Consider the following 72,089-nt stretch of genomic DNA (forward strand, 5'->3'; position numbering starts at 1 on the left):
GGTGTGGCCTTACCAATGCCCTATACAATTGCAGTAAACCATCCCCGTTCCTATACTCAAATCCTCCGGCTATGAAGGCCACACACACCATTTGCCTTCTTTACTGCCTGCTGTACCTGCGCGCTTACTTTCAGCAACTGATGCACAAGGACATGTCTGGGTGGGCAACATACAACTCTCTGGGAACAGTAGAAAGATTGAAAATAAAATCTCCAAAATAGAAAGTGGATGGGAAATGGTTTCACCAGAGTTCTGCTCCTTTTTTAACATTTACTGACCAGCTTGGCATCACACAAAGAGGCAGGGCTGGCAAGATAACATTTCCACATCTCCTGCCACTTCTTGCCAGAGAATGATGCAAGGTGAAGCTACTTGAAAGAATCTAAAGGAAGTAAGGCAGCTCCAAGTTTCCTGAAACAGGAACAGAAAATGCTGGAAAATCTCAGCAGTCTGACAGCATCTGTGGAGAGAAAATGGAGCTAATGTTTCACGTCTGGATGAGCTCTGTTGAAGAGTTTTTTTATTCATTCATAGGACATGGGCATCACTGGCTGGCCAGCATTTATTGCCCATCCCTGGTTGCCCTTGAAATTGAAGCTGCGCTTGCCCCAAAACCAAAAAAGTCCCACCTGCAGTTAACAGATCTTTGTATGATTCGCCACCCCCCCACCACACACACACACACACACACACACACACACACACACACACACACACACACACACACACACACACACACACACACACACACACGCTACAATTCCCATGGTGGGCAGGACAGGAAAATCCACCCGTTTGTCTGTAAAACGCACAAGAGACAATACTTTTCTCTGTATCCCAATACATGTGTCAATAATAAATCAAATCAAATCAAATTATTGGGCCAGGACTTCCAAGGTGAATGGAAATCACAGTCAGGTTGCTGCTCCCCTGTCCCTTATTAATTACAGTAAGAAATCTCAGAACACCAGGTTAAAGTCCAACAGGTTTATTTGGTAGCAAAATGACTGGTAGCTTTGGTGGCTTTTGCTACCAAATAAACCTGTTGGACTTTAACCTGGTGTCCTGAGACTTCTTTCTGTGTTTACCCCAGTCCAACACCAGCATCTCCACATCCTTATTAGTTACAACAAAAGGCAGCTGCACATTTCTCAGTTGAAATTCTGACTCGTCCAGCATCTTCCAAACCCAAGACCACTTCCACCTAGAAGGATAAGGGCAGCAGATACATGGGAACATCACCACCTGCAAGTCCTGCTCCGAGCCACTCACCATCTGACTTGCCATATCGCTGTTCCTTTGCAGTCAAAATCCTGGAATTCCCTCCCGATGGCATTGTGGTTCAACCCACAGCACGCGGACTGCAGCGATTCAAGAAGGCAGCTCATCCAATCTTCTCAAGGGCAATTAAGGATGGGTAATAAATACTGCCCAGCTAGTGATGCCCATGTCCCATGAATGAATAAAAGAGAACAGTGCAATGCAGTGGCCTTGTGTCCAGTGCTGTAGAGTCAGAGGAAAAGAAACAACGTCTCCATTTTTCAACCCATGCTTGCAGTAAAGGAAGTTAGCTTAAAAGTCCAGTCACTTTCAGTAGCCATGGTGAAGGTACGTGTGTAAGGTCAGTGGGTAGGATTGCGAGGAGCGGGTGAGTTTCAGGTGGTCAGTGTGGGGGTGTGCGGAACGATTGATTAAGGGATCGGGTGGTCAGTGAGGTGGGTTGGGTAGTCATTGGGAGTGGGGGAGGGGTAAGATGGGCTTGGGTGGGCAGGATGGTCAGTTGGGGCGGTGGATGGGGAGGTAACTACCATTACCCAGGAGTTAAAAAAGTGCGCTTGATTCTTCTAACTGTTCCTGGGAACTATTCTGGTAGTAGAGCCAGAAGCATCCCTGGTCTGTGATTTAAATCGGATAGCTCCCAGCGTAGGAAATTGCCCATCAGATGTTTTAACTTCCCGAGAAATTCATGTGCAGTCTGTGCCAAGGAACCTCTGGCAGAGGGAGGCACCCAGTGTATCTCCTGGGCATGACCCTCTGGAAATTAGAAGTTAGATGCCATTATTCTGAGTCAGAATGATGTGTAGGTGGCTCTGTATCTGTGTGGATTTCCTTCGGGTGCTCCGGTTTCCTCCCACAGTCCCAAGATGTGCAGGTTAGGTGGTTTGGCCATGCTAAATTGCCCCTTATTGTCCCAAAATGTGGCTTGGAGGGGAACTTGCAGGTCACGATGTTCCCATGAATTTGCTGCCCTTGCCCTTTTAAATAGACAAACACAAGAGTTTGGAAGGTGCTTTGAAAAGGTAACAGTGAGTTCTTGCCTCCTGTGCATCTTGTAAATGGCACACACTGCTGTAGTTATCATCAGTGCTGGAGTGAGTGAATGTTTAAGGTGGATAATGGGTGCTGATCAAGCGGGCTGCTTTGTCCTGTGTAGTATTGAGCCTTTTGATTTTTGTTGGAGCTGTTCAAATTCAGACAAATGAAGAGTATTCCATCACATTCCTGATGACTACCTTGTAGATGATGGACAGGCTTGGGGAGTCGAGAGGTGAAATACCCCTTCAAGAATTCCCAGTCTCCGACCTGCTAACGTAACCATAGTATTTACCAGCACATAGATAGTCCAGTTGATTTTCGAATCAATGGTAAGCCCTAAGATATTGATCATGAGGGATTCAATGATGGGTAATGTCACTGAACTTAGATTCACTTCTTGAAAGTGGATATTGCCTACTTGTGTTCCAGGTTGTTTTTTTCAGCGCTCATTTATTAGTGTCACAAGTAGGCTTAGAGTGACAATGCAATGAAATTACTGTAAAAATCCCTTAGTCACCATACTCTGATGCCTGTTTGGGTACACTGAGGGAAAATTTAGCATGGCCAATTCACCTAACTATCATACCTTTCGTACTGTAGGCGGAAACCGGAGCACCCGGAGGAAACCCACTCAGGCACGTGGAGAACATGTAATTTCCACACAGACAGTGACCTGAAGCCAGAATTGAACCCAGGTCCCTGGCGTCGTGAGGCAGCAGTGCTAAACACTGTGCCATTGCGCTGCCAGAATGCTGCAGATGTGAAGAGTTCCATCAGAAAAGGGCCTGAATTTAGGGCTCGGCCCTTCCATCTGGAGAGTCAGTAAGACACATCCCTGCCAACTGCAGTGGTCCCGATGCTATATTGTGCTCCAATGAGCATTGATTGGCATAAGGCAGGACCTCTGCCCGTCACTGGGAGGATGTCCCTCCAGGAAAAGTGTTGCAATGGCTGGAATTGGCACTGCATGGAGTTGCCTGGAATTATTCCTGGGAACTGGAGAAGAGGAAAGTGCCCATGGTTCCAGGGTGAGGAAGGTAAGGAAAGCCTGGGAGGTTAGGAATGGAAAAGGGTGGGGCGATCAGGGCCTCAGGGAGTGGGCAGGGAGTGAAGGAAGGTCCAGAAGTCACCATGCCTTAAAGGGGAGGAGACTCCATCTTACCTGAGATCGAACTCTGTTTGCTTTTGGGTTTGCCTCGCTGGCATATCATCCAGCAGCCAGTCAAAAAGGCCCTTAAAAGCTCATTAGGTGGCAACTTAATGGCCTTAAGTGGGGCAAGTATGAGTTCTGTCCAAGGTGCTGCCCGTCCCAATGTAAAATCATGATCAGGGTTGGTGTGGACAGGTAGCCTGGGTGGGGGTGGAGAGAGTGACAGGAACATAAAATTCTAGACTATTGGTCTGTAATGATACAGCTGGGGTTAATGAATAGTGAATATTTGACTATATTTTCTTGTGTTTGTATTCAGATCTTTTCAACCTTTTTGTCTGGTGTAATATTGTTCATCTTCACTGTTTAATAAATGTTTTATTCTCTGTGTTAAAAGTTCACCAGCAGATTCCTGTGAATGTGTTCAGTCACTTTTCTCCATGGTTTTAAAAAGAAAGGGTCTTTCAAGCTATGATTCACTCCGGGATCCAATTTGTCCTGCAGCAGTATCAGCTGGAATCATAGCAACGTGAGCAGCATGGTGGCACAGTGGTTAGCGCTGCTGCCTCACAACACTAGGGAGCCGGGTTCAATTCCAGCCTAGAGTGACGGAGCTTGCATGTTCTCCCCATGTCTGCATGGGTTTCCTCCGGGTGCTCTGGTTTCCTCCCACCACTCCAACTGTAAGCAGGTTAGGTGGATTGTCTATGCTAAAGTGTCCCAAGATTAGGGGTAATAGCAGGGTAAATGCGTGGAGTTAAGGGACTGGGATGGAGGTGTGGGCCTGGGTAGGATGTTCTGTCGGAGAGTCAGTGCAGACTCAATGGGCTGAATGGCTTCCTTCTGCACTGTAGGGATTCTATGATTGAATGGACACTAGCAAACCATACTATCCTGGGGGCATCCCAGCAGAGCCCAGTCTTTGTTCAAAATTCAAACATGTGCTTTGCTAGTTGACAGACAAGAAGAGAAAGCACTGCCCAACATTCCCCTTTTATTCAAGGAATCTGAAGGCCAATTGCAGCTGCCCAACTGATGCTCCAGTTCTAAGAATTACACGCAGTATATAATGGCGAGCCTTCTTCTATGTATTCACCCAGTTGAGCCATTCAAAAATCCTCAGCAGGAACAAATTCCCACAGAAATCAAAGTGGAAAACCTTACCACTCAGAATAAAGTGTCACAAGTCGGCTTACATTAACACTGCAATTAAGTTAATATGAAAATCCCTTAGTTGCCACACTCCGGCGCCTGTTTGGGTGCATTGAGGGAGAATTTAGCATGACCACTGCACCTAACCAGCACGTCTTTCAGACTGTGGAAGGAAACCCACACAGACATGGGGAGAACGTGCAGACTCTGTATCGACATTGACCCAAACTTGGATTTGAACCCAGGACCCTAGCGCTGTGAGGCAGCAGTGCTAACCACTGTGCTGAACCAGAGACGTTTGCAGGGATAAAGCAGAGACATTTCAGGGAAAGATTGCCTTCTGAAATAATTATGTACGCCATACGTGGCATCAGTTTCCATATTTATGCATTTTACTCACAGGATATAAACAATGATATTTGTATTTTTTAAATCCTGTTATTGCTACATAATAGTGACAAGTATAGCAGCTTTAATTAGACTCCATTTGGATAATGTCTTGCATTGACTTGTAACATCTGTCACCACCACCATACAAGCAGCTTTTTGACAGTGAACCCAGGTCATCTTCATAATTTGCATCAAACACTCCCCGGTCCCTGTCATACCAAATTGGATTTCAACCTCCAATAAAAACTAATTTTTGTTGTTTCCTTATGAGAATCACACCATTTTGTATTGCAAAAACAGTTAATGCCTTTAATGCATAAATGCTCCACAGGTGGCACAGTGCAATAAACGTGAGACTTTTATTGTCAAGGTTTTAAGCTAATACTTTCAACCAACATGAACTTTTTGAACTATTTATCACGTTGAAACAAAGGCAATGTTCATTATCTTATATTGGCCACTATGCATCAATGGTGATTCTGCCAGCTTATAAAATCTTATGGTGTTTTGATACTTGAATCTCTAACCAAAGTACATAAAGCCAGGTGGTCAAACATGAAAGCAGTATCTCTGAATAATATTAACTAGCTCTGCATAGGCTCAAAGGGCCAAATGGCCTACTCTTATTTCTAATTTCTATGTTTCTATTGAAATTTTACGTAAGAACAGATTCCTGTGAACTTGTATTTTTGTTTCATCTATTACTCGTCATATATAACCATCCATCTTTCTCCCATCTTTTCCCTTTCAGATGGTTCTTAGGAAAGTAATTCAGATTTTCTGACTGCTATGAGTGCAAAATATAGTTTCAGATTTTGTCACACTAGGGTCACCTTGCTGCACGCACTGCTAGTTGTACCTGTCATTTTTAAAGTTTATTTATTATTAGTGTCTTAGATTAACATTGCAATGAAGTTACTGTGAAAATCCCCTAGTCACTACACTCTGGCACCTGTTCGGGTACACTGAGGAAGAATTTAGAATGGCCAAAGCACCAAACCAGCATGCCTTTCGAACTGTGGGAGGAAACCAGAGCACTTAGAGGAAACCCACGCAGACACAGGAAGAATATTCAGATTCTGCAGAGACAGTGACTCAAGCTGGGAATTGAACCCAGATTCCTGGTGTTGAGAGGCGGCAGTGCCAACCACTGTGACACCATGCCACTCACACGCTTAGGTTTCAAAAAAATTATCCCACCAAGTTTCTGGAAGTATAAGTTAAAACAGCAAGATGAGCAGAATAGGACATCTAGGGTCCTGGTGAACAACCAATCAAACGGTGTGTCACCATACCAGGGAAATCCAAGAAATTCAAATATTACCTGTTGGTTATGTTCTGGCCATATTTTTAAACTATCAGTAAGATAGTTAAGGTAAGGTGATTGTGCAAATGTAAACTGTACATTTGAGATGTTAATGAGCCTAGCAAGATTGCAAATAAATGTTTACCTAAAGAAATTTAGTAAGAATAGAACATAAATAGACCTGAATGGGTTGTTAGGATTCGAAGACAGGCAAGGCTTGGAATAAAGGTATCATAAGAAGGTGGATGAAGTAAGTTTATTTTGTTTTAACCTTCTAGAAGCTAAAATTAAGAGATGAAATTAATTAAGTCTTGGAGAGAGCAGTGCTAAAAACAATAAATGAGATAAGGGAGCGATATTAGGGAAAACATATTTAAGGGGATACTGAAACAAATGAAGGGGAACTACTTTAGGTCTCAACAACAGCAGGAGTAGCTGTTTAACTCCCAGAAAGCAGTTCCAAGGAAACCAGATTTGAAAAGTAACCCAAACAAGTGTGAAGGCACAGTTACTGGATCCAGTAAAAGTTACTGGATTTTTGTAGATTTTAAACTGTACATGGTGCCGTAGAACAGATTGGAGAGAGTTACCTCTGAAAGTTGTTAAATTAAAATTGTTTGTACTTGTTGATACCGTACAAAGCCATTTGGGTGGGATTTTCCAGCCCTTTCAGCCAGTGGGATCTTCCAGTTCCAACAATGCTGATCCTGTGCGTTCCCCAGTGGCAGGATAGGCAAACCAAGCAAAACACCATGGACCTCGGTGAGACCAGAAAATTCAACCAGTGGCCAATGGTGAACTGCCTCTGCCCCAGAAAACATGCCATGGGGGGTCAGGGGGAGGAGGCAGGAATTTTCAGTGTACTTCTATTTTATTTCGTGTTTATTTATTTTCTGTTTCTTAATAAACTTTTACTTCATAATGAAATCGTCACAAGAAGCCGGAGACAATATTTCTGGATTTCAAACCTCTCCTTGTACAAATTGCAAACACAGTTGAGGGTAATTGTTTAAAGTTTTCCTTCTAGGATTTGAACAACTTGGCATTTACTATCAGCCACGTCCTCAATAGGTTTATCACATTCATACACTGAGAATAAAGAATTGACAAATATCAAAGGAGGGAAGCAGGCCGATTTACAGTAGAGACATTCAATGTTAAATCATAAGATCATAAGAAATAGGAGCAGTATTAGGCCACTCAGCCCATTGAGTATGCTCCGCCATTCAAACACATTTCTCATCTCCTTCTTCCACGTTTTCCCCCCTTAATATTTGATCCCCTTACCAATCAAGAACTGACCTATCTGTGTCTTAAATACACTCAATGACTTGGTTACCGCATTCTCCTGTGGCAATGAATTCAATAGATTCACCATCCTTTGGCTGAAGATATTCCCCCTCATCTTGGTTCTAAAGGGTTGTTCCTTTATTCTGACACTGCACCTGCAGTCTCTCCTGCTAATGATACCATTTTCCATGTGTCAGCTCATAGATGTGGAGATGCTGGCGTTGAACTGGGGTAAACACAGTAAGAAGTCTCACAACACCAGGTTAAAGTCCAACAGGTTTATTTGGTAGCAAACGCCACTAGCTTTCGGAGCACTTGCTGTTGACTTACCTGATGAAGGAGCAGCGAGCACTACGAAAGCTAGTGGTGTTTGCTACCAAATAAACCTGTTGGACTTTAACCTGGTGTTGTGAAACTTCCTACTGTGTCCACTCATAGAATCATAGAATCCCTACAGTGCAGAAAGAGACCATTTGGCTCATTGAGACTGCACTGACAAAAATCCCACGCATACCCTTTTAATCGCTCTGAAACTAAGGGGCAATTTAGCATGGCCAATCAACCCAACCCACACATCTTTGAAGTGCGGGAGGAAACCAGAGCACTCAGAGAAAACCCACTCAGGCATGGGGAGAATGTGCAAACTCCACACAGACAATCACCCAAGGCCGGAATTGAACCAGTGAGGCACCATTGCCAACCACTGCATCACCGTGCTGCCCCACACTATCCAGGCCTTTCAGTATTCTGTAAGTTTCAATGAGGCCCCCCCTCATCCTTCTAAACTCCATTGAGTACAGACCCAGAGTCCTCAAACGCTCCTCGTATGTCAAGCTTTTCATTCCCGGGTATCATTCCTGTGAACCTCCTCTGGGCCATCTCCAAGACCAGCATATCCTTCCTTAGATATTGGGGCCCAAAATTGCTTGCAATATTCCAAATGTGGCCCCACCAAAGCACAATCTGATGCAGAGAGAAAGAAAGGTCAGATTAAGAGAGGAGGAGAATGAAAAGAAAGGAAAGGTAAGAAAATAATTAAATATAAAATTTGGCATATTAAAACCTCAGCTAAATGATAACTTGTGATCCAGGGTATGAGGAGGCATCAATTAGTTTCAGTAATTGCTCCAATTTCCGAAGGGTTGTTGGTGCAGACTCAATGGGCTAAATGGCCTCGTTCTGCACTGTAGGGATTCTATGATTCCATGACAAACAAAGTAATCAACTAATTACTAAATACTTTTATCCACTGATCATGAATGGTCAAAAATCTTGCCTTTTGTTACTCTTGGGTCCACTTTTATTTGTGTTATTCTTAATGCACCTGTTGGTATGTTTGCATTAACTTCTCTCTTTAATAAAAATTCTCTTCTTAATAAATAAGTCAATGACTGCGCAGAGAGGAATTCACTGAAATAACTCATGGAGGGAGTAAAGGCCCCATTAACTTTCATTTCCTTAGCACACTCTTTTCCATGTATCATTCTTCCAGATACTCAACCCTGTATCAATGTTAATACACTCGACTTTAAATGAGTTAACATTACATTAAGCACGGCGTAAAGAGGAATTTATATGAATATACGACCTGATTCACTGAAGTAGTTCTCTGAGGAAATCACCCCAAATTTAAATACAAACGGCTTGACTTACCAGGAGAATTGCAAGTTCCACCTGCAGTTACTGTGAGCAGGTTTAAACTTGAGTGCCAATTTTCTCTGAGTAGTGGTCAGAAAGCATTTACAAACTTCACTGTACATCATTTGAAGGCTTTTCCTTCAACAGTTTTGCATGGAGTACACGGAGTCCTGTGCAGATATGGCAAGTCTATATTTGTCCTGAAGTTGTAAGTCTTCTGATGTTGAACAGAAAACCATTACTGAAACCTTGGAAGAAGTCCAGAGTTGCAAATTGGTATTATTTAACTGATTTATAGGTTGCGTTTCTGTAAATGCATGGCAGCGCTAAAGATCACCTTTAATTAGAATTCCATTGATTTAATTATGCTGCAATTGCTTTGCAATTAGATTAAATAACTTGCGTAGCATGCTAAGCAGTGTTCAAAAACTGTTCATACCAAAGGAAATTCCAAACTATGAATTTGAAATTTTATGATCTTCCAAAGATTATTTCGAGTTTGTGGACAAGGTATAATTTGTTCTGACTCTTCAAGTTCAAATCTAAGTCCAAGTCTAACAAAGGTTGAGTTCATGTTTGGACTAACAAAGCTGGGAAAATGCTCCAGTTAAGCCTCCATGCCCTCCATACTTCCCTGCCTGTGTGTGGGTAAAACCAAAGGCAACCCCTAGCGGGATTCTCCCCAGTCCCACAGTTGTGGCTTGGTTGCTTTTGCTGCTTTTTATTTGAAGTTTTAGAAGAGTTGATTACAGTTCATGTCAAAGCACCCACTCAATTACTTACCCCTTATTGTGGGCCTGCTGCTCCTCTCAAGCTGGCATGCCTCTGATTGCCCCTCCAGCCTCGAGAGCCAACATTGGTTGGGTGGGACATTGTCTGTCTCCATGCCAAAGGAGCACTCCAATCAAAATCACAGAGTGACTGTTGCTTCCTGGGAGCTGTTTAAGGACTTGGTAGCAGCCTTGATTCCTCCAAAGCAAAACTCAGCCCAACCTATGGCACACGTGGTATTGGTTTCTGTGGCTATGACTCATCTTTCATTTTCTCACCCTGCAGTATAAATATCTCCCCTCTGTGTGTCTTACAGCTTTGACCTGGACTCAAAATGTCAGCTCTTTTCTCTCCTTACAGATGCTGCCAGACCTGCTGAGATTTTCCAGCATTTTCTTTTTTGATTTCAGATTCCAGCATCCGCAGTAATTTGCTTTTAATTTTAATCAAGTGATACAGTGAGTTGCAAAGTGGTCCTTCTACCTTTGGGAGTCAACTCAGAACATAGTACCGATCTAAAATGGATCAAAGAACCTCCTCTCTGATGACTGAGGCTATGTGGGGAGGTGATGGTGTCGTAGACTGATCGTCAGAAACTCTGCAAACGTTCTGGGGACCCGGGTTTGAATCCTGCCACAGCAGATGGTGGAATTAGAATTCAATGAAAGAATATCTGGAATTAAGAATCTACTGATGACCACGAAACCATTGTCAGAAAAACCCATCTGGTTCACCAATTCCTTTAGGGAAGGAAATCTACCGTCCTTACCTGGTCTGGCCTACATGGACTCCAAAACACAGCAATTGATTCTCAACTGCCCCCTGAACAGTCAGCGACATCCATGTCCCATGAATGAATAAAAAAATTGTGAAAACTGGTACCAATCCAGAAGTTAGGGACTAGCTTTTAGGTTATCCTAGTAGATTTGTGGTCTCGACTCGTTCCAACTCCCTTCTGATTTCTGGAGGAAAGTTCCATCGTTCCCTGGACTTCATTTCTTAAGTTCATTGGTCTCTGGTACACTATGATCAAGTTCCACAACAGTGTTTTAATATCTGGTTTGCTGAGAGCTTTTATCCATATTCTAAAACAGATAACCTTCCATCCAACTTTCAATTTAGGCGGACTATAATTGTACTGGAAATACGTGAAATGTCGTGAAATTTCTGGAAGTTCAAAGAAATTATTAAGAAATCCATGCCAAAATAAGTGAGTCAGTTTATAGTATCTTCACACTGTTCTAACATGTGTCATTATCCTTGCAACAAATACTTGCAGGCTTGTCTAGGGCAAAAAGTTCAACAAATAATGAGCTTTATCTCCTGTATAAGTGTTCTGAACATGTTAGTAGATTGTCACCGCTCAAAGCAATGAAGGTAGCAACTCTGAGTGCTGTCTTTAGGGGAAAAAAAAATTAAGTGTAGGTATAAGGGGCAATTCTCAAGTCAATATTTGTGTTGGAGAGCCTTTTGCTGCCTGTGCAAATCTACAAACCATTGGTTATTCTGAATGATAATGCCCCAGCTGGACTTTTAAAACCATCTTAAAGTTTAGGTTTATTTATTGGGGTCACAAGTAAACTTACGTTAAAACTGTAATTAATTCCTGATTCTTGTTTCCTGTCCCGAAAGCAAAACTCAGTCCAACGTGTGGCACAGTGAATCAAGTGGTACAGTAAGTTGCAAGATGATTTTTCTGCCTTTGGAAGTCAAATCAGAATACAGCCCCAATTCAAAATGGATCAAAGCATCTCTTCTTTGTTGATTCTGTAAGCCATTGGTGTCATGTTGATGCCGGGTTGGAAAATGGCTTTACTTTTTGAAAATTTATTAGTGTCACAATCAGGCTTACATTAACACTGCAATGAAGTTACAGTGTAAATCCCCTAGCTGCTACACTCCGGCGCCTGTTCGGGTACACTGAGGGACAATTTAGCGTTGCCAATGTACCTAACCGGCACATCTTTCAAACTGTGGAAGGAAATCGAGCTCTTGGAGAAAACACAGACTTGGGGAGAACATGCAGACTCCACACAAACAGTGACCCAAACCTGGAATGGAACCTGGGTCCCTGGTGCTGTGAGGCAACAGTGCTAACCATTGAGGAAGACCCAAGCCAAAGTCACAAGCTCATGCATCTCTCTTGTTAATTTACACTTGCTCCTCTGTCCCCTAGATCTCTCCTCCTCTGTCCAAGGTCCTTGCCTTTTGTTGGAGTGTTCAGACACCAATAGCCCTTCAGTATCTGAACATGTTGTTATTCTTCATGTGTGAAGACTGTGATTGCTGTTTGGGTGTCCAGCTGTTGGGTACAACACACGCTTGAGAATCGGACCATCCGCACTTAAGGTCTACAAATGCTCTTCCAGCCTGGTCATGAACATTCTCTGGCTGTCTTTTTACCCCTCCTCTAGCATTTACATTGTGGTGTGTGAAATACTGCCACCTAATTTCAGACCAAAGGCCAAACATATGATGGCCTCTTGAATTGCAGTGCTTAACGCTATATTGGTCTTTACTCACTAAAATATGGGGAATCTTAGTTTATACGTCTCTCTGAATAACAGTGCAATATTCCTATTCTGAGGTTGCTATGTGCAGTAATAATTTTTTTTCGTCCTGAGTTAAGATGTACTCTGGTTCTGAGAATATTCTAAGCAATAACGCATTCTCTGATTCTGAAGAAATTCTGAATAATGATGCATTAATTCAGCTCCACATTCCCTCTGAGTAACAATGCATTTTTCTGATGCTGAAATTATGTTGAGTATCAGTGGATCCCTCTGATTCTGAGGTTGCTCTGAAAAACCTTGCCCTGTCTTGTTGTTGCTTTTGTTAAGGTTAAATGCACTGGCTATTTTCCTTTTAATGCATATTTTATTACTGTTTGAAATGAGGATGGGGTTAATCTTTTGTAAAAAGCTGCTTACCCAAGAACTTGGATAATTGTAACAATGGTATAAATAAATCAACTGGCCATGATCATAATTACATCATCTGTTGACCTGATATTTATAACTGTTTAGAAAAATGATATAGGAACATCTCATTCAGTAAGCCTCCTGTCATCCCCTTTTCCCTGTGTTTCTCAACATCACTATTATACTTGTGACACCCCAACATTAAACCAGATAACTGGGAAAATAAACAGTGGTGTTCATTGTTATCTATTCTGCAGAAAACGAAGTGTCCAGCAAAAGTACTGACCTTAATTCCAATAATGCTTTAACGAATAGAATCTGATTTATATGGCTATGATATTATATTGTATAAGCTAAGGGTGGCATGATGGTATAACAAAGAGACATTGCTGTTGGCCTCAGCTAGGAACATTACGTGGCGCATGAAGACTAACAAATTTAAAGTATATTTATTAGTGTCAAAATGAAATTACTGTGAAAACCCCCTAGTCGCTGCACTCTGGCACCTGTTCAGATACACTGAGGGAGAATTTAGCATGGCTAATGTACCTAATCAGCATGTTTTTTAAACAGTGGAAAGAAACTGGAGCACCTAGAGGAAAACATGCAGACACGGGGAGAACGTCCAGACTCTGCACAGACAGTGACCCAAGCCGGGAATCGAGTCCTTGTGTTGTGAGCAGCAATGCTAACCACCATACCACCATGCCACAAGGGCAGAAAGTAATGGCAATGATGGAAATATTGTTAAGCTGTTGCCTCCGTTTCTGTTCCTGCTGCTGTGCCTGGAGCTACATGGAGTATAGTAATATTTCATGGTATCAATTGTCGAGCTCTTTTTCCTATGCCACAAAACTCACATTGATGGATAATAATACGTTTCTCTGCACTGGGAACAGTAACATATATAAAGGCTGACAGTATCGAAGATTTTTGTTCTGGTGTTTGACGTGCCACATTTTTAGTACCTTCTGGATTTTCCTCAGGTAAACTTGACACCTGAGAAGAGTGTAGTCTTTTGTGTTCTCGAATCAGCATCAGATATCCCCATTAGCTGTAATCTTTTTGTCTTGTGTGTTTCTTTTGCTCAGAGTCTTCACAAATGACAAAACGACCAAGGGTAACATGGAAAAAAATAAAGTATTGGGACAGTATCTTGTTTATGCCTTGCACATATCAGCAATGTCAAAAAAATATAAGATTGATAGGTATCATTTTCACATTTTATGTCCCTCTTGTTTTGGAGTTCTTGTGTTGCTATTTTCAGTCTTTCTGTTGCTTGTTTATCATTTACTCTCTTTACTTTTTACATAGTTTTATGCAGAGAGAAGAAACATTCATTCAGTCACTCCAAACTGGATTCAAAACTGACAGTGCATGGAAAATATTTCAACCGACTGTACCATATAAATCATTGCCTTAATTTTCTAGTATTGAGTAGCGCATAATAATATTGATAAAGAGAGTTAAGGACAGTTTAATCATGATTTGTGTACATGGACTTTTTAAAAAAAATCATTAATGATGATCATTGCCTAGCTATAGATCCCACTTAATGTATATATTCAATATAATCTTTCACCCAATTCAAATGAAGTGCATAAGGTGATCATTGGGAATAAACCAGCTTCACTCAAATATCTGGTTTAACACCAGATTAATAGTAATGCAGCAATTGAACAGGTTAGTAGAAAATGATCAGTGCTGACATCTGTGCTAGGTCTACGGATGACTGTTCATATTACAGTTACCAATTCCACAGATCTATGGAAGTAACAATATATGCATATTTTTTATAGATGATCCGTTTCTGATTTGACCATGCAGAAATTGCATTTTCTAAGATATGACTGATACTACCCTGTACTCGTGTTAGGAGAAAAAGGTTACAGTGGACAGACTTAATTCAACAATGCCTTCATTCGTTTGGATAATATCTTACACTCCTATTATTCATTTCCTCAACGCTGGGAAAGATGAGCTCAAGGATAGCTTCTTTCCAGCTGTCATCAGACTTTTGAATGGATCTCCCATATATTAAGTTGATCTTTCTCTTCACCCTACTGTAACTGCAACACTATAAGCTCCTAAGATATAGGAGCAGAATTAGGCCATTCTGTCCATCGGGTCCTCTCTATCATTCAATGATATGCTCCTCATCCCCATTTTCTGGCCTTCTCCTCGTAGCTCTTTAACCCATTACCGAGTAAAAATCTGTCTACAACACTTCCTTAAATTTACTCACTGTCCCACCATCCACCACCCTTTGGGGTAATGAATTCCACAATATTCTGCATCCTATTCTTTCTTTCTCCCCTTTGTGCTTTATGAATGGTATGTTTTGTCTGTACAGTGTGCAGGAAACAATACTTTTCACTGTATCCCAGTACATGTGACAATAATAAATCAAATCAAGTCAACTTGTTGTAGATATGCGATATATTTTGCAGTTATGTTGTCAGTTGTGAGTTAGTGGGTAGCACTCTTGTCTCTAAATCGCAAAGTTGGGTTCCAGTCCCACTCCAGGAAATCAAAACTGAGACTCTATTGCTGTACCCAGGGAATACTGCACTCACAGTGGCACTGATTTTCTGTTGAGATTTTAAACCGAGGCCCTGCTTGCGCTTATTTAGAAAATCCTGTGGCACTATTTTGAAAGAATGCTGCTGTCCTGGTCAGTAGATATCCTTTAAATGACATTGCGGGAACAAATGATCTCATCATGAACTCTTGGCTGTTTGTGGGAGCTTGCTGTGCATAAATTGGTGTTGTATTTCCTATATTACTAGAGGTTTTTGTTACTGTATAGCACTTTACAACATCCTTTGATCAAGAAAGGATCTTTTAAAATATCAGCAAGTAAAAATCACAATTAAACATAGAAATATAGAAGCAGGCATAGGCCATTTGGTCCTTTGAGCCTGCTGCACCATTCATTTTGATCATAGCTAATCATCGAATTCAATATCCTGATCCTCTCTTTCCCCCATATCCCTTGATCTCTTTAGCTCCAAGAGCTGCATCCAATTTATAAGAAATCAGACAATGTTTTGGCCTCAACTACTTTCTGTGGTAGTGATGTCATGTTAGAACAATGACACATCAGGTGATTTATTGTGGTTTCTCTACTTTCCAAAAAAAACAAAGCATTAAAAGTTATCATTTTTTTAGAGTAAAGCACATCATCAGTAATATAAATCCAGGACTTAGTTTTGTGCATTTAATTAATCTGATTAACCGCGTACTCGTGATTTCTTCTTATCACAATTAAGTTTTGGCCATAAGTGGAAATTGAATTTCAAGAACCACAAAGAGTTTAATATTCTGCCTGCATGTGAAAGCAATCATATAGTTCACAGTCAAAAACATTTACATTCATCCAAAAAAAAGGTGCAGAGATAAAAAATAAGTACAATCTATCCATGAATGCTGGAAATCTGAATTAAGGTAGAGTAATACTGGAAATTCACAATGAGCTGGTCACCTTCTGAATGAGACCAAGATGCGTCCTTCACCAGAACCAGTGGATTCCAAAAAAGAAATCAAAAGAAACTTTTACTGTTTTTTTTCACTTTTGCAGAACAAGAAACTTGAGTGAAGTGATTGATGATGCAGCAAACAAGGGGAAAATCGCTTTTAACTTTCCATCTTAAAAAATACAAACTGCAACAAAATGGCTATTTACTCAGCACCATCGCTATCTTTAAGTGAACAGTTAATGACATAAAGGCAAGGATAAGTAATGGATGTGCCGCTGGAAAGACCTTCACTTAGTGGGTGGTAGGGAGATAAGTGCCTTCTTCCATTGCCTGTGTGGGTGTACGCTCAGCTAATGGACATTAGGCAGAGAATTGGATGCTTGATCAGATGTTGGATTTGACACATGAAAGTAAGGTCACTTCACCTTAGCAACACCAATGAGTTAAATGTAAGTGATGGAAGTAATTATTTTTGAAAATGGTCATTCTCGTTGCTGATACATGTTGCATAAAAATACACGAGTAGCTGATTTTTTTTATACTGCATTGTTCGAATAAAAGATGTTGCCTTTCAAAGAGTAGAGCAGAGATTATTTAATATCTCTTATCCTGTCAATGACATTCTACTATTTCTCTACTTAAATCATCCTATCTTACACTGTGTATGATCACAGAATATGGGTAATATAAAGAAATGGATCCACTATCAACATTTTTCAAACTTTTTTATGAACAACACATACATCTGAAAGGAATATGCCTGTCCTGTCTGGAAGAAATACTCGTATTTTCCGAAAGGTTATCAGTGTATTTTTTTATTTTAGTTTGTTCTCCTATTTTTTTCCTTTGCATTCTTCAGTCCATAACTGTTCACTGTAAGGAGAAGCTTACTCCCATATCTTTGCCCATTTGTACAGCAGATATCACCCAGGGCTATTCCGCCTGATAATAAGCAAAATACTGCGTATGCTGGAATCTGAAACAAGGACAGAGAGAGGTGGAAAGACTCAGCAGGTCAGGCAATATCTTTGTCACAAACAAAAGGAGGGAGAATGTAGAAACTGCAACAGAAAGAATAGCAATTGTTTCTGCTTACTGTTTCTCTTGTTTCCCCATGGGAAAACGTCAGGGGAAGACTTTACTCAGCCAGTTCTTACTTGACTTAGGTGGAAAACAGATCAGCTCCATTTAACTCCTTTCACCATTTCAGGAAATCCCAAAGCATTTTACAGCTAGTTTTGAATACGGTTGAGTGTGGTCACTGTTGTTTTTTTCAGTTGTTCATGGGAAATGGGCACAGCCGGCTGGGTCAACATTTATTACCCTTCTCTGAGGGCATTTAAAGAGTAACCACATTGCTGTGGGTCTGAAGTCACATGTAGGCCAGACCAGGTAATGGTGGCAGGTTTCATTCGCTAAAGGACATTAGTGAACCGGATGAGTTCTTATGACAAGTGCCACTGTGCTACCCTTGGGCAGCATGGTAGCACAGTGGTTAGCACTGCTGCCTCACAGCTCCAGGACCCAGGTTCCATTCCTGGCTTGGGTCACTGTCTGTGCGGAGTTTGCATGTTCTCCCCATGTCTGCGTAGGTTTCCTTCAGGTGCTCCGGTTTCCTCCCACAGTCCAAAAATGTGCGGGTTTGCCCATCATGTCCTGGGATGTATAGATTAGAGGGATTAGCGGGGTAAATGTGTGGGGTTCTAGGGACAGGGATTGGTTGGGAATGTTGTTGCTGCTTCCTTCTGCACTGTAAAATTTCTATGGGACAATGACAATTGTTTCAAGGACATCAATACACTTTTAATTCCAGATTTTTATTGAATTCAAATTTCACCATCTGCCATGGTGGGATTCAAAGCTGGGTTTTTGAATTACTAGTCCAGCAGCAATACCACTATACCATCACCTCCCCTAATACATGAAATGAAGTAATCAGCAAACTCCAACAAACAGCAAAGTGACAATGAGCAGCAATCCGATGTTGATTGAAGGATAAAGATTGGTCAGGATTGAATATTAATGCACTGACCACCCCCCCCCCCCACCCCCACCCCCACCCCCCAGCATTACCATAGTACCAGAAGAAGGCTTTATGTAAGAAAGTGACACACAATTATATCAGTCTAAGATCCACGGTATCTTTGTCATCCACTTTCGGATACCTCTACATCAGAATCCTCTGGTAAATCATAACGGCAACGGTGATTTAAAAAAGATTCATTGATCCACAATACTGAGGGTATGCAATGAAAAGTTACAATAGCCTATATTTGTTTATATCATCCATACTCTGCTTATATTTGGCTTGAGAGACACATATACAAAGTATAATTGGGAGTTGATTAACTCAGTTGGCTGGATGGCTGGCTTGTCATGCAGCTCACATTCAATTCAATTCTCATACTGGCTGAGGTTATTCATAAAGGCCTAGCCTTTTCAACCTTACTCATTGCCTGTGGTGTGGTGATCCTCAGGTTAGACATAGAACCATAGAAAATTACAGCTCAGAAACAGGCCTTTTGGCCCTTCTTGTCTGTGTTTTTGTCTCAAACAGGAAAGCAGCCTATGGTCACCTGGGACAATGGGAACTTCACTTCCACTCAATGTGCCTCTCGAGAAATCCATTGCTTATCATTTAAAAACAAGGGGATAGGTTTGACATGGAACTGAATGGAAATTCGGCATGTCTGCTACAACTCTAACCAATTTTTACAGATGCACGATAGAAAGCATCCTTCCTGAATGTATCACAGCTTGGTATGGCTCCTGTTCCGACCAAGATCATAAGAAACCACATAGGGGTGTGAATGCAGCCCAGTCTATCCCACAAACTAGCCTCCCATCCATTGACTCCACCTACGCTTCTCACTGCCTCGAAAAAGCAGCCAGCATAATCAATGACCCTACATACCACAGACACACTCTCTTCCACCTTCTTCCATCAGGAAAGAGACACAAAAGTCTGAGAACCCATACCAACTGATTTAAGAACAGCCTCTTCTCTGCTGCCATCAGACTCTTTAATGGACTTACCTTATATTAAGCTGATCTTCCTCTTCACCTTATCTGTAGCTGAAATACTAAGGTCAGAATGTTAGCTTCCTGCCCACTGTTGAAATCAGAGCTGGCGAGGGGTGGAATATGGAAAGGTCCGTTGATCTCCGTGGGATTTTATGGTTTCAGGACAAACGAGGCTCTGCACACTCTCCTTTCCTTCTCCCCTATGTATTTTGTAAACGTTATGCTGTGGGCGGGATTTTACGGCCTCACTCCGGCGAGACCAGAAATTCCCACCCGAGGTCAATGGAAATTTCCATTGTTGGATCCTCGCCTGTGCCGGCACTGTGGTGGGTGAGGTGGTGGAGGTCTGGTGTTTGTCTGTATAACATGCAAGAAACAATATTACAATATTTTCCACTGTATCTCAATACATGCGACAATAATAAATCAAATCAAATGGCTGGCATGGTGGCACACTGGTTAGCACTGCTGCCTCACAGCGCCAGGAACCCAAGTTCAATACTGCCCTTGTGAAGTCTGCATGTTCGCCCTGTTGGTGTGGGTTTCGTCTGGGTGCTCAGAGTCCAAAGATACACAGGTTAGGTTGACTGGCCACAGTAAATTGACCCTGGTGTCAGAGGATTAGCAGGGTGAATGTACGGGAATACAGCCTAGGTGGGATTGTGGCACTGCAGACTCGTTGGGCCGAATGGCCTCCTACGGCAGTGTAGGGATTCTATGAAATCAGTATCAGGGACACCGATTGCTCTCCGCCTTCCCAGTTTCTGAGGTCCTGTCTCCATAAAATCAACCTCTAGGAAATCCTTGCACTCATCGCAATCCAGCTTTAGGGAAAGACTGGTAAAAGCAGCGAAACTTGGTTAGTTCAAAACGTAATACAAGCAGAAAATGTAGTTTGCACCGAAAGCAAAGGTATCAAGAACAGAGTTTGTAAATTCGGCTTCGTTTGTAGATGTGAGAGGTGGTTAACTGCGACACCTACACGTTTTCAGGGCAAATAGCAATTCAGAATGAGAAATACCCGCCAAGAGAGTGAAACCGCGTGTAGAGGTTCCAGGACATGTTTTAATGCAATCAGTACAGGCGCGCCAGTCTAACCTCACTTGTAATAACATTGTAGATCCCCTTCTTCCCGCTGCAGTTAAATCTCCAAAGCACTGTCAAGTTTACCCGACTCTTTCTCTAACCCATCTACAAATAACAGAATTGATTTTTTTTAGAGAAAAGAAATTGCCTGTTTCACTGTTGGATCTGTTTTCCCAGTGCAATTACATTCTCTCCCAGCTACCCATTAAAAGATCGCAATGAACCGTGCCTGTTCGGGGTGAAATTTGCTGAGACAGTCATTCTCAGTGCAGAACGGATGCGAAACAAAATTGACATCAACGTGACAAAGGGGCTCAAACCATATGGGAAGTTAGTTTCGCTGTGCTATTCGCAGTGTGACCTGATGGAAGTTTTCAAAGGATGGTGTGATCTGAACTTTAGTTGAAACTGTCTTATGAAAGTGAGTTTTATATCAGGAAATTTGCGAAAAGTTGGTGGTGGTCATCCGTCGGTCTCACCGTCTACCGGTAGGACCCACTACCAGTTAGTGTTGCACACGCCTAATTTGAGGTTTTCATTTGGGACTCAAATTAATACAACCACAGGGCGAATCTAAAGTGAAAAGTAACCGTGGAGTGTTATTGCAGAGTGGAATGTGTTCGGCGTGGAATATGTTAGGCTCGGTTTACACTAATGCTTAGAACCGCAAGCTCTAGGCTGGTGTGTGATCAGCCGCTGACTTTTTAACTGTTGAATGTGAAAACATGCCTTGTTCCTGTCCAAATCATCTTCTGTTTAGACGGAGTTTAATACACTTTCCCCCATCACACCAGAATGGATTTTGCATTATATAAATCAATCAAAAGTTTGTTAGATTAACAGAGGACAGTCGAATTCTATAGGACAACACTGTAATTTACCATGTTATTTTTTCAGAATCAATGTTATTTAACTGTACAGAAAAAAAACACACTGATCGACTTTCTTATGGTAGTGTTACAGGTGAAATAAAATTAACGTTTCAGTAATTGATCGAATCCTATCTCAATCCTCGTTGAGATCTGGGTTTATGTCTTAAATTGATCGGCATTTACTAATAACGTTGCATTCTTTCGCCCGGTAAATTGTCAAAACGCGGTACTCATATCACACAACTGGAACAAAATCGTCATCTTAAAAGGATGGAAATAGTTTTGCCATTTTACCATCTGCACTAGCAACTTCTCAAACACTGTACGCATGGATTGAGTGGGGCATCAGGAGAGCCGGAAAATGAATCTTAAATGTCAGTTCTGACACTTGTCAATTTGTTCCTTCCTGTCTACTTTTTTATTGGAAAAGGGAGGCGTATTTTATGATTATTTCCCGCCTCCTCCCCCCCCCCCACAACCTTTACGGAAGATAAGCTATCTGTCTGGCCCCGGAGAGTGGGAGGGGTGGGGGACACAGAGAAGGAGAGCGAATGGATATCGATTTTCCAATAACTCATCAATGCAAAATAAGTCTAAGGAGGTGATAACAATGCAACGCCGCCCTCGTGGTCTTAGAGTCCGCCTATATAAAAAGGAGCTGAGATCTCGAACAGCTTCAGAAGAGAACTGAACACAGCTGAGCAAACAGTCAGGACAGACACACTCTCTCTCTCTCTCACACACTCTAGGATTTTCTTTGAACGTCGACAGGACATCCAGACAACAGGGGTAAAAAAAGGCAAGTACTTTATCTCAATGCGCTTTTTCGAATTCCTAGCTGGGGGTCAATGTTACCTTTCCAACTCCCACTGAAACGATGTTGTAACTTTTTCCAAACGTTTTATGAAATGGTCTGGCAGCAAGGAGAGGCGGATAGAAACTTCAATAGGCACAACTTTATATCTGAATAGTGGTGCACACTGCCTCTGCGGATCTAACTATTCAGTGCTTGATACTGTCATTTCAAGAACAGGTAGGTAATACCTACTGACCATTGCTGTCAGGGGAATTGTGAGTTTGAAAGCTGGGAAGGAACTCAGTTGGTCACCCCGAGCGAGGAAGAAAATAGCACAGATGCTCTCAGTGACTACATGACTGCTGAACTAACTAAACTGTTTCAAATTCAGGGGATAGTTGCCAGCACCTTTTGTTGATTTGGATTGAGGAAAGCTCTGTATTTCTGCATGATGTACACAGGATGCACTGATTCTAGCTTGTCTCTGCATAATTTGATTTAAGTTTATTTATTAGTGTCAAAGTAGGCTTACATTAGCAACTTCTCAAATACTGTACGTGTGGATTGAATGGGGATCAGGGTAGCTTGAAAATGAATTCTAAATGTCGGTTCTAATTTTTGTTTCCCGTAATGAAGTTACTGTGAAAATCCCTTAGTCGCCACACACCGGTGCTTGTTCTGGTGCATTGAACCTGGCCAATCCACCTAACCAGCACGTCTTTCGGACTGTGGGAGGAAATGTGAGCATCTGGAGGAAACCCACGCAGACATGGGGCAAATGTGCAAACTCTGCACAGACAGTGACCCAAGCCGGGGATCGAACACCAGTCCCCAGAGCTGTGAGGCAGCAATGCTAACCACCGTGCTGCCCACCAACACAAGTTTACCCAATGCCTATCTGAATTGAAGGGGCGTTTTTCTACCAAATACATTGATGTAAATTAATCTGACATTGTACCTTTAACAGTATGAACTAGTCAGGGTAAAACTTACTAGTGGTACATTCTGCAGCATTTTGAGTTTTTAAAGTAGTTCTTGCAGAACTTCAGTGGCACAATGGAATCCTAGTTAACACAATTACGTTTCCACATAATTAATTTTCCAATCCTTTTCATGCCTGAACCATATAAGAGTGGCAGAGTGGCCAATACAGACCTATATATTTAAAGTCACAATTCATTTAACCCAGCTCCACTGCATTGTCCTATATTGGCTTGGTTCTGAGTAAGGAATGCATTCATTTATATATCTTACATACAACAGCAATAAGAAATCTGGGTAACTTTTAATAATAACCTGTGGATACTTGATTTGGTTGACTTGACTGATTCAGTTCAACACTATAGGTGACCAATAATGACCGAAGTCCAAAGAATCTGTTTAGAGAATGAACCCGAGTTAACTGACAGCAAAGAAGGGATAAACGCATAAGGAATTAGAAAGTGTTAGTTTATGCAGATCTCTAGAAAATCAGGAAATAATTCAGAGCCTCCACTTTTACCATTAAGGTTTTTAACCTTTTATGTGACGGTCTAGGGTCTATTTAAAATCATTATTTGTTCAAGCAGGTGTTAATGTTAGTTACAAAATCTCATCTTTCCTTTGGTCTCTTATCTGGCAGTGCTCAGTTGTATGATGCTTAAATGCAAATGGAATAGTTTCCTTTTCCTCCCACTTATAATCAGATGGAGGATTTTCAAAATTTTGAACATAACTATAAGGTTTGCAGTAGTTTTATATATTCTTAATCACATGTAGAATTTCAATATGTTTTAATGGTCACTTCATCAGGTTTTTACTTCCCTCTGTCACTCTTGTATTTATCTCTCCAATTTAAATTAGCAATAGTTTTGTTTTTATGTGAGTGCCTGACTCCACTGGGCCAATTCATGATTTCCTGAATTCCTTCATTCATTTAAAATACTATATATGCTCACTTTTCACCATTCCACTTTAAACTTTTTCACACTGTCGTCTATCTCCCTCCCTCTGTTTGTAGTTGCTCTTGCCGGGAGATCTGCTGTAATGACATGTAACCTTCGCCTGTTTTGCACCATCCTCCCACATCCAATGTAGCTCACCTGCAACCTCCCTGTGACATCAATCATCCAGCTAGGTCTACGTTGACCCCATGGTCTGCTGCCCTCCAATTCTCCCCCCGAAACAGATTGATCGCTGTAGCTTTACAGCACTGATCAAACAGCCAAAGCACAGATTTTCTTTTTCTGCATTTCATTTTTTAAGTGTGCTCTTGCAATTTCAAGCCTCTCTCCTTTTGTCTTATGCTCTGTATATGGAATTTTTATCATAGACTTTAACATCGCTATTTCAGTGGCCTCTATTTTCTTCCACAGATCTTTCTTTCTAGTCCAGGTTTCTGAGGCAGACAAGAAAGTAGATAGAATGTAGCATTTTAGCAGTTTCTTTCCATGTCACAAGCTTGAATGTTCTTGTTGTTAACACATTCTTCACTTTCATAAAATTACTCCAGGCTGTCTCCATCCTTCTTCTGACTTTGACATCTCACCTGCCATCTTCTGGATCCATTTGTCCTAAATTGACAAACTTAACTCCTTGTTCTAGTGTGACACTATTCATTTAGCACTGCTGCTTCACAGTGCCAGGGATCCTGATTCGATTCTCAGCTTGGGTCACTGTCTGTGTGGAGTTTGCACATTCTATTGATGTCTGCATGGGTTTCATCCAGGTGCTCCGGTTTCCTCCCACAGTCCGAAAGACATGCTGGTTAGGTGGATTGGCCATGTTAAATTGCCCCTTAGTGTCAGGGCAAATGCATGGAGTTATGGGAATGGGGCCTGAGTAAGATTGTGGTTGGTGCAGATTTGATAGGCCAAAAGGCCTCCTTCTGGATTCTATGACTCTATAATTTCTTATTTCTTCAAATGTATTTCTTTCAATTCCATTACTTTTGTCCTTTGGATCATCATAATCTATATTCAAAGCTTCTGAATTTTTCTTGATATACAATATCATGTAAGTCTCTTTATGATTCTGCAAGTCACGGCTGTGTTGTCAGCATACCACAAGCTTGTTATGTTCTCGCCTCCAATTCTTATCCCGGGAGGTATATCTGCCACATGCTGATTTTAGATAAGAACATTTTGCACTTTCAGGTAACTGAAACCATGTGAGACTCAGTGAATGTACTTTGCCTCTAGTTATTCTTTTGCAATATTTTTCCTTCAACTTGAATTGGCAGAGTTCCGACAATTTCCAGGTCTGTTCTTGGTTTGATCCCAGCAGACCTGATCAACCAGGGCTTAATTCATATTGAACTTGTTCAGATTTTCTCTCCTCTGGCAATTACCTCTCTCTCCAAAACCCACCTCACATCTTCCAACACTTTTTTTCTAACTGGCACCAATGTGATGTTTCTCCTGTCATGTTTGAGAACAGGTTTGCACATCTCACCACTCATGGTCTCTTGTGTTTCTATGCCATCCCAGTAGTTAAGTTCAATGGTGATGTAATCTCAGTTAGTGAAGTCAAATGAGCCCTTCTTTTTTACAGTGCTACCTCACAGTGCCAGGGACCAGGGTTCAATTCTGGCCTCAGCCGTCAGTCTATATGGAGTCTAAATGTTCTCCCCGTGTCTGTACAGGATTCCTCCAGGTATTCCGGTCTCCTCCCACTATCAAAAGATGTGTAGGTTAGGTGGATTGGCCATGCCTCTTAGTGTCAGGGGGAATAAGCAGGGTAAATATATGGGGTTATGGGGATAGGGACTGGTTGGGATTGTTGTCGGTGCAGGCTCCTTGGGCCGAATGGCCTCTTTGTGCACGGTAGGGATTCTCTGATTGAACTGGACAAATTCTTTAAGTCTATTGCTCAGGTTAAAACTGCATGCTGAATCTGAATTCTTTGTGTTCCAATCAGTACTCATACTCAAATGTGAGAAACGCTTTTGAGATTGCTCCAGGTTTATAGTAGTACAACATTAATGATACAAATATGTAAACCAACTTCTAATAATCTAACTACATGAAGCTTGTTAATGAACAGTCTTTTTCAGGCTGGTTTACTCAGCATGTTGTTCTGATTTTGGCTTTCCCTTCCCTGTGTGACAGATGGTGGCCATTCAGAAGCCTTGGACAACCCTGATTGCTCTTGCTATCTGCGTGCTGGTGTGCCTCGGGACCTTGGTGGATGCCTATCCCCCCAAACCTGAGAACCCAGGAGAGGATGCGCCCCCAGAGGAACTGGCGAAGTACTACTCTGCTCTCAGGCATTACATCAATCTCATCACACGGCAGAGGTAAGCTAAAGGCACACATCATTGAATATGCAAAATAAGAAACAAGTCAGCAACAATTCACACTGCATATTTATAACTCACACCACAGTCAGTTCCTGCTGCAGATCATTAACAGCGCTAAGCAGTCACTTCATGTGATTGATTTGCTTACGTTACTCCCTTTGTTGTTCAATTAGCATAATATAACTTTTTTTACAAACATAAGTATAACGTTTCCCAGTTGCTGAGTGGGGATGTTCACTCCCCAAAAGCAACATTATCAATTTTTTTTTGTGGAGGCAGCAGCTCCGTATGGTCCTGACCAGACTAATTCGTGAGATTTGAACGCAGCGCTATGCTGTCCCATTCAGGCAAGTCTCAGGTTTACTCCATGGTCAACAGAAAATTATTTATCATGTGGCACAGTGGTTAGCATTGCCTCACAATGCCAGGGACCCTGGTTCAATTCTGGTCTCAAGTGACTGTCTGTCTGTGTGGAGTCTGCACTTTCTCTCTGTGTGGGTTTCCTCGGGGTGCTCCAGTTTCTTCCCACATTCCAAAGATGTACAATTTGGGGGGATTAGCCATGCTGAATTGCTGTTTAGTATCCAAAGATGTGTAGTATTGGCTATGATAAATGTATGGGTGTTGTGGAAATTGTGGAGGTTGGGGGGGGGAATGGGCCTGGGTAAGATGCTCTTTTGGAGAGTTGATGGGCTGAATGGCCTCCTTTTGCACTGTAGAGACTTTATGGCCTTCTAAGTGGGCTTCCTGCTCATGACCCCTATCTGAGGAATCCTGTCTGAGACTGGACGTTGGGCAAGAACAGAATGAAGCTTGGCTGATGAAGCCTCCCTGACTCAGATAGGTGGCCAACACGTACCATTAGGGTCACACTTGGAATTTAAGCAGTTGGCAGAGGCATTTGCAATAACTGTGCCTGTGGAGAATGAGTCAGTGAAAAGAGTGCAAAAGAAGTTGAAAGCTTCTGTTTCTCAGTGCAGCTAAATGTGAGTAATGTTTGCAAATTGTCTTTGAAATATAACATTCCATCGGGGCCTGCAAAACTGATTTTTCTTATTTGAGGGCCTTTAAATTCAGGACCAGCATTGTTCTAGGGAGTACATAAGAACGTAAGAAATAGGAGCAGGAGTAGGCCATCTAGCCCTTCGAGCCTGCCCCGCCATTCAATAAGATCATGGCTGATCTGAAGTGGCTCAGTTCCACTTTCCCGCCTTCTCCCCATAACCCTTAATCCCCTTGCCTACCAAAAACCTATCAACCTGTGTCTTAAATATATTGAGCGAGGTAGCCTCCACCACTTCAACAGGCAGAGAATTCCAGAGATTCACCACCCTTTGAGTGAAGAAGTTCCTCCTCAACTCCGTTCTAAACTGCCCCCCCCTTATCTTGAGGCTGTGCCCTCTAGTCCTACTGTCCTTTCTGAGCAGGAAGAACCTCTCCACCTCTACCCTATCCATCCCATTCATCATCTTGTACATCTCAATGAGATCTCCCCTCATCCTTCTAAACTTTAACGAGTACAAGCCTAGTTTATTCAGCCTCTCCTTATTAGCTCAAACCCCTCAACTCCGGTATCAGCCTAGTGAACCTCCTCTGCACTCCCTCCAAGGCCAAAATATCCTTGCGCAAGTGCGGCGACCAAAACTGCACACAGTACTCCAGCCGCGGCCTCACCAGTGTCCTGTACAGTTGCAGCAATACCTCCCTACTTTTATATTCAATCCCCCTCGCTATGAAGGCCAGCATCCCATTTGCCTTCCTGACCACCTGCAGGCTGGGTTTCTGCGACTCATGCACAAGGACCCCCAGGTCCCTCTGCACCATAGCATGCTGCAGCTTTTCGCCATGTAAGTAATAGTCCTTCCTACCATTATTCCTACCAAAGTGGACCACCTCGCACTTGCCAACATTAAATTCCATTTGCCAGTTCCTCGCCCATTCGCTCAGCCTATCTAGATCCCTCTGCAGACTTTCCACACCCTCCGCACAATTTGCCGTTCCACCAATCTTTGTGTCATCAGCAAATTTCGACACCTTACACTCGGTTCCCTCCTCCAGATCATCTATATAAATGGTAACTAGCTGAGGCCCCAGCACCAATCCCTGGGGCACTCCACTAGTCACCAACCGCCAATCTGAATAGCACCCATTGACCCCCTCTCTCTGCCTTCTATTTGACAGCCAATCCCCTATCCACGCTAACACCCTACCCCCAACTCCATGCCCCCTAACCTTCTGTAACAACCTCTTGTGCGGCGCCTTATCAAACGCCTTCTGAAAATCAAGAAACACCCGCATCCACCGGTTCCCCTCTATCCACCACACTAGACACATCCTCATAGAATCCCAATAAATTCGTCAGACACGACTTCCCCTTAACGAAACCGTGCTGCGTCTGCTCTATCAAACAATTCTCCTCAAGATGCCTCGCTATTTTCTCCTTAATTACAGATTCAAGCATTTTACCTACAACAGATGTTAAACTAACTGGCCTATAATTCCCTGCCTTTTGCCTACTACCCTTTTTAAACAACAGCGTAACATTAGCCGTTTTCCAATCTTCCGGCACTTCCCCGGAATCCAGCGAGGTTTGGAAAATAATCATCAAGGCATCCACTATCACCTCCGCCATTTCTTTCAGAACCCTTGGATGCATTCCATCCGGTCCTGGGGACTTGTCCACCATCAGTCCCTCTAGTCTGTCGAACACTGCCTCTCTAGTAACAATAATGTCATTCAGGCCCTCCACTCCTACCACCTTTCCATTGTTAACACCCGGCAAATTATTCACGTCCTCCTCCGTGAAGACCTAAGCAAAAAAGTTATTCAGGGCCTCAGCCATTTCCTCATTCCCCCACCACCAAATCCCCCCTCTCATCCTCTAAGGGTCCAACGTTCACCCTAGCCAGCTATTTATAAAAACTCTTACTATCCTTTTTTATATTTAACGCTAGCCCAGCTTCATAGTTTATTCTTCCCTTCTTTATCAACTTCTTCGTCATTCTTTGTTGATATTTAAACCTCTCCCAATCCTCTTCTCGCCCACTACTCTTAGCCACTCTAAACGCATCAGCTTTTAATTTAATACTCTCCTTTACCTCCTTCGTTATCCACAGCTGATTATCTCTCCTCCTATGATCCTTTTTAACCATCGGAATAATTTCTGCTGAGCACCAAGAAAGATCTCCTTAAAGATCCTCCACTGTTCCTCAGCAGACCTACCTTCCAATCTGCTCCCCCAATCAACATTCGTCAATTCCTCTCTCATCCTATCATACTCCCCTCTGTTCAAACAAAGGACACAGGTCTGGGAACCCACTTTCTCCTCCTCCATCTGCATCAGAAATTCCACCATACAATGATCACTCTTCCCAAAAGGATCCTTCACCACAAGGTCCCTAATTCTACCTGCCTCATTACATAACACCAGATCTAAGATAGCTCTCTCCCTCGTCGGCTCCAACATACACTGTTCAAGGAAATACATGCAGTATTTGAGTTGAAAACATTTCAAAGTAATTAATTTAGGAAGCGCAGAAGTCATTAAACTGAACTGTTCAGCTGGAAATAGTCAGTCAAATAATTACGCCTTTGATTCAAGTCTTCATTCATATTTGGTTATTATCTGCGTGCTGTCAAATTATTCCCTTATAATAATTGTATTGATAAGATGATTCAGAACATTCCTGAATAAATCAATGAAAGATTTGCTCAAACTTACAAAAACACTAAGTTTTTCTCATCTGATTGTGGGAACTAATTAATTTCTGATAAAAGTGCAATTTAATTTCTAAAAGCCTGTAATGCTGGCTTTACACAGCAATTAACAATTAAATCCATTGGGACCAAATGAAACATTCCTGTCTTATGCTGATAGCCAGTGTAGGTACAGACCACCCTATAGAATTCCTCCTGTGAAGAAGGTAGCCATGATGTGGAGATGCCGGCATTGTACCCGAGTGGGCACATAAAGAAGGGTCACAACACCAGGTTAAGGTCCAACAGGTTTATTTAGAGTCATTAGCTTTCGGAGCATCACCCGATGAAAGCACAGCGCTCCAAACGCTCATGATTCCAAATAAACCTATTGGACTTTAACCTGGTGTTGTGAGACTTCTTACTGTACTGTGAATAAGGAATCCATTTAGTCCGTTGAGTCTGCATCAATTCTCTCTGACAGCATACGTTACCCTGGACCCTATCCACACATTTGCCATAGCTAATCCATCTAACCTACACATCTTGGGACATTCAGGGCAATTTAGCATGGCATTCCACCTAACCTGCACATCTTTGGACTGTGGGAGGCAACTGGAGCACCCAGAGGAAACCCACACAGACACGGCGAGAACGTGCAAACTCCACACTGACAGTGGCTCAAGACTGAAATCAAACCCGAGTTCCTGGCACTCTGAGGCAGTAGTGCCATCCACTGTGCCACTGTACCATGCATAGAAAAGAAGGAACTTCCATTTATGTAATGCTTCCCACAACCTCAGGTTGCGCCAAAGCACTTTATATTTGTTGAAATGCAGTTGAAGTACAATCACTGTTCATAATGTAGGAAACAAGGCAAACACTCACTGGTCAGCATCACCAATACTTTATGAATGAGTACTTATTAGCTTGTAAATCAGCATTCAACAGCCCTTGAGTATTTCAGATAGTGTTCCAAGCATATTCTGAAGGTGCTTTACTTCTTAATTTTAATTTTATTTCACTGGACAAAGTGTGCTATAGTCTATCCTGCTGTGCTGAAAGTGGTTATTGATGCATGAACCCAATGGTGGTAGCGTGTCACAGATAACTCGGGGTTCAACTTGCAGTGGCAATATGAAATTTTCCATGCATGTTGTAATCTGGGGCAACAGATGGTGATGGTGGAGGCTTCAGCTTTCTTTCCATCACATGGCAGACCAGGACTCTCTCCCAATCTTGCCACCTGCCATTGGTGTGTGTTGGAAAGATTCATAGGTTAATACTCAACTGTACATGCACATTATGAACCCACCTTCCTTGGTCATATGTTGAGGTGCGGCAGGATTCCCAACTGGAGCTTCCGATTCAGAGGCAGCGATGCTACCCCCTGCACCATAAGAGTTCCCTCAAGCTCCCAGTGTGCTCACTCAAAATATTAATCTACTAATTTAGGTATACCCTCTCATTCCAATTACCTGTTTGTAGCATTTTTAATATTTTGTGCATGATTTCTTTTCATTATCTCCAGTTTACTGTTGGAAGAGAACAATACATTTTTCAGGGTTTTGAACTCTAATTCATCTCATAATGCCCAGTCTAGTAGTGTCAAATGCACATCCTACCATTCAATTTTTAATATAAATTTTTATTCTGTTCTTAACATTACAAAGTCAATATGCAGAGTGGATAGGGCAAACCTAAACCCATCTCTCTGCTTGCCCCAAAAACCAATTCAATTTCAAAATGAAGCCAATTCATGAACCCCACAAGAACATAGATCATAGAATCCCTGCACTATAGAAGGCCATTCAGCCCATCGAGTCTGCACTGACAACAATCCCACCCAGGCCCCATCCCTGTAACCCTACATAATCCCCTTGACACTAAAGGGAAATCCCACCAGACCTGTAACCCCAAGTATTTATCCCACTAATCCCCCTAACCTACACGTCATAGGACACCAAGGGCAATTTTGCATGGCCAATCCACCTAACATTGCACACCTTTGGAGTGGGAGGAAACCGGAGCACCCAGAGGAAATCCATACAGACACAGAATGTGCAAACTCCACACAATTACCCAATGTTACATTCTTAAAGTTCTACAGCTGGATTGACATCAGAGTTTTTAATGGGATCCCAATATTTACACATTTTTCTGTAACATGAAATATTTTCAACACATTTAATGAGCTGAGTTTGTTTTCCTTACACTGTTACATTTGGCAAATGATCCCAGAGTTTTTTTCTAAGTCTATATTGAATGTATGGAATGAATTCCTCTTTATTCTGGGAGCACTTAGAAATCACTCTGATTTTTTTTAAAAAATTGATTATTTTTGTGAACAGAAAGCAGTGTCCTTTTGGAAACACTTCTGAAGCAATGGACAATGAGCCTATACTGTATGAAGCAACAGGGATGCATAGAAAACTCTGATCTAATTTTTCAATCATCAGTTTCTCAGCGTAGTGTAATCGCAACCCTCAGATTATCTCTCCTCCATTCCCCAGCTCACAAAGGCTCTTATCGTTAGTCATCCTAATTGCAACAATCTAACAGCCCTAACTTAATTCCCCAAAATAGCAATGGAAGAGTCTGCTATTAATATTAATCCATTAAATTTGCAACTGCTAATTGAGCCAGTTCCTTGTTTTTCTCCCCCCTGTGCTTCATAGAGTTCACATTTACTGCCTCAGCACAAACATACATTCTTGGAAGAGTATTGCAATGTTGTTAACTGATTGATTAAAACCCGTCGTGCCCTCCCCCACACACCATATGCTAGTGCCTCCTGAAGGTATCTTCAATTGATACTTAGAACGTTGAACTGAACTAAGAGGTAATCAAAATGCACTGATGAAATTATTAACACAAGGCCAACTGAAGTGTTCAAACTTCCCAATCAAAGGTCATTTCTTTTTGTTTTGCCTTAAGTTGTTCTAGGAGGGAGCTGTTACTGTGTAGATTGCTGTCAGCATTATTTTTATCAGTAAACTATTCAAATCAAAACCCTAGGTGTCAATATTTGTGAAGTGAACACTTTTACCGCTTGTATGCTTGGTGTGTTAACACCAAGAAACACAATTGCAGTCTAAAGCTCCCTCTGCTCTGCATTATAATGTGGCTTAATCTAAAGTATAGCTTTTTTAAAAGTTTATTTTAGTGTCACAAGTAGGCTTACATTAAAACTGCAAGGAAGTTACTGTGAAAATCCCCTGGTCACCACACTCCAGCGCCTATTTGGATACACTGAGGGAGAAAGTAGCATGGCCAGTACACTTACCCAGCATGTCTTTCAGACTGAGAGAAAACTATAACGCCCGGAGGAAACCCACACAGATAATGTGCAAGCTCCGCACAAACAGTGACCCAAAGATGGGATCAAACCCAGCTCCCTGGCACTGAAACAACAGTACCAACCACTGCCACTGTGCTAAATAGAATAAAGCACTTGTATTGTGCCAGTTTGATATTTCTCTTCTGTCCACCAGATAGCCATTTTTGGGCGATCATTCTGGTAATTTACTGCCAACTCATCTACAATTATGAATAGTTTTGTTCAGTAGAACAACTGTCTCTATGAACTGAGTTGAGGTTGTAAAAATAATTTCACTTTTTTATTCATTCGTGGGATATGGGCATCGCTGGCTGGCCAGCATTTATTGCCCATCCCTAATTGCCCTTGAGAAGGTGGTAATGAGCTGCCTTCCTGAGACATTACAGTCCATGTGTTGTCAGTTGATCCACAATGCCATTAGGGAATTCCAGGATTTTGACCCAGCGACTGCGAAGGAACGGTGATATATTTCCAAATCAGTTTGAGTGGCTTGGAGGTGGTGTTCCCATGTATCTCCCTTGTCCTTTTTAGATGGAAGTGGTCGTGGGTTTGGAAGGTGTTGTCTAAGGACCTTTAGTGAACTTCTGCATGTATCTTGCAGATCCAATTGTGCAGATGACTTGAAAGTGACATTCATCAGTCTAGGCTGGATTCAAACCTGGGATTGAGGTGTAAGCAATTGTTCAAAACTCTCTCTGCCATGCAATTTACAAAAGAAAAAGAGCCATGAGACATTAATTGTGGGATTAGTGTAGAGGTGGCCGGCACAAAAACACCAGTAACTTCTTGTGTAAAAGTAAGGGTGGTGAAATTCACTTAAAGGTTCTTTTTAATGTCAGTCCATTCACCTTTTGAGTGAAACATGCCATTATTCATACTTTCACACTAAATTATTCACTTTTGCTACTGGGCTCCTTTATTTTCCTGTCAGTCCAATCTGACTCAAGGGTTCAGAGTGCTCTGTAAATGGAACATATGAACAGAAATCTCTTCAGCATGGTAATTATCAGTCACTGCAAAGAGACTTATTCATTGCATACATATGTTATTACAAAATGGTTCAATCCTGAGTGTTCACCCCGAAGGAGACTGACTGGTGTGAAACTTGGGGCGGAATTTTATGGCCCGTTGCAATGGGGGCAGGGCCGGCAAACACGGTGAGCTGGTTCAAAAGTCCATTGTCTTCGGCAGAACTGGAAAATCCCACGGGTGGGAAGGTCTGTAAAACATTTACCTTTACTTTGCACTATCTGTCTGACTGCCAGACTAGAGATAAAAGTAGTGAGCATCTTGAGCATTATCTTGCTGGAACGTGGTGAATTAGATTATACATCTGTTTAGAGAAGAGGATTTAGATTGATTGCCTGTTGGCTGCAGTTTTACGGCATTTGAATTCCAAGAGTCTCAGCTCCAAGTCTTTGCATATCCTCAGTGAATTTCTCCAGCTCCTGACTATGTCCAGGGTAAACACAGTAAGAAGCCTCACAACACCAGGTTAAATTCCATGTCGGTATGCGCGATCTTCTTGGAGATCCTCTCCACTTGGAGCTGGCAGTTTGCAGTGTCGATGGTAATCATGATGTGGAGTTGCTGCCATTGGCCAGCATCTCCACATTATGTCCAGGGAATCAGATGATAAAACTATAGTACCTCAACTCCCCGGAGGCCAAGTGGGGTTATGCACGTAGAGTCCAAAGAATTTCAATTCTACCCTTCTCCCCTTGACGTAAAGGAAAGATTTGGGCAGCCTTTTGTAAAACCTGCTTTCAATCTACCTCATTCCATATGAACAGTGGTGATTCAGACCATTGAAGCTCCCACTGGACGCAGGCAGGCACTTAACTTAAAATGCCTATGTCCTAGCTCAATGATGTCGCCAGCATCATACTAATATCTAGCACACTATCATCTCCATGGTCAAATGAGCTGACTTGCCAGAAGGGTCCAATGTAAGTTTGAACACACTCTGCCTCTTTGAAATCCTTATGGGCTAGGCAGATTAGGAATGCTTCATCCTCCCCAACCAATTCCAATTGCCATGGAAACTGTCCTCCCACTGCCTGCTGAGGATCTTCCCCACGCCTTTCCAGTCGCACTGCCACCTGCCAGACCAAGTAGAGAATCTGGCAATGTGTTGGACGGGTCTTCAGAAAATGTTATTTTAATGAGACTCAGGCCTCTGGTCTCTCAGGGCTCGCCAACCACTACTGGGCTCATGAGTTCCCTTCCTGATTCCTCGCTCTCTGGAAAAAAACAAGGTTTATGGATCTACACAAGAAAAGTGGGGATTGAAATTAGCACTGGAAGAATTAGGAGAAAAGAGGAAGATAAAGCAATAAATGAGAAAACAAAAACAGCATTTGATTTACCAAAGATATCTGCATGGTAGCACAGTGGTTAGCACTGCCATCTTACAGCTCCAGACATCCTTGTTTGATTCCCAGCTTGGGTCATAGTGTGCAGTTCGCATGTTCTCTGTGTCTGCATGGGTTTCCTCTGGGTGCTCCAGTCTCCTCCTCCTGTGCTGATTAGGTACATTGGCCATGCTAAATTCTCCCTCAGTGTACCTGAACAGGCGCTGGAGTGTGGTGACTTGAGGATTTTCACAGTAATTCCCTTGCAGTGTTAATGTAAGCGACTTATGACACTAATAGATAAACTTAAAACCTAAGGAAATTGAGAGACTATTTTAATTTTTCAGGCCATTAAACTTAATAAATTGACAAGCTCCATCAATATCTAGTTCTAAACACAAACTTCACTCTTTTAATTTCACCTGAGTAGAACAAATAATTTTGTGGTGTTTTGCACCGATCTAACAGACAACATCTATTCACTTTTCTGTGGAGGACGTGTTGACTCTGTGGATGCTGCCAATGGATCACCTCCACCTTTGGTGTCCTAGGCCAGAATTCTACCGCCTTGCCTGCGCTGGAATCCGGGCGGGTGAGGCTCGCAGAACGGAAATCTCTGTCAGCCTTGGGCAGGATTCTGCAATCTCACCTGAGCGAGGTCGCAAAATCCCACCTCTAGTCTCAACTAAAATGATTCCTGGTGGAGCACCTCAGAACATTTTACTGTGTTAAATGCGCTGGGGAAACAATGTTATTTGTTGTTCTCCCAACGTACTTTACATGAGATGATAAGGAGCAGGAGTCGCCCCTTGAGCCTGGTTGACCACTATATAAGATCATGGCTGATCTGATTATGGCCACACTCCTGCCTTGCATTATCACACTTTGCTCTCTTGTAGATCAATAAATAGGTCTCTTTTAAAGTACAGTACCACTGGTGAGCAGGCAGATTAAACATCCAATCTGCAGACAGTAAAGCTCCATAATTAACAAACAAGTGAAAGGCCAATAAATGCATTTGATTTTGGTTGAGACATGAATATTGGTCAAGAAACCAGGAGAACTCCATCCTCTTTGAATAGTGCCATACATCCTTTACTCCCAACTGAACAAACAGTTGGTGCATTAGGTCAGAATGTCACGGCCATTCACACTGGAGGGAATTTTGCATCCTCCTGCAGGGAACAAAGATTTGGCTGGGTGCCAAATTCTCCAACTTCGCTGCAGGGAATGACAGGTAAAATCACACCCTTAGCTTAACATTTCAGCAAAAGAAAACCATAACAAATCTTTAGTGTTACACCGAATAATAACCTACATTTGGTGCTCCAGGCTCAGAATGATTTCTTTCTGACTGAGTAGGTAATCTACATTTTTATGTATATTGTATGCATATTTTTTATGTATTGTATGTAGTGACACTGGTAAGAACTAAATGGCAAATGTGCATTTAACTTACAATTTTTAGGGTTTGCAGATATACAATGCAAACTTTAACTCAAATACCTTTGCCATTCACCAATCACCATTGAAGTAAATTGTTGCAGATTTCCCTGTATGTTTCTTTAATGAGATGTGGGCATTGCTGACAAAGTCAGCATTTGTTGTTCCTCCTTAATTACTTTTAAATTGAGTGGGATATTTCAGAGGACAGTTAAGGGTCAACCACATTGCTTGGGGTCTGGAGTCACGTGTAGACCAGGACAGGTGAAGATGGTAAGTTTCCTTCCCTAAAGGACATTAGTGAGCCAGATGGGTTTGTCCGACAATTGTTTCACGGTCATCAGTAGATTCTTAATTCGAACTGTTTTTTAAAAATTGAATTCAAAGTCCACTATCTGCCATGGCTGGATTCGAACCCAGGTCCCCAGAACATTCCCTAAGTTTTTGGATTAATAATCTAGCAATAATACCACTGGGCCATCACCACCTCTATTTTACACACTCACCATAATCATTCACAGTCAACCCTGTATTCCTCCGATCTTCCTCAGCATCTCAGTATCATTTAATTTATAGATTTCCTGGTGATCTCTTGGTTTCCATGTTAGCATATCAGATTCTACCCATTAACCCTTCAGTCCACTTTCTACATCGCAGCACAGTTCACTCCAACTCCCCTGATTTTCCTACTCACTAGCAAATCCAACGAGGAATAAAAGGCATGGAATAACAGAAGATTATCTAACCAACCAAATCTACACCTTACATGGACCATGCCCAGTGAACTGGGTAATCATCTTTATCCAATCCATTACAACTCCTGAAGAAGCATTTATAAAGTTTGTTTTTATATCTCCCAAAGGTAAAGCCTTATCTAGCCTTTTACCATGCAATATTCATTTCTGATTGCTTGCCTGCCGAGATGTTTACAAACAACAAACTTTCAGGCTGTAGCATACTCCATAAAGAATTTATTTGGACAGAAATCTTCTATCAAGAGAGTCAGAACAAGTGACCACAAGGAACAATTGAGTCAATTTGCATTGATGGAAAAGCACATGAGGGTGAAAAGAATAGAAGGATAAACTGGAAGGATGAGATGAAGTAAAATAGGAATAGGTTTGTCTGGATCGCGAGTACATCTGCATAGATGAGTTGGGCTAAATCGTCTGTTCCTGTGCTGTGAATTCAATGTGAAGCCTTTAATCATCTGTCTCCACATTTTCTTCTCCTTAAACTCATAAGGAAAGTTGCCCTATACAATCTTCTAAATAAGGGCCTTGTTTGTCCTATCCCGTCACAAAAGGGGTGGCATTGTGGTTAGCACTGCTGTCCTGGTTCGATTCCCAGCCTTGGGAGACTGTGCGGAGGTTGTACATTCTCTCCATATCTGTGTGCGTTTCCTCCAGGTGCTCCAGTTTCCTTCTATAGTCCAAAGATGTGCAGATTAGATGGATTGGCCATGATAAATAGTGTCAAGGGAATTAACAGGGTAAATATGTGGGATTACGGAGATAGAGTCTATGTGGGGATTGCAGTCAGTACAGGCTCGATGGGTTGAATGGCTTCCTTCTGCACTATAAAGTTTCTACAATCTATGAAATACTGCACCAGCATTGCTAACAGCTACTTCCAGGGCAGCACAGTGGCACAGTGGTTAGCACTGCTTCCTTACAGTGTCAGGGACCCTATTTTGATTCCCAACTTGGGTTATTGTCTATGCGAAGTTTGCACATTCTCACTTTGTCTGCCTGTGTTTCCTTGGGGTGCTCCGGTTTCCTCCCACAGCCTGAATGACGTGCTGGTTGGGTGCATTGGGCATGCAAAATTCACAGTGTATCTGAACAGGCACCGGAGAGTGGTAACTAGGGAATTTTCACAGTAACTTCATTGCAGTGTTGATGTAAGCTTACTTATGGCACTAATAAATCAACTTTAAATGTGCCTTAAATTGGCTCCTGTATTGTGGATTCAAAAAGTTGAATACTTATTTTATTATTCTGCTGATGAAACAATTCACTTGCAGGTGACATTTGAAACTCTCATTCTTGGAGTTATATTACTATTCACTCTTTGCTCCTCATTATTTATCTTCTGCCACATATTCAGAATTGATATTCCTTCAGGTGGGGACAGTTGAAATAAATCAAATGTAATGATACATTTCCCACTCATTACTGTTCATAGGAATTAAGAACTGTACATGCAAATTACTGGAAATCTGTGTGAACTCCTATTTTATTCAAATGATAATAGTTGGAAAAGTATTGAAAGGTATTTTGAAATCGTGTTTAATAAACAAAGGAAATTAAAATTTCAGGATTAAACCTACTTGTTTTTTTCCCTCTCTAATAGATATGGAAAGAGAGATAGTCCGGAAGCTTTGTCAGATTCCCTGTTTGATGAGAGCAGTGATCACGTTGGGAGGTCAAGGTAAATATAGTCTAAAGAAGTGTTTCTCATGGTTAAAGATCAGTGTCCTACAGGGAAATGACATTCGCACGCAGACACTTTTCAACCTACTCAATAATTACCATAAAAACTGCAAAGATGATTCACTACCTTTTGTTTCTAACTTATTCAACAGTACTTTGGCTTTTGTTTAAATGAGAGCGATTCTTTCCACTTAGAAAGGAACTCCAATTAAAATAAAATGTTAGCATTAGTAAAATGTTAATCCTTAAAGCAGCAATATCAAATTGAAAAAAAAGGTATGCAATGCTGCAATGTTTAGAAGATTGTATTTGAGAAACCAGTGGTCAGAAAATTCCACCCATGGTCTCCAATGGGGCATTTCAGAGGCTTCACTAAGTTGGTCCCTGGAATGAACTGGTGGTTTATGAGGAAAGGTTGAGTAGGTTGGCCTATAGTCATTGGAGCTTAGGACAATGGGAGGTGATTGTAATGAAACATATATGGTTGAGGGAGCTTGACAAGAGAGATTCTGAGAAGATGCTTCCCTTTGTGGGAAATCTAGAATGATGGGCCCACAGTTTCTAAAGAAAGAGGTCTCTCATTCAGATTGAGCTGAGGAGGCATTTCTCCTCAGAGGGTTGTTGATCTTTGTAACTCTCTACCCAAGAGAAAAGAGGAGACCGACTCTTTGAACATCTTCAAGACTGGGTTAGGCAGATATTTGATCAACTAATGTTATAGGCAGGAAAGTGGAGTAGATATCACAACTATATCAGCCATGATCTTATTGAATGGTGAAAGATGCTCAAAGAATGAAACAGCCTAATCTTGCTTCTATTTCTCACACCCAATAAAAAGGATCTCATTGGTTCATTAATAAACTTTAAAGTTTTCCTGATCTCTGGAGATGAGAGCAATACAGTTGAATTCAATGTTATGCGGGAACCAGAATTATATTCAGATCAGAATTTATACTGAAAGCAGTCAAAACTGCCAGGTGTGCTAAAAGTTGTACAGTTTCCTTTCACTAATAGAAAAAGAACCAATACTCACTCTGCACATTAAAAAAAAAACTTCTATAGGCATCACTGGCTGGCCAGCATTTATTGCCCATCCCTAGTTGCCCTTTGAGGGCAATTGAGAGTCAACCACATTGCTGTTGTTCTAGAGTCACATGTAGACCCAACCAGGTAAGGATGGCAGATTTCTTTCCCTGAAAGACATTAGTTTTTTCTGATAATTGACTATGGTTTCATGGTCTTTAGTGGGTTCGCAATTCTTGATATTTTTTATTGAATTCAAATTCCACCATCTGCCGTGACAGGATTCAAACCCAGGTCCCCAGAACATTAGTTAAATTTCTGGATTAATAGTCTAGCAATAATACCACTAGGCCATCACCTCCCCAAATAAAGGAGCATTTCTAAAGTGGCAAAAGCTGGACAGGACATGATTTGGTTAGTCTGCCAGTTTATAATCCAGATAATTGAGCAACATTACACAGTTCAAAGATTGACTTAAAAGCCAGCCTTAGATCAAGAACTCTTCAAAGTCAGGGTGAAAAGTTCAAATGTTCTAGAATCTCAAGGTTATTTATTGGTGTCACAAGTAGTCTTCCATTAACACTGCAATGAAGTTACTGTGAAAACCTCCTAGTCGCCACAGTCTGGCACCTGTTCGGGTATACTGAGGGAGAATTTAGCATGGTCAATGCACCTGACCTGCATATCATTGGACTGTGGGAAGAAACTGGAGCACCTGGTGAAAACCCACATAGGCTTAGGGGAGAATGTGCAATCAGTGACCCAAATTGGGTCCCTGGCACCATGAAGCAGTAGAGCTAACCATTGTGCCATCATGCAACCCATAGAATCCTGGATTCTAAATGGAACGAATCAAATTAAGAAAGCAATATGAAATAGAATAAACTCAAAAGGTTTGAGTATAATTCATTTCCCACAGACTTACCTTTCTGAGAATGAATCATATATAGGAAAGCTGTACGTACAGAACATCGCTGCCATTTGTCACCTCTTGTTGTGAGACATTTCTCAGTATGAATGACCTGATAGCGTCAGTTGTATGGTACATCTATCATTTGATGGTGTTGCATGATCACACACAGGCATTGATGCACAGTTATTATTTTGATGACAGTACGAACATCCCTGTACTCTATTAGGCAACATATTATTAAAACATATGTTGCCAACATAGAACATATGGATCCTAAACATGTTTAGCTACGTTTGGACATATTATCATTATCACTGCATGAATACGTGAAAACTATAATGTTAAAGCTAAATTAAAATGACAAATAGTCCTATTCCAAAAATTATACTGATATATTTATGCAGTTTTGAGATTTATATCAACTCACCACCATAAGATATAGGAGCAGAATTAGGCCATTCAGCCCATCGAGTCTGCTCCGCCATTCAATCGTGGCTGATATGATTCTCATCTCCATTCTCCTGCCTTCTCCCCATAGCCTTTGATCCCCTCATTAATCAAGAACCTATCTATCTCTGCCTTAAAGACACTCAATGACCTGGCCCCCACAGTCTTCTGTGGCAATGAGTACACAGATTTGCCACCTTCTGGCTGAAAAAATTCCTCCTCCTCACCTCAGTTTTAAAGGTGTCCCTTCATTGTAAGGTTGTGCCCTCAAGTTCTAGGCTCCCCCAGTAGTGAAAACATCTTTCTACATCCACTCTAAATAGGCCTCTTAATATTCTGTAACTTTCAATTAGATCCCCTTTCATCCTTCTAAACTCAATAGGCCAAGACTCCTCAACCACTCCTCATATGACAAACCCTTCATTCCTGGGATCATTTTTGTGAACCTCCTCTGGACCCCCACCAAGGCCAGCACATCCTTCCTTAGCTATGGGGCCCAAAACTGCTCACAATATTCCAAATGGGGTCTGACCAGAGCCTTACACATCCTGCTCTTGTATTATGGCCCTCTAGAAATGAATGCTAACACTGAATTTGCCACCCTAACTGCCGACTGAATCTGCACATTAACCTTAGAGTCTTGAACCAGGGCTCCCAAGTCTGTTTGTGATTCAGATTTCAGAAGCCTTTCCCCATTTAGTAAATAACCTATGCTTTTATTCTTCCTACGAAAGTGCATAATCTCACACTTTCCCACATTGTATTCCATCTGCCATTTCTTTGCCCATTCTCCTAGCCTGTCCAAGTCATTCTGCAGCCTCCCCACTTCCTCAACACTATCCACATACCTTTGTATCATCCACAAATTTAGCAGCCATGCCCTCAGTTCCATCTCTCAGGTCGCTAATGTATATAGTGAAAAGTTGTGGTCCCAATATTGACCCCTGTGGAACACCACTAGTCACTGGATGCCATCTTGAAAAGGACCCCCTTATCCCCACTCTCTGCCTTCTGTCTGTCAGCCAATCTTCTATCCATGCCAGTACCTTGCCTTTGTCACCATTGGCTCTTAGCTAACTTAGCAGCCTCCTGGAAGGCATCTTATCAAAGGCTTTCTGGAAATCAAAATAATTCACATCCTAGGTGTAATGTGAACATATAAATGTCTTTCAACACTACTGACCTTTATATTCTTTTTTGCTGATTTATGTGAGCTTTGTGGGGAAGATCCCAAAGCAGTGAGTTGGCGTTCACAATGTGTGATTTAGTAACAAGATTAGTATGATGATACTATCATTTTCACTGATATAGTCCTTTTAACTTAACAATACATCCCAAGGCTCTTTAAAAGCTTCACCAACAGAATTTCGCATTGAGCTACACATGGAGATATTGGACCAAGTGACCAAAGCTTAGACAGTGGCACAGTGGTTAGCACTGCTGCCTCATAGTGCCAGGGACCTGGGTTTGATGACCGGCTTGGGTCACCGACTGTGTGGAGTGTGTATCATGTCCCCGTGTCACGTGAGTTTCCTCCAAGTGTTCCTGGTTTCCCTCCACAGTCTGAAAGACATGCTGGTTCGGTGCATTGACCATGCTAAATTCTCCCTCAGTGTACAGATGCTGAAGTGTGGCAACCAGGGGATTTTCATAGTAACTTCATTGCAGTGTTAATGTAAATTTACTTGTTACACTAATAAAACTAAACTTTAAAAAACAGTGAGGTAGGTTTTAAGGAGGGTCTTAAAAGAGAGAAGAGAAGTAAAGAGCTGGAAAATCAAAGACGTTTCAGGGCTTAAGGTATTGGTTGCTGGAGACACAGCCGCTAGTGGTGGTGCAATTAAAATAGGAATATTTAAGAGGCCACAATTGATGCACTACTGAGATTTCAAGAACATAAGACTGAGAAAGGAAGATCATCGATTAGGGAGGGATTTCTAGAGCATGGAGGGATTTAATAACAATGTGAAAAGAACATAATATAAATTCAGTAGCTCAGCTCTATATTCTTAGAATCCCTGCAGTGCAGAAGGAGGACATTTGGTCCATTGAGTTTGCACCAACTCACCAACAAACTATCTTGCCCAGGCCCTATCCCTGTAATCCCACATATTTACCCTGCTAATCTATACATTTAGGGACACTAGCGGGCAATTTAGCATGGCTAATCCACCTAATCTGCAGATCTTTGGACTGTGGGAGGAGACCGGAACACCCAAAGGAAAACCAAGCAGATTGCAGGAGACAATGGTAATTTTAACAGCTGGGCCTCAGTCAACGTTGCTAGTACACCTCCCACCCATTCTGGGCAGGAAGAGGGAGCAGAGTGGTCTCTGGTCGGAGACGATTGTGCGCTTTGGGTCCCCTGGTATCATAGACTCATAAAATCCCTACAGCGCAGAAGGAAGCCATAGGGCCCTTCGAGTCTGCACTGACCTCTCCCCATAACCCCATGCATTTACCCTAGCTAGTCTCGCTCACACTAAGGGGCAATTTATCATAGCCAAACCACCTAACCCACACACCTTTGGACTGTGTGAGGAAACCAGAACACCCGGAGGAAATCCATGCAGACATGGGGAGAACATGCAATCTCCACAGAGTCACCCAAGCTGTATCTTCTAGATCAATGACAGAGAAATGGATTTGGACGTTTCAGGATGGGGAAGGAGAGGGGAGCAGTCTAGGGAAAGGGCTGTTGAGACTTTCCTTGTGGGCTGCTGGAGCACTTACTCTAGTGAGTCCAAGAGGAACGTAATATCTTGACTTACCTGGAAGGCTTCATAATCTTCATGCCAGTTGCTGAGATGTTTCAGCCTGTGAAGACTTAGAGCCTGCCATCAGTGTCTGAATGACTTAACAGGCGGCAGATTGGTAAAAATGCATGAGGCTTTTGTCTGCATCCCAATGGTAATATCAGAAAAAACAGAAAAGGGGTGAATTTGAAGGGGCAACATGGTGGCTCAGTGGTTAGCACTGCTGCCTCACAGCGTCAGGGACCTGGGTTCAATTCTGCCCTTTGGTCACTGTCTGTGTGGAGTTTGCACGTTCTCCCTGTGTCTGCATGGGTTTCCTCCCACAGTCCAAAGATGTGTGGGTTAGGTTGATTGGCCATGCTAAGTTAACCCTAGTGTAAAGGGGATTAGCAGTGTAAATGAGTGGTTGCAGGAATGGGGCCTGGGTGGGATTGTTGTCAGTGCAGACTCAATGGGCTGAATGGCCTCCTTCTGCCCTGTATGGATCCTATGGAAAATATGTCACAATCATTTTTAACTGTCCTCCAATTCTGTGTCTGCTGAGCGATTTAGGGTTAAAATTAATCATCTTTTGTACAATAATAAAACACAACCTTCTGGGAAGCAGGGTGCCAACAAAATTGCCACATTGATTTTTAATAAGACTAACTTTTCAAAAATATATTTGTGACAAAATTGGAGAGAAGCTATTGCAAAATCTGAAAAGATTTCCATTCCTGGAAGTAGAAAAATTATTATTTTTATTATTTTTCGCGAGGCAATGTGCAGGTTGCTCTTTTTTCAGTTCAATAAAGCTCAAAATAACCAGACAAACCAAAAGTAGAAAAGTGTTGATGTAAATAGATGGTTTTTTTGAGTAGTGACATTAAAAGCTGCATTATTATCTTGCATCATGATTTATTTACTGGCCTGAATATGCAAGACCTCTTGATCATTGCTGTAGCACGTTGTTGATTACCTGACCATTTGGAGCTTCTGATCCATCTGGGTCAACAGAATTTAATGCCCTCACCCTGCTGAGTTTGGAGAAGGGTGGTGGACGTTATGATTGAGCAGGAAGGATACAAGGTGGGGATCCCAGTGCCCTTCTGCCTCTCTGCTTATGTCTGGGGCAGGGAGGCGTGTGGGCAGCCTTCTCATCCGGAGACTGATGGAGGCCCTTTGGTGGCCACTTAAGGGTCTCAGACCCACTGCTGTTTGTATCCCAACAGTGTTGGGAGGGGTTGTCATTCAGGAGACCACCCAGTTAGTTTGCCAATGGCCTACCTGGTGTGTATGTATGTGTGGGCGGTGGGGGGGAAACCATTATTCATGGGTATATTGTGCCTGATTGTGGAATCCAGCATTGAGGAGTTGGGGGTGTCCCGCAGGAAATCACTCACTGGCCTTTGCATCAAATCCAATCCTCATCTGTGGCCCCCATTACATCTGCACATGTGCCTAACTGGCTATCATCAATGGTCGGCCCCACTGTAGCACTGGCAACGGCCAGCGTTCCTCTTGGCTCTGCCACTACTGGAGAGCTGCTGGTCTCTGATAGACCGACAATGCTTGTGACGGGAGTGAATTTACACCCATGGACGGAGGAGGTTTGTGGGGCGGAAGGAGGCTTCCTCATCAGACAAGAGGCTGGTATTGTCCAGGTAAGTGCCTATTTGCAATTAAATGGTGGTTGGGCCTCCAGAGAAAAGTGGCTTGGTGCTCCCACCAGTCCTCCAACCAGTGAAGGAGGCCTCCATCACCCACACTAAACCTTAGCTACTGTTTCTAAATTCACACTCAGATCAATTTAAATTTCAAGTGATGACAGTGCCCATTACTGATTATAACAGCTTCAGGACATTTACATAGAACAGGACGATCGCTTAGTCTGTGATCTGCAAAACAAATCCGCTAATTCAGTTAAAATCCAATTAGAGTTCACCTAGCTAAATGCATCTGTACTTATTTAACAATTTCTTTGACACAATCACATCTTTGAAGATCTTGGCTGAAATGAAACAAACTTGAATCTAATTCTATATAAAGTTTAATGTGTAAGATTTTATATCAAGCCATTTATTTCATTGCAAAATTAGCACAGCTGATAAATTTTGCCATTTCTGTAACATTGCTTTCAAACACTTTCTTAGTTCTTTAATATTCAGAATTCAGTCTCTATTCTCATTTATGATTTCCCCTTTTTTATTCTTCCCTCTAATTGAATCATCAAATCCCTATAGTGCAGAAGGAGGCTATTGGACTCATCGAGTCTGCACCAACCACAATCCTGCCCGGCCCCTCTCCCCATAACCCCAAGAATTTACCCTAGCTAGTCCCCCGACACTGAGGGGCAATTTAGCCAATCCACCTAACCTGCACATCTTTGGAGTGTGGGAGGAAATCAGAGCACCCGGAGGAAATCCACACAGATGTGGGGAGAATGTGCAAACTCCATACAGGCAGTGACCCAAGGCCGGAATTGAACCTGGGTTCCTGGTGCTGTGAGGCAGCAGTGCTAACCACTGTGCCACCTTGCCACCCCAAGTTCATTTTTTAAAAAACTTTTCTGCTTAATTTTTGAAATCCCTTGATATCCTAGGGGATTTTCACAGTAATTTCATTGCATTGTTAGTATAAGCATACTCGTGACACTAATAAATAAAAACCCTTTTGATAGGAGAAGAGAACTTTGAAATAATGGGTACTGCTGTATTTTATCAAAATGATTGGAGAAGCTTAAAAGTCAACTTCCAGGAGAAGAAAATTGTATTTTGTTTTATTGGAGTCCCAAGTGAAGGAGTGTGCTGTGGGTAAAATGAATTGGAGAAATGACAAATAAATCAAAGAATAGTAGTTGGGTGATATAATGAGTTCTGAGATGTCCAGGGGATGAATGAACACCAGATGGAAGAGTACTGTTTTAAACATAGGGAAAGTTTAATAGAACAGGAAAGTGGAATGCAAGGTGGAATATTTGAAGCTTAATTTCGTCTTTAATATTTGCCTCATAACTGAAATATGTCATCATTGAAATATTTTAAATTGACATCCATTTAGGGGTAGGCGATGGCTGAATGGTATTATCGTTAGACTAGTATTCCAGAAATTTAGCTAATGCTCTGGGGACCTGGGTTCGAATCCCATCACGCCAGATGGTAGAGTTTAAATTCAATAAAAAATATCAAGAATTAAGAGTCTACTAATGATCATGAAACCAAAGTCAATTGTCGGAAAAACCCATGTGGCTCACTAATGCCCTTTCAGGAAGGAAATCTGCCTTCTTTACTTGGTCTGGCCTAAATGTGACTCCAGAGCCACAGTAATGTGGTTGACTCTCAACTGCCCTCCAAGGGCAACTGGGGATGGACAATAAATGCTGGCCAGTCAGCAACACCCATCTCCCATGAATGAATAATAAAAAAAATTTGAACACTTGTGCCTGAAGCCTCCAACCTTTGCATGGTGGGAAGGGTGGCACAGTGGTTAGCACTGCTGCTTCACCACACCAGAGACCCAGGTTCAATTCCTGGCTTGGGTCACTGTCTGTGTAGAATCTGCATGGGTTTCCTCTGGGTGCTCCAGTTCCCCCCCGCCCCAGTCCAAAAGACATGCTGGTTAGGTGCATTGGCCATGCTAAATTCTCCCTCAGTGTCCCTGAACAGGCACTAGAGAGTGGCAACTAGGGGATTTTCACGGTAACTTCATTGCAATGTTAATGTAAGCCTAATTGTGACACTTGTAAACTTTAAGCTAATGTACAGTGAAATCTAATGCTTGTATTTGACCGATTTTTAATTTTTATTGCTTTACACAGGTACGATGATTCCTTGATGTGGTGATTCCCTCCTCTTTGTACCTTGTCTACCTTTTGTGTCTTTGCGTTTTAATTATGGTGCAGATGGACCAGACCTCTAAAGAATTATGTGAAGACGACACCAAACCAAAAGGATCACTGCATGCAAACCTTTTTCATGCATTGAGAAACCATTGAAGCTTTTTTGTGGCAGGCAATTGTACATAATTTATTGTTAAATATAATATATGGCAATCAAAATCAAAATGTGGGGTCTCTCTGAGAAAAAGAATCTTCTGTTTGTATTGTAAAAATGTTTACGTGCAATTAAAGTTTAATGGATGAATCAAATTTGCAAAAGGATGTCGGTGCTTCTGTGAAGTTACATTTTTACTCCCTCAGCCTTCTTAGCACACTGACCACTCAATATAGAAAGATTGTGCATTTGTATAGTTCCCTTCATGATCTCAGGACTTTGTACTGTGCTACATGGTGGCACAGTGGTTAGATTTAACACTGCTGTCTCACAGCACCAGAGACCTGGATTTGAATCCTGGCTTGGGTCCGCACTGTCTGTGCGGAGTCTACATGTTCTCCCTGTGCCTGCACAGGTTTCCTCCAGATGCTCCAGTTTCGTCCCACAGTCCGAAAGACCATGCTTAATTCTCCCTCAGTGTACCTGAACAGGCGTCAGTGTGATGAGGGGATTTTCACATTTTCATTTTAACTTCATTGTTGATTAGTGTGAGCCCACTTGTGACACTGTTTAATAAACAAAACAGGCAATGAAATATTTTCAAAAGGTTGTCACTATTGTTACGGAGGAAATATCATAGCCAATTTTTACACAGCAAGATCCCACATGAAGCAATGAGAATTATCAGATTATCAATTTCAGCAATGCAGCTTGAGGAATAATATTGTTTAGGCAACACATGGAGAACTCCTTCGCTCCTCCTCAATAATGCCATCTGCTCTGAAAAGGTGAATATATGTAGGGTCTTAGTTTAACATAGAATCCCTACAGTGCAGAAGGAGGCCATCTAGCCCGTCAAGTCTGCACTGACCACAAACCCCCACGCCCTATTCCAAAATCCCTATTTACCTTTGCTAGTCTTCCTGACACTAATGGGCAATTTAGCATGGCCAGTCTACCCAACCTGCACATCTTTGGAATATGGAGGGACAATGGAACACCTAGAGGAAATCCATGCAGACAGGGGGAACATGCAAACTCCACTCAGACAGTCACCCAAGGCCAGAATTGATCTCATCAAAAAGATAGTGCTTTCAACAACGCAACACTCTCCCAGTATTGCATTGGACAGTCAACCTAAATTTTGTTCTCGGATCACTAAAATGGGCCTTGAGTCTATAAACTTTTCACTCAGAAGTGATAATGTTGCCAAGGCTGACAACGCAAATTGTATTTCTCACACATGTTGGATTTGGGTACAAACTATGATCAACTATTCACGTGGCACTTGTTCAATATCAATGTTCAAAATATTTATCAAAATGTAGTTTAACAAATGCAAGAAATCTTGGAATCTTATAGCACAAGAGAAGATCATTTAGCCCATCATGTGTCTGTGCTTGCTCTTTGAAAGAGCTATCAAATATTTATCAAAATCTTAATATATGTTTAAAGAACATTGTTAAAAATTTCAAACCGGGATAACTTCTAATATATTTCAACATACGCTCTAACAGAAGGAGGCAGTCAGCTGGATTTTACACAATACATGCTGATGTTATCCAGGGAATGGAAGTGTTATCTTGAATTCATTATGTTCAGTAGGAAATCTTTTCAGGTTGCTTGAAATGATGGGGCCAACACCACACAAACTTTGTAGCAACTGTGCATTCACTAATCCTTTCAGGCACCTTCTGCTGCAGTGAAAATATTTAGAACCACTCAAGGCAAAAATAATTAGCCCTTCACCATTGAAATTTGACGCTTAAATCAACTTTAAGTCTGTCAATAAGATACTGAACCACCCACAACAGAAATATAAAAAACCCTTCTCTAACCTCTGCCTAATTAAATCATTTGTATAATTTGCAGGTAGCCTAAATGTGTGTTTTGAGAATTATTTGGAGAATTATTTGACCTTAATTAAAATCCTGGTTATCGGTATTTCCTTATATGCATGTTGCATTGTATGAGGCATTCAGAAACTGTTTTAAAGCTAGATGTCCTCATTACATTTTTAAAAATTAGCTTTACTATATGTAATTCACTTCAAATTAGATTCTAAACCAAATCGGTAGAAATGACAAAAAAAGTGCAACATGAGACAAAATGTTGGACCCAACAGATTTGCATGTATGTAGGTCCTCCAAATGGGCATTAATTCCAATCACATCTCCTCACCCTGTTTCTCAATCCCATTACTCTTTGGATGGGATTTTCCTGCCCCTCCCCAGCAGTGTCGGTGCCTCACTATTGGCCGTTGCCATGAGTTTCTGGTGCATGGCTTGCCCATCCTGCCACTGGCAAACCCACCATGCCAGGGAGGTGGAGGGTGGAGGGTGGGGGGGGTGGGGGGGAGCGGCGGGTGGTCACCTTCGGTGGGACTAGATGATTCTGCTAGCGGGAAGGGCTGGGAAATCCCACCCGGAATCTCCCTTTAGGGAATGTTTGAATTATTGAAGCAGCATTTGAAAGTTTAGAGTAAGCTAAAGGGTGGCACAGTGGCCTAGTGGTTAGCACTGCTGCCTCACAGTGTCAGGGACCTGGGTTCAATTCCTGGTTTGGGTCATTGTCTCTGCAGCGTCTGCACATTCTCCCCATGTCTGCGTGGGTTTCTTCCCACGATCCAAAAGATTGGCTGTGCTAAATTCTCCCTCAGTGTACCCAAACAGGTGCTGGAGTGTGGTGACTAGGGGTTTTTCATAGTAACTTCATGGCAGTGATACCTACTTGTGACTAATAAATAAATTTACTTTAATTCATTTTGAAATCGGCTACAGGAAAGGCTAGTTACCTATAATGTCCCAAAGCATAGCATAGAACAGTATCATGTAAAACATGCGATCAATGTTGTGATTGGATACAAATCCTGTGCATCTCAGTAGACCCTCTATTTCTGTAAGCTGACATCACATTCCCACATAAAATACAAAGCAGGCAGAAACCTTCACCCCATATTATAATGGCAAAAATGGATAATTTATAATAATGAAAAAAATCCAGTAAGTAATGGAGGTGGGTATAGGAAAACCATGGCTGGTATTCTATGACCTCGCTCAGGCAAGGCTCGTAAAATCCCGCCTGAGGCCAATGGAGAATTCCATTTTGCGAGCTTCGCCCGCCCCGATTCCGATAAAATTCCGGCCTATGAATAGATCTCCTGTCAAGTAGATTATGGGATCTTTGGGCATGGGACTAAGCAACATAACTGCAAATAGGGAACAGATTATTGGGCTGGGAAATGTCAAAGAGTTTATGATTGGATTTGACATAAGGCACAATTTTAACATGAGTAATTTATAACCTGGGCATAAAAGCATCAGAAACACAACATTAAGTACCCAGTTGTTGCCAGTTCCCTTTCTGCTGGGTGGCGAGGGTTAAAGTTGCGCTCACAGAGGCCAAATACACTGATTTCCCAGCATGCAGCTATATTCGGGTTGAGTACAGCAGAAATGTCGAGTTAGTGAGCACCTGGCAATACAAGAACACAAAGAAATTATAAAACAGGGAAAACCCTAAGGATTAAAGTAGAATTACTTTTAAACAGCTCCATGTATTATGAGAATTTGATTGAGTGATGATATTAGATGATGAGCAAGGATTTTTGTTGAGGTTGGAAGTTCAATGTAATATTACAAACATAAAAGAACTGATTTTAATCAGCAGTTACCAACAAGGAGCGGTGTTCATAGGGAGCACTGATTAAGAGTCCTTGATTTTCCATCCAATCACTTGAATCAGTTGAAAATCATAGGCTATAATCCTGCAATTGCACCGTCAGCCACTCCTTGCTGCGCATACCAAATTGGAACACCAGCCTTAAGAACCTTAATGATCTCGGAAGTTGATTACAGTTTCCCCAACTTCTTTTCCATGACTTTACGTAATTTGATGTTCATTTGTGAAATATTTCTGTTCTAGTTTAAAATGAATTTCTTTGGACGTGGATATTCCTGTCTTTGTTGCTTCTTACGAACCTGTAGGTTGCTGGTCTAGTGCCATACCCAATCCCAGTCATCACATTCTCTCATGAAAACTACGTACTTATATTAATTGCACGTCAATTGCCTTATCAAGTTTAAGGGTAGACAGATGAAGGGCATTGATTGATTTAGTACCTTGAGCACATTTAAAGAAAGGCTGCTGAGAAATGAGGAGATAGATAAAAGTAATGCTGCATCCTGTAAATAAATGAAAGGTACAAAAAGATCTGGCTTCATTCTGGCCTTGGAAAAAATTAACAACTTGCGCTTTCAGAGGGTAATGTTGATCTCTTACCTGATCTGTGACTAATTTCTAATGTGTGTTTATATCTTGATTTTCCTTATTTTATTCATTCATGGGACATGGGCATTGCTGGCTGGCTAGCACTTAATGCCCATCCCTAGTTGCCTGATGACAGTTGAGAGTCAACCACATTATTCTGGCTCTGGAGTCACATGTAGGCCAGACCAGGTAAGGATAGCAGATTTCCTTCCCTAAAGGACATTAGTGAACCAGATGGCTTTTTCTGACAATCATTTCATGGTCATCAGTAGATTTTTAATTCCAGATATTTTTTATTGAATTCAAATTCCACCATCTGCCGTGGCAGGATTCAAACATGGAACCCCAGACTATGAGCTGAATTTCTGGATTAATAGTTAAGCAATAATACCATTAGGCCATCACCCCCCTGCTGTGCCTTTCCCATCAATATCCCATTGTAAATGGCATAAACATAGATTTGTGAGGCAGACTTTGGTGTCCCTGCTGTTATCTCAATTTTGTTGCTGACCCCAAATCAGAATGTTGCAAATCTTTGCTTCCCCATGTGTAAATGCCAGCTGAAAGATATGGTTGGCATCCTGCTTCACTTCCTTCCTTCTGCTGGTGGGCACCCATTCCTTCCCCTCAGCCTCAAAACACTCACCTCTTGCTCCTATTTAAGACCTAATCCATCACCAATCTTAAGGACATTTCTGCTGCATGAAATAAGAACATAAGAAATAGGAGCAGGAGTAGGCCACCTAGCCCTTCGAGCCTGCTCCGCCATTCAATAAGATCATGGCTGATCTGAAGTGGCTCAGTTCCACTTTCCCGCTTTCTCCCCATAACCCTTAATTCCGTTGTCTGTCAAAAACCTATCTACCCGTGACTTAAATATATTTAGCGAGGTAGCCTCCACCACTTCAACGGGCAGAGAATTCCAGAGATTCACCACCCTTTGAGTGAAGAAGTTCCTCCTCAACTCCGATCTAAACTGCCCCCCCCCTTTATCTTGAGGCTGTGCCCTCTAGTCCTGCTATCCTTTCTAAGCGGGAAGAATCTCTCTACCTCTACCCCATTCAACCCTTTCATTATCTTATATGTCACTATAAGATCCCCCCTCATCCTTCTAAACTCGAACGAGTACAGACCCAGTCTATTTAATCTCTCTTCATAGTCTAACCCTCTCATCTCCGGTATCAGCCTAGTGATCCCGCTACTGCAACACTGTATCAGCCTAAGATCTCCCCTCATCTCCGGCATCAGCCTAGTGATCCCACTATTGCAACACCCAGGTTCTTCAGACTGGCTGGCGTGAGTTCCAGGGAGGAGGTCTCCTTTTACATAAATTGGAATCTGTGAGGCCCAAGATACAGTTTAACAAATGCAGAGAATCTTGGAATCTTACAGCACAAGATGAGATCATTCAGCCCATCACATGTCTGTACTAGCTCTTTGAAAGAACTATCAAATTAGTGCCACACCCTCAGTTTTTCTCCATAATTCCTCAATTCTTTTCCTGTTTATATATATTCCAATTCCCTTTTGAAAGTTCCTACTGAACCTGTTTGTAAACATCTTTCAGACAGATCATTAACATCTCGCTGAGTAAACTAGCCTATGGAAACCATTTCTATTACACTAATACAGTCCCTTGTAATTTTAAATGCTTTTATTAAACCTCTCCATAAGCTTCTCTGTTTTATAGAATACTTATAGTGCAGTCCATTAGTTCTGCACTGACTCTCCAAAACGATATCCCACTCAGGCCCTCCCTCCTATTCCCACATGTCTAATCCACTTAAACTGCCCATCTTTGGACACTAAGGGGAAATTTACCATGGCTAATCCACCGAACCTGCACATCTTTGGACTGTGGAGGAAACCAGAGCACCCGAATGAAATCCATGGGGACAACATGCAAACTCCACACAGGCAGACAGCCACAGCCAGAATCGAACCCAGGAACCTGGTGCTGTAAGGCAGCAGTGCTTGTCACTGTGCCACCCTAAGGAGGACAAGTCTAGTTTCTCCCTCATCCTTGGTATCAAATATCTGCTCCAAAGCCTCCACATCTCTTCTAAAATGTTTTGTCTAGAATTGAGGTCAGCAATCAAGCTATTATACCCAGGATCAGGGCGGGATTTTCCAGCCACGCTTGTCCCAAGGCTGGAAAATCCCACACGAGGTCAATGGACCTTTGCATGGTTTGTGTCCCGCCTGCTATGATTCCCGTGGCTGGCGGAACGGGAAAATTTCATCCCTGGCCTTGGGTACTTTCTCTACCATTACTATATTAACCAGTCATTTGATCTTGTTCACTGAATCAGGTTACTTGTAGCAAGGTCGTGAAGTTTTTAAATGTGATTTATTCAGTACCTTTGTCAAACTGTTGCAATAACGTCATATTATTGTTGACTGAATGATCGATAATCTTGTTAAAAGGCACTGAAAAGGTGGTTGAAAACAACTCAATGGAGGGCTTGATGTCAGAAAATGTCAAGTATTATTTTCGCCATGGGAATATCACACACCAGTAATGCACTTTAACTTAATCTTTATCATCATGATGTGCATCTCCAAATAAATGAAAAATGGTTTTGCAAACTCATTATAATGAGAGTAATCTCCCTTTAGGGAATGTAGGCTTTTTTTTAATAGCCTCGCAGTAAATTTGAAAGTTACAGTTCTTAATTAAAATCCTCATGGTCGATTTCTGGGGATCAATTAATTTTATGGCACCATCTTAATTCTGAAACTGATTTTTGATTATTTAGCATTGACAGTCAAAGAGATCTTTCTTCAGATCTCAAACTTATCGGATTAAAGGATTTATAAAAATAATATAAACTCAATTTTTCATTATAACTTTGCTTTGGCTCTGGCTAAACTTTGCCCCATGAAATTTGCTCTGTTTTCCCCAAAGGTCCTGGCTCATGTGGAACTGGAGTTTTATGAGTGCATGACAACACCTTGCCCACTTGATCTGTGTCCGTGTACAAGCTCAGACAGCGAGCAACATAAAGTTCATTGATTGTGGGAAGCATTGTAATTGGACAGGATTTTATGGCCTCGCTGGTTCCAAAAACTGTAAAATCCCGTCTGAGGTCAATGGGCCTTTCCATTGTCCGCCCCTTACCTGCTCTGATTCCCGTGTCGAGCAGGATGATAAAATTTCAGCCATTGTGTCCAATCTCGCCTCCATCAATGTTTCGTATTTATAAGGTTTATTTATTTATTAGCCACAAATGGGTTTACATTAACACTGCAATGAACTTATTGTGAAAATCCTCCAGTCACCACACTCTGGCACCTATTCGGGTACACTGAGGGAGAATTTAACATGGCCAAATGCACCTAACCAGCATGTCTTTGGAGTGTGGGAGGAAACCGGAGCACCCAGAGGAAAGTCACACTGACACAGGGAGAAATTGCACACTCCGTACAGACAGTGACCCAAACCAGGAATTGAACGCATGTCCCAGGCACTGCAGTGTTAAACACTGTGTCACCCAGAGGAAACCCAGGGACAGTATGCAAACTCCACACAGGCAGTCACCCAGGGCCAAGATCGAACCCAGGAATCTGGTGCCGTGAGGCAGCAGTGCTTGTCACTGGGCCACCCTAAGGAGGACAATTCTAGTTTCTCCCTATCCTTGGTATAAAATATCCTCTCCAAAGCCTTCAAATCTTTTCTAAACTGTTTTGTCTAGAATTGAGCTTAGCAATCAAGCTATTGTACCCAGGACTAGGGCGGGATTTTCCAGCCATGTTGTCCCAAGGCTGGAAAATCCCACACGAGATCAATGGATCTTTGCATCATCTGTGTCCCGCCCGCTATGATTCCTGTGGCTGGCAGAATGGGAAAATTTCACCCCTGACCTTGGGTACTTTCTCTACCATGACTATATTAACCAGTCAATTGTACTTGTTCACTGAATCAGGAGTCCTGCTAACAGGAGTCATGCTATCAGTGTGAAAATAACCTTTCAGCCTAAGGTGTAGAGACAAATTGCCGCTGTTGCTTTGGCTATGGTCAGTAAATTCCAGCGACGTGGGCACAAAATCCAGAGTGTTGTACTGTTGGTGGTGCCATCTTTCCAATGAGATATTAGACTGAGACTCTGTCTGCTCGCTTCGGTGTACGTTAGAGATCCCGCAGCACCATTTCAAAGAAGCATAATGGAGTTGGCTGATTAGCTCAGTTGGTTGGTTAACGCGTGATGCTACTAACAGCAAGGTCGTGTGTTCGATTCCCATTCTGGCCAGTTGCAACAACCTGTGCTTATACAATCCTGGCTCCTGTTATGCTCAGTACCAATCCCTTTAGACACCTCTGGCAGTGGTGAGAGCTCGGACACAAAGAGGAGCTCCTGAAGGAGAGAAAAAGTCAATTGTTCCTCTGTTGCCTGCAAACATGAGCAAAGCCCATCTGCTCGAGATAAGGAAGTTCATGCGAGACAGGCAAAGAGTTCCTTGTGGTTTTGACCCCTTCATGTATCTTGTGGATAAATCTGTCCAGAAGTCAGTCAGGGGCCAGAAAAACAACGTTGGCATGGTGGTTGCTATCATGCTAGAAGCTTTAGAAAGGGCCTAGTGAAGACAGCTCTAGTCCTGAAAACGTGGCAAGTTCACACATAACATCATTTTGAAGCCTAGAATTTTGTCCTTTGTTTTTTCGATGAAAGATGACCAATATTTATCGCTCAACCAGTATCACTAAAACACATTATCTGTATGTTACCGTGCTGCTGTTTGCGGGATCTTGCTTTGCACTAATTGAGCATCACATCACTGATATTAAAGCAGTGATTAATTCCGGATTTTATGGCATTGCTCGAGGGAGACCGGAAATTTCCACTCGAGGTCAACGGACATTTCCGCTGTCCACCCCTCGTCTGCTCTGATTCCGTGGCAGGCAGGGCGGTAGGACTCCGGCGTATATTTCGAAAGTACTTCTGCGGCTGCAAAGGGCTTTGGGATGCCCAGTCGTTGTTAAGGATGTTGTCTAAAGGTAAATCTCTTTCTCCCCCGCCCACCCAGTCTTATTACAATGTGCCCGGATTGTTGAAGATCCGGGCACATTGTTATTGTGGTGCCACCTGCTGGAGCTTCCGAAACTGTGCACAGCAGCAGCAAGAACACCAGCTTCTGAAACAGGGACTGTGCTGGCTACGCGCTGCCTTCAGAGCAAGCAGGTTAACACAAGAGGAACAAAACAGGACGAGTGCACCGATTAACAATGATCAATCTTATCAACTTTCAAAATAATTTCAGTTTGAAAGCGAGGTTAAAACCGTGCTACTGTCAGCATTTTCTGTTTTTTTTTAAGCCAGAAATGGCAACATGCAAAGCAGTCATTTTTGGCAGATCGAAACAGAATATGCCGGTTGTCAGTTTTCTATTGAATGATCTTTACTGAGAAGCTAAAGTGAGAATTGTGCCTTTGAAAATATGTTCATTGAAAAAAAGGTAACATTTTCCAGGCCGAGATCTGTGCACTGTTACTGTAATGTTATCTGATGGTATTCCAAGGAATAATGTGGAGATGCTGGCGCTGAACTGGGATAAACACAGTAAGAAGTCTCACAACACCAGGTTAAAGTCCAACAGATTTATTTGGTAGTAAAACCCACAAGCTTTCGGAACGCTGTTCCTTATCAGGTGAGTGGAGTGTTCTGCTCACTCTGTCTTTTTCATTAATGTCTTTAGGGAAGGAAATCTGCCGTCCTTACCTGGTCTGGCCACTCTGTGAGCAGAACTCTCCACTCACCTGACGAAGGAACAGTGTTCCGAAAGCTTGTGGGTTTTACTACCAAATAAATCTGTTGGAATTTAACCTGGTGTTGTGACACTTCTTATTATAAGCAGAGTTGTTTATTGTCTTCATGAAGCGGTAACTATTGTCTGAGTCTGGGAGGTTCACTAGATTTTACCTAAGTTTCTCAGCGCAAGGACAAGAATGACGGAGAAAAAGGGATTTACCAAAATACAGTATATGCTGAAATCATTTCTAAGGCTTTGTGATGAGGATGTTTTGTGCAAGTTTTGCTTCAGGTGGTGCTTATGAAGTGCTTTGAAGCTGAAATCAGTCAGGACTGAGCACAATTCTAAGTCATTGAAAGTCGATAGAAGGAAGGATCTACTTGAGACATCACCACATCAATGACAACTTAGAAAAGCACTACAAACCCCACTAGGCTTTGTGGTCAGACTTTCTTTTGCCTAAACTAATGGAATAGCTAATGGTTACGAGCCACAGTTCCATTAATTGGAGGTGGAAGTGACAGTGGCCTAGTGATATTACCACTAGACAAGTAATCCAGCAACCCAAGGTAATACTCAGGTTCAAATCCTACCACAGCAGATGGTAAAATTTGAATACAATAAAGATCTGGAATTAAATGTCTAATGATGACCATGAAACCATTGAAGTAAAAGAAAGAACAACCAGCTGCTTCATTAATGTCTTTAGGGAAGGAAATCTGTTGTCCTTACCTGGTCTGGCTGGCACATGACTTCAGACCTACAGCAATGTGGTTAATTCTTAACTGCCCCCTCCAGGGCACTTAGGGATGGGAAATAAATGCTGGCCCAGCTGATGACGCCAATGTCACATAAAAAAATAAAAATGTTACTTCACCATATTAACTTCATGTTAGAAAAATGCAAGTGTGCAAGCTGTCTCCTTGGCAGATAACCAGTACAAACATCAAGGTGCCTCATTCTGCCTTTTATTTTTCATTAGTAATTTTGATTAGAAATAAAAGGCAGAATTATTAAATGGAAGTGGGACTAGAAGTGGACGGGCCTGCAATTGCCCACAATTAGTTGGCTTCTGTGTCGGCATATTCTCACCTCTGGGACATTTATAAACATTATGGATTGGGATGATGCGCAGGGAGAGGGTGAGGCTACGCACCCATATGTGCTAGGCAGTCATTTAGACCCATTTCAATGTGCCAATTAAGTTCACAGTTGATAGTCAGACTTCCCTGTTAAGACTAAATCCAAGCTGATGAGACTGAGGAAGCCTGGTACGCTTTAATCTCCACCCTAATAGTCACAATTGAGATGAGCCCAGCTAGAGCCACAGACCATCCAGTGGAGGAATTCCACCACTGCAATGATCTCCACAATGGGCAGCACGGTGGCACAGTGGTTAGCACTGCTGCCTCACAGCACCAGGGACCCAGGTTCAATTCTGGCCTCAGATCACTGTCAGAGCAGAGTTTGCACATTCTTCCCATGTCTGCATGGGTTTCCTCCAGGTGTTCCTGTTCCCTCCCACAATCCAAAGATATTCGGGTTAGGTTGAGTGTCTAAATTTCCCTCAGTGTCAGGGGGCCTGGTGGGGTAGCTATGCAGGGTTGTGAGTATAGGGCCTGGGTGGGATCGTTGTTGGTACATACTCAATGGGCCGAATGGCCTCCTTCTGTACTGTAGGATTCTGTGACTCCCTGGCAGCTGCGTCACCTTTTCATTTTATGTGGGGTGGTGGGGGAGGCTTCAAAGGCCATTGCCATCTTGAGGCACCTTCTCTCTCTCCTACCAAATCAGCAGTTCCCACCTCTGGCAATCTGTCATTGTTGGAAGGCTTCCCATCAGCCTCTGAAGCCCTGGGGTCTGCCTGCCATCCTTTATTTGATGCTGTGTATCCCCTCCCATCCTTGCTACTCATCAGACAGCGCATCAAAAATCATAGCAAGTTGAAAATAAATTGCATCAGGAAATGTACCCAACATCAGGGTTCCAATCCCAGAACAAAAAGGCAGCCCCATGTCCCTAGTTACTGCTGTGGATGGATTTACTGATGTCAATAATCTGCAGAATGCCCAAGCTTTGATGTTATGGCAACTTCTGTCATAGCTTGCCTTTGTTCCTAAATGGCCATATCTATTTCTCTTGCCTCTAGGAACAGCTTTTTGTTTCCATCGCAGAGATCCTTATTACTTTTGTGCACAGCTTAATCGTAACTCACTGGCATTCACCAGAGATTCTTAGATAGTATCTTCCAAACACATGATCACTTCCATCTAGAAGGAAGCAGATACATGGGAACACCACCACCTACAAGTTCCCTTCCAAGCCACTCACCATCCTGACTTGGAAATATATTATCATTCCTTCGCAGTCGCTGGGTCAAATCCTGGATTTCCCTCCCTAATGGCATTGTGGGTCAGCCCACAGTACGTAGACAGCGCCTTTCAAGAAGGCAGCTCACCACCTCCTTCTCTAGGGCAACTAGGGATGGGCAATAAATGCTGGCCAGCCAGCCAATGACGCCCATGTCTCATGAATGAATAAAAAAACTGGTAAGTTTCAAATCAAAGTTTTGCGTATGTATTAAAGTTCCAATTTTATTTCAAAAGTTTTAACATTCACTCATCATCTGAATCCCTTGCAGTGGGCTTGCAGCGTTGTGTCTTTTTTAATTCATGCTTGGGTTGTGGGTATTGCTGGCAAAGCCAGAATGTTGCCCATCTCTAGTAGGTTGCCTTCTTGAACTACTGCAGCCTACAGAGTCGTGTTGGTTAGAAAGATCCAGGAACGGACCCAGCAATAACAAAGGAGTGGCAACAAATGTACAAGTCAGGATGCTGTGAGACTTGGCAGTGGTTCCACTCTAGGTTGTGAGATTGGAGGTAGTTGCTAAAGGAAGATTGTACTTGTTAGACTACCGATGTTTTCCATTATTAGTCATTAGTTCTCAGGAATCTTGGGGGATTAGGTGGATATCACTGGCAATATATGCTATTTTCTTCAATTTGGCAAACCTGGTCTATAACATCAAAAATATTTGGAGTTAGACACTTTTCTATTCATCCTGTATTCCACTTGGTGGTGCCCTGGACCTAAGTGTAAGGTATAGTGCTGGCAAACAAAAGGATCATCTCAGGGTTCTTTGACAACTGTCTTTGTGCATATGATCTACGAATGCCATCATGCAATGCTCTGTAAGGAACTGTGCCTTGCCCATAACATCTACAAGATACCAAACCCACACACCCTCATAAAATATGTTTTTACATTTAAGAAGTGCACGTCACTGGATTCGGGAAGATTGCAGACTATCAGAGTTTCACATCATCTGGATCCTTTGATTAGAATACCCCTTGCAGTTTGATCTCTCCTGATTACGATTCTCAAATCACTTGTTGCTGGTGTGAGTCGTGACTTATAAATCCAAACACATATCTATTTATTACATGTTGAGCATTTTGCAATTATTGAATAGACTCTGTGGATAAAATGTACCAAGTTTGCAATTACGATTAATTTGAAGATGTTTGATCAGACTTTGGTACTTATTTTTCCTGTTGCAGTTTCTGACAGTTCTCAATGTCTCTTCATGAACAGAAAATTGGAAATGATTAAAATGTACTTTGCACAACTTCACAGCAAGTGTCTTGCATGCAAACAGCCTAATAGCATGGTTTAAACTGGAGATGTGATGTGTGGCCTATTGCCAATCATTTCTCCCTTAGCAGCTGTACATACTGAACAGTGGTTTGAAGTTTATTTTTAATTTTTTACTCCATCTTTAAAATTCCAAAGCCAATGCTCAGAGAGGACCAGTAAAATCCCAAATCCATTCCTTGCTTGCTCCAAAATCCAAATTCAAAATCCAATTGAATTTGATCGCCACACTACCAGAAGGATGTGGAATCTGGTCACCACACTATCAGAAGGATGTGGATGTTTGGTTGCCACACTACAAGAAGGATGTGGATGTTCTGGTTGCCACACTATCAGAAGGATGTGGATGCTTTGGAGAGGATACAGAAGAGGTTTATCAGGATATTGCCTGGTCTGCGGGGTATTAGCTACGAGGAGAGGTTGGATAAACTCGGCTTGTTCTCACTGGAATGAGGGAGGGTGAAGGGTGACCTGATAGAGGTCTACAAGATTATGAGAGGCATGGACAGAGTGGATAGTCAGATGCTCTTTCCAGGGGTAGAAAAGTCAAGTACTAGGGGACATAGGTTTATGGTGCATGGAGAAATATTTAAAGGAGATGTGCAAGGCAACATTTTTACACAGAGGGTGGTGAATGTCTGGAACACGCTGCCTGGGGAGGTGGTGGGAGCAGGTACAATAACGGCATTTAAGGGGCAACTGGACAAATACATGAATAGGATGGGACTGGAAGGATACGGACTCCTTATGTGCATACGATTTTAGTTTAGACAGGCATCATGATTGGTGCAGGCTTGGAGGGTCGAAGGGCCTGTTCCTGTGCTGTACTTTTCTTTGTTTTTTGAATCCAATTCATGGTCCCCAAAAGAGAGACAGACAAGATCCACGCTGACAAGATGAAGCTTTGCACCCTATCTTGGGCTTGATCTGATGTTTGATCTTAGTCTAAGGGCCAAGATCACTGACATGAAAGCTGTTGGGGCGAACTTGCTTCACTAATAACCAAAGGATATTAGCCTCTCACCTGCTTGCTACCGGTCATGACTCTGTCGGACAAACCATTATTATTTAGCACTTACTAGGGCTAAATTGGCATTCAATCAGAGATGTAACAAGGATGGTAAATTTGGCTGGTGGGGTGAGCCCCTTTGAGGAGGAGCTTGTAGCCTTTCTGGAGGACCATTCTTTGCTCTGTATTTGACTCTGCTTTGACTGATCCAATAATGCTTTATGCTAAAATTCGGTAACAATAAATGAAAAGAGTTCCACTGTCCTGGCATTTTACATTGAGACAAGTACAATAATGTTGATGAAATCTATTATAAATTAAAATTAGATCAGTTCAGTTTCAAAATGCATTGAATAGCTTGTATTAGATTCTGTCTATGGATTTCTAAAAGAATAATTTGAGTGCATTTAACTGTTGCACTTGTCGATGGTGCTGTAATGGGGCTTTCGGAAAACGAGCATTATATTGAAGTGTGGATGCCTGCCTTGGTGCTTCTGGGCATTCAGTGATTTGGAAGTCAAATGTGAACCTTTTGTACCAGCACCAAACTCTCAGGGAAAGTGAGTTTATCTATTTTGGGTGGAATTCTCCAACCATAAGAACATAAGAACATAAGAAATAGGAGCAGCAGTAGGCCATCTAGCCCTTCGAGCCTGCCCCGCCATTCAATAAGATCATGGCTGATCTGTCGTGGCTCAGTTCCACATTCCCGCCCTCTCCCCATAACCCTTAATCCACTCTCTTATCAAAAACCCATCAACCCGCGTCTTAAAAATATTTAGCGAGGCAGCCTCCACCACTTCAACGGGCAGAGAATTCCAGAGATTCACCACCCTTTGAGTGAAGAAGTTCTTCCTCAACTCCGTTCTAAACCGCCCCCCCTTTATCTTGAGGCTGTGCCCCCTAGTCCTACTGTCCTTTCTGAGCGGGAAGAGTCTCTCCACCTCTATCCTATCCATCCCATTCATCATCTTATATGTCTCAATGAGATTTCCCCTCATTCTTCTAAACTCTAACGAGTACAAGCCTAGTTTATTCAGCCTCTCCTCATAGCTCAACCCCCTCAACTCCGGTATCAGCCTAGTAAACCTCCTCTGCACTCCCTCCAAGGCCAAAATATCCTTGCGTAAGTACGGTGCCCAAAACTGCACACAGTACTCCAGCTGCGGCCTCACCAATGCCCTATACAGCCGCAGCAAGACATCCCTACTTTTATATTCAATCCCCCTCGCTATGAAGGCCAGCATCCCATTAGCCTTCCTGACCACCTGCTGCACCTGCAAGCTGGGTTTTTGCGACTCATGCACAAGGACCCCGAGGTCCCTCTGCACAGTCGCCTGCTGCAGTTTTTCGCCACGTAAGTAATAATCCTTCCTACCATTATTCCTACCAAAGTGGACCACCTCGCACTTGCCAACATTAAATTCCATTTGCCAGTTCCTGGCCCATTCGCCCAGCCTATCTAGATCCTTCTGTAGACTCTCCACACCCTCCGCGCAATTTGCCGTTCCACCAATCTTGGTGTCATCAGCAAATTTTGACACCATACACTCGGTTCCCTCCTCCAGATCATCTATATAAATGGTAAATAGCTGAGGCCCCAGCACCGACCCCTGGGGCACTCCACTCGTCACCAACCGCCAATCCGAATAGCACCCATTGACCCCCACTCTCTGCCTCCTATTTGACAACCAATCCTCTATCCACGCTAACACCCTACCCCCAACTCCATGTCTCCTGACCTTCTGCAATAACCTCTTGTGAGGTACCTTGTCAAACGCCTTCTGAAAATCAAGAAAGACCACATCCACCGGCTCTCCTCTATCCACCGCCCTAGACACATCCTCATAGAACTCCAGTAAATTTGTCAGACACGACTTCCCCTTAACGAAACCGTGCTGCGTCTGCTCTATCAAGCAATTCCCCTCAAGATGCCTCGCTATTTCCTCCTTGATGATGGATTCTAACATTTTACCTACAACAGACGTTAAACTAACCGGCCTATAATTCCCTGCCTTTTGCCTGGCACCCTACTTAAACAACGGCCAACCATGCTGGTCTAAAAGCCGGGTTTCACATTCTCCACAACCCTCCCGCTAAAATTCTAGTCGGAAGCGAGGTGGGAGAATTCCAACCTTTATCTCTGCATTTTATAGTTTCTAAGTTAATTTTCCTGTACTGTGTCTTTCTCCCCCTCCATCTGTCTTCCCATTCTCTTGCTGCCACCTTGCTCCTCACTTTGAGCCGTCTTGTTTAGACTTACTTCAGTACATTTTGTTCCGACAACTCCTGGACACCAAATAAAGTTTAAAATTTACTTGTTAGTGTCACAGGTAGGCTTACATTAACACTGCAATTAACTTACTGTGAAAATCCTCTCACTGCCACACTTCGGCACCTGTTCAGGTACAGTGAGGGAGAATTTAACCTGACCAGTGAACCTAACCAGCATGTCTTTCCGATTGTGGGAGGAAACCGGAGCACCCGAAAGAAACACGGGGAGAATGTACAGACTCCACACAGACAGTGACCCAATCTGAAATTGAACCCAGGTCTTTGGCATTGTGAGGCAGCATTGCTAACCATTGTGCCATCCTATAGCATGCATAATACTGTTTACTGATGGACGCTCGATCTGTTCTTTGCCTTGTCTCTAGCATTCCCTTTATGGGTCATTTATTTCCCAAATAGCATTTTCAAATCTTTGCCCTTTTGCACACTACTTATTGCCGCCAGTAGTGCTTCGTACCCATGCTTCATCTTGCCTCTTTCTTCCCTCCACGTTGTATTACGTCAATGGTGTTTAGCTGATGCACAGTCTATTCTGATGTGATTTTGTTACTGCCATATACGCACTCAATTGCGAGAGAGAGAGACAGGCAGGAAATTCAAATGTGGCAGGTTGGGAAAGGGAGAATGGAGGAAAAGAGAGACATTAGGGAGTCAGAGAGAGTTTTAGCAAGTGAAGAATCAACAATTGGAGAGGCAGAGTTGAAGATGGGGAAAATAGTGATGCGGGGAAAATAAGAGATTGGAAATCTAATTTGAAACACATTGGGGGACAGAGACTGAGAATGCTAAAGAGAGACAGGAGTGAGACTTAGGTGGGAGAGAGATATGCAGAAACAAATATTGTGAGCAGAGAATGATTGAGGGCACAAATGAGATTTGAGGGTCTTAGTGGGATTTAGGAGAGCGAAGATTACATGGACAGAAAAACAGTATTGCCCACAGTGTGCCTAAGGTCAGTTGTGTGAAGTATGCGTCAATCGACTCCTGGTGCCTAAAGAAACCTGAACACTGGGAGCTCTTTGTAGGTGTGCACTGTTCCACAATCAGATCAAAGGTTGCACAACTGGGTCCCCCACAGGTCACCTGACCCACACTCCTAAAGGGACAGTACTCACTCCAAATCCCAACATGTATTATATAGATCACATCCAGGTGAAATATATAAGGTTTAAAGGGGAATTGAAAAAGCAGATAAGAGAATTGCAGAGAGCATGGCTGAGGCTTTAAGTGAATACATTTGCATCTGCTTTTACCAAAGAAGAAGATAGTGCCCAAGTCATGGTAAAAGAGGGGGTAATGAGGTGGCATGGTGGCACAGTGGTTAACACTGCTCCCTCACAGTGCCAGGGACCCCAGGTTCAATTCCAGCTTCAGGTCACTGTCTGAATTTACATTTTCTCCCTGTGTCTGCATAGGTTTCCTCTGGATGTTCCAGTTTCCTCCTACAGTCCAAAGATGGACAGGTTAGTTTGGTTGACCATGCTAAATTGCTCCTAGTGTCAGGGAATTGGCAGGGTAAATGCATAAGGTTATGGAATAGGGCCTGAGTGGGATTGTAGTTGGTACAGTCTCGATGGGCCAAATAGTCTCCTTCTGCACTGTAGGGATTCTATGCTTTTATGAATAGAGGCACTTAAAGTGTTTAAAATTGAGGAGGAGGAGGAATTGGGTATGCTGTGTACTTAAAGTTGACCAGACCTGAGGACAGTATGAGATGTGTCTAGGGGAAGCGAGAATGGAAATTGTGGAGGCATTGGAAATAACTTTTCACTTTTCTTTAGACACAGGCAGTGTCAGAACACAGGAGAAATAAAACATTACACCCTTGTTCAAAAAAAGAACTGCTCATTCTGATATTAATTAATATCCTAGATCATGGTGTACACCGCACAATTTTGAAACTTTCAAATTACACAAAACTTGGAAAAATTGTGAAATGTGAAGACAACAATGCAGAACTTCAAAAGCAACTAGATAGGGTCGTGGAAAAGGTGGATAAGTGGCAGAAAAAAATTCAATGTAGAGAAATGTGAAATAATGAGAGTGCAGTTCCCTCATGGAACTGCACCCTCAACTGTACAGTTCCCTCAAGTGGGTGCAGGAATACAGGGACCTGGATGTGTTTGTGCACAAGTCATTGAAGGTGACAGGACAGGTTGGCATACTGGTGAATAAAGTCTCTGACATCCTAGACTTTATGAATAGGAACATGACAGCACAAAAGCAAGGAAGTTGCTGATTTAACTCAGCTTAAGCACTGCTACCCATTCTGGCTGCGCACTTTAGAACGTGAGTGAAGATATTAGAGAGAGCGCAGATAAAATGCATGAGACTGGTTCAAGGAAGGAGAAACTGCAGTTACACAGATCAATTGGAAAAGTTGGGATTATTTTCCTTGGACAAGAGAAGGTTGAAAGGAGATTTGACTGAGATATTTGTCATAAGTCTTCAGAGGCAAAAGTCCTTTCACCAAAATCCCTTTAACTACAAACTCTAACACAGTACACAGAGTACTATCAGTTAACAGTCTTCCTCTGGGGGTGTCAGAGGAACTGACACTCCAGGTTTAGTACAAGGCAATGACTCCCTGATTGGCCCATCAATTGGATCTTTATTCAGGGCATTCATACTCCAATAGGCCAACCTCAATGGCCTGACTGAAATCATTACACTATTCAAAAGCATGAGGGGTCTTCAGGATAGATGGACGTGGGGGCAAAACTGGTGGTAGGATCAAGGAGAAAAAGAGGTTTGAGATAATTGGCAAAAGAAGCAATGGTGACATAGAAAAAAGCTTTTCACGCTGTGAGTGGTTGGTGAAATGCTCTGCCTGCGAGTCTTTCAGGAAGGCATTTGATCCATTGTATTAACAGGAAGAATGTGCAGCGTGCTGGGAAGAGGGCAGAGAAGTGGCACAAAGTGAATCGTTCCTTTGGAGAACAAGCACAGACAGAAAGGGCTGAACGGCCTCCTCCTGAGCTCTAACATCCTGTGAAAATAACAAACGTGTTGAAGGAAGTAGACGTGCTGCGACTTGATTTTTAAATGGACATTACGCTGACATTTTCACTGCTTTACCCACTTAGCATGATGATTTAACAGCTGAGATCAAAACCATTGGCACTTCAATGTGTCAGCTCTCGAAACAGAAAATGTTCCCACACTTCCCTATTCTCAGCACTTGCTCCATTAAGTTTATTAAAAATCTAATACAAATTTCACTTGACAAAAAAAAACCTCCTTCAGCAACTCTGCAGCATGTACAAAGCTCGAGGATTATGGCATTTGCAGCTTTATAATTAATTCTGCGTTTGCCAAGGAAAATAGTGCGCTGACAGTGTGCCTTTAAGAAATGTATTGATATCAGGGGCAATTTTCCCCCAAAAAAGTGTTGAATTCACGTAAAAACTGAAGTAAATCCCACTGGTTTTTCAAAATGAATCTCCCACGCGTTGCGCACTGCACAGAGCCCTAGCATGAATCAGACTGAAAATCCAGGCATGGGGCCTATTCCCACTGGAGAAGCCGGCAGCATAGTACTGAGTGGGCCATTGAACATGCGCCAATCTGTCAGTGCTGAGATTGGCGCATGCATAGTAACCCCGTATTGCTGGCGTTCTGATTGCTGACCAGCTCGATTGCTGGCCTGCCTTGCAACCCCCACAATGTTGCTCCTCAGACACACCCATGGCCCAATCGCTGGCCCACTGATGTGTCTGGGCCAGCCTTGGCCCCGCCCCAATGCTGGCCCACCTTGATCTTCCTTTCACGCCAGTCCCAATCTCCCCTCTCCACGCCCGGCAGCCCTAACCCTGCACCCCCTCCCCCCACCCCTCCCCCCATCCACAGCCCTGACCTCCCCAGCAGGCTAACTCTCCTCTCCCCCACCCTGATGGCCACCCCAATTGCTGGCCTTCCTCCCCTATCATCCCCGCAAGACTGCAGAATGGCAGCAGCTCCCCACCCCCACCGATTTACCCCACCTGCTATTGGGCCCCACCCAATGCCCAGTGGGTAGTGCCAAGATGCCTCCCCGGGCATTGCCACTTTGCCCCAGCAAAGTGCCAGGGGCCTAGCTGGCACTGCCAAGCTGGCGATGCCCAGGGGGAAATCCCCCCTTACCACGGATCTCCTAGGGAGCTTTCGGTGGCCTCCCTTTGCTCCAGTGGGGTAGGGCCACCAGCTCCTTGCTAGTAAGGAGTGACTGTAAACCCCGCTGGAGTGAAACACTCCCTGAGGTGGGGGGGGGGGATCATTCTAGCAGGACCGCAGACTTCAGTCCCAGGCCCACTAATGAAATAGTAATTGTACTTAAATAAGTATTAACATAATTTATATAGTTTCATGCTGATTTCTAGCACAGAGCTGACACCACCGGAAATCTGACATGCGGAGGTCGTGGTCCCCAATGGGAAGCCTGGTAAATAGCCTCCGCTTAGGTCTCCTGGGCTGGGAGAATTGCCCCCATCATGTTTCTTGTAAGGGATATGTTTAAAAATCAGCACTGTTTTACACGGTACCAATTTGTCTGGACACCAGGCAGCTCACATGGAGAGAATGCAGGCTAATGATTGATTTTAGCTTGAATGTTTGTTTTAATCTGAATTAATGTATTTTTATTGATTTGGGTTTCCCCATGGGGTTTTGATTAGGTTGTTTGACAGACAGTCATGTGTTTAAGGGGAGAAGCTAAGCTTGCAGGGAAAAACAGGCAGTTATTGCTGGATTCTGAAAGAAGAAAGAGGCTGGTCTCTTGCTCTCTTTCTTTTGCATTCTCTCTCCCTCACTCTAGAGGCTGCTGTTTGGGACCTGCTAGGATAAATAGGCCTCTCTCTCTCTCTCTCTCTCTCTCTAGAGGTGTCCTGATGGCTTAATAAGAATATAAGCATGTCTGTTGCAACTGATTTTGAAGGGAGGTTTAAGTCTATAAGTGGAATATTGCTTGAATTGGAACTGATAGAGATAGGTTAGCAGTTAGGAATGACATTTTGTCATGTTTAAGAGTGGGATGGTGGCACAATGGTTAGCACTGCTGCCTCTCAATAGGAGGACCTGGGTTTAGTTCCAACCACATGCAACTGTCTGTGTGGAATTTGCATGTTTTCCTCATATCTGCGTGGGTTTCCTCCACGTGCTCCAGTTTCCTCCCACACTCCAAAGGTGTGCAGGTTAGGAGGATTGGCCATGCTAAATTTCCCCTAGGCGTCAGGGGGACTAGCAGGGTAAATCTATGGAGTTATGGTGACAGGGCCTGGATGGGAATGTGGTCAGTGCAGACTCGATGGGCTGAATGGCCTCCTTCTGCACTATAAGGATTCTATTCTATTCTATATCTTAAATATTTCAACTGGTAAAAGTTAAGTTAATTTGTTTGTTACAGTTAAACTGTACCGTTAAATAAAGCTTGTTTTGATAAGATGTTCCTAGTGTGTCAATAGCAGCATGCTGGCACAATGGTTAGCATTGTTGTATCAAAGTACTAGGGACCAGGGTTCGATTCCCGGCTTGGGCCACTATCTGTGTGGAGTTTGCACATTCTCCCCGTGTCTGCGTGGGTTTCCTCCGGGTGTTCCAGTTTCCTCTCAGTCCAAACGACGTGCGGTTTAGATGCATTGGCCGTGAAAAATTCTCCCTCAATGTACCCAAACAGGCACCAGAGCGTGGCGAGTCGAGAATTTTCACAGTAACTTCATTGCAGTGTTAATGCAAATCTACTTGTGACACAAACAAATAAATTTAACATTAAACAATAGAATCACACCTGGAGTGAAACATCTTATCCTCACACTAATGCCAAAATACAAAATCTGTTGGGGTATGGCTTCAGAACAATAGCCAGGACAAATGAAGAGAGAAGAAAGCTGTATTGATGTGGGAAGGGAAACCAAAAAATGGAAGCATTGACCCACCTGTTGATAAAAACATCCAATGCTTTGTCAGAAATTAAAATCCTTGAGATCAAGATTTTACTCAATGTAATTACACTAGTGAGCATTTGCCAGATTGTTCCTACAGGCTAAACTTTGTAAAAATATACAATAAATTCTGAAGTTTTATGTTTGTAACTTGCCTATAAATCAGACTTAGTCAGCCAACACAACAACTTGTATTAATCCTGTACTTTCCAAGCCACAGAAGGGTCCCAATAAGTTGGTTAATGGGAATGTTATAAAATTAGATTTGCAACAACTTACAGGGGAGAAAAAAGAGTCTCAATGAGGCAGTTAATCAGGAGTGTTATAAAGTAAAACTTGCAAGAAGAGACTGAG

General features: G+C 42.5%; 1 protein-coding gene across 1 annotated transcript; it reads left to right on the top strand.

Moving 5' to 3' along the window:
• Positions 1-22,093: 22,093 nt before the first annotated feature.
• Positions 22,094-48,987, top strand: LOC145358965 (peptide YY-like). Its single transcript, XM_080213314.1, has 4 exons — positions 22,094-22,194; positions 26,280-26,467; positions 39,659-39,736; positions 48,674-48,987. Exons 2-4 carry the CDS (start codon positions 26,280-26,282, stop codon positions 48,696-48,698), a joined length of 291 nt encoding a protein of 96 aa, XP_080069440.1. The 5' UTR covers positions 22,094-22,194; the 3' UTR covers positions 48,699-48,987.
• Positions 48,988-72,089: the final 23,102 nt, after the last annotated feature.

This window comes from Carcharhinus amblyrhynchos, chromosome 27, assembly GCF_965287045.1.
Source record: "Carcharhinus amblyrhynchos chromosome 27, sCarAmb.v2.hapA, whole genome shotgun sequence".
In the NCBI taxonomy this organism is placed as follows: Eukaryota; Metazoa; Chordata; class Chondrichthyes; order Carcharhiniformes; family Carcharhinidae; genus Carcharhinus; species Carcharhinus amblyrhynchos.

Coding starts and splice junctions, on each gene's coding strand:
- LOC145358965 (XM_080213314.1), top strand. CDS start 26,280: ATGGTGGCCATTCAGAAGCCTTGGACAACCCTGATTGCTCTTGCTATC. Junction 26,468..39,658: donor AATCTCATCACACGGCAGAG/GTAAGCTAAAGG, acceptor CCTCTCTAATAG/ATATGGAAAGAGAGATAGTC. Junction 39,737..48,673: donor GATCACGTTGGGAGGTCAAG/GTAAATATAGTC, acceptor TGCTTTACACAG/GTACGATGATTCCTTGATGT.